The sequence below is a fragment of the Erpetoichthys calabaricus genome, chromosome 5 (genome assembly GCF_900747795.2).
Source record: "Erpetoichthys calabaricus chromosome 5, fErpCal1.3, whole genome shotgun sequence".
NCBI lineage: Eukaryota > Metazoa > Chordata > Cladistia > Polypteriformes > Polypteridae > Erpetoichthys > Erpetoichthys calabaricus.
In genome coordinates this window covers 85,476,071-85,537,018 of record NC_041398.2, presented here as the reverse complement: position 1 = coordinate 85,537,018, position 60,948 = coordinate 85,476,071, and the positions used below count along the sequence as shown (strand labels likewise).

Below are 60,948 nucleotides of genomic sequence, written 5' to 3'. Positions count from 1 at the left end.
TTTGAGGTTTTTAAAACTCGGCATAAGAACCACTTCTTCTCTTTTGCCTTTGACTGAGTTGTGGGGGATGGTTTTAAAATGGTTGTTTTTATTGATCTGCTTCTGTATGATTTTTTGTACTGCGTTTATTTTAACACTCCTTTTTACAGCACTTTGGCACAACATCTGATGTTTAAATGTGTTTTTATAAATAAATATGACTGACTAATAATTATACACTGTAGTTGAGGCACTGAATTGAAATCCTGTGGTACAGGGTATATGTATTGTTCAGTTTTTCTGTTAACTACTAACACATGGACCTCCGGTCCTCAAAGAAAGGTGATTAATATGCCTCTCATGAAACACAGCACCCCAGGTCACTCTGCCAAGACTGTTGCATTGTCCTTCACTGTCATCCATTGTTACCGCCACTCTTTGTGCATGTGAAGGAACTAAAGCTTAATCACATGGTGAATGAAGCCTGCACCTCCTATTCTTTGGTTGTGTATGACTTTCTCTTGCACTCAGAGTGTATGCGTGGCATTTGTGATGCAAACAATCAATCGATTTGTATAATGTGCTTCATTGGCACCAGAGCTTGCCACATTTCTTTTCCTGTTAGCCTTAGTGTGCAAACTGCGCTGCAGCTTGCCATGATGATGACCCAAAACCCAATTTCATGGCTGAGGTGACCAATTCGTATGCAACATTACACATATCACAACATAAACTCTCAGCTGAGACCAAGATCAAGGTTCAAGGCCCAATGGTTTGCAAATGTGTGCATGGCAGATAATTTACCTTTCATTTTATATATGTATATGGAACTATGATGCAAGGTAACTTGCAATGACACAAATGGCGTTGTTTCTCCATAAACTCCATTATGTTCACAGTTTCCTCAAGTTATAAACAGTATTTCAAACAAACAATTTCATTTAATAAAAATGCACCATTCCCATTGATATTTTCCCAAATGTGGCTGCACGCTTTTAAATAACGTGTACCAAAAATAACCTACACTGAACGAACCACTTAAGTGCCACTGTGATAGCCTATACATTCAGCTAATATGCAGCATCTTCAAGGTGCATGCTGTAAATTAAGATCAAATATCTGGTTTCTGAAATGCAGTTTGCAGCACTCAGTTTTTTGTTTGTTTTTTTTAAAAGTCGCTGAAGACGTCATCATGATGCGACCCGTGTTTGTGATGCGGCGTATGGAAGCATGGGAACAATTGAAGGAAATGGCTAAAGTTGCAGAAGAAACCTTTCGAGATCACAGTCACGTCTTACCTGATGGGTTTTGGTCCGCTGTGGATGTATGGATTAATAAACCTCACGTTATAAATAAGAGATTATGCGGCGTGCAAATAGAAGAGAGCGGAGAAGTTCCCGACTTCGAGCTCGAGGACAGACTGACCGATTTATGTTACGGTGAACCTCCAAATATTAATGAAGTGGTAAACTTTTTGAAATACAATGACGGAGAGAACATGTTGCATCGTCATGAAAACAAAATGGTTATCGTACGCTCTCTAATCCCCAAAGTAAACAACACAGAGGTTTTATGTAACAAGGAAATTATTGTAAAAGGTATGTCAGTATTTAGTACTATTGCATTTAATGAGGACTTTGATAAGTCGATCAAATAAAGCGCGACATAAACCCTGTTGGTGTTTTTGAGTAAATGTTGAATATTTTGGCATCCTCTTAATTTGAAAGTAATATTTTGCAAAACAAGTAAGCGCTATTCAAACACCAAAACGTCAATACAGTTTTTATGACGTAAACTGATTTAATAATACACGTTCCGTAGTAATGGCTTTACAGTAACATGAGTCTGCGTAGGTGAGTGTGCGCTGTGTTGTTCCATCAAGTTTGTACGCTCAGGCTTTCAACAGTATACACTCAGTACAGGTGCAGGTCATAAAATTAGAATATCATGACAAAGTTGATTTATTTCAGTAATTCTATTCAAAAAGTGAAACTTGTATATTAGATTCATTCATTACACACAGACTGATGTATTTCAAATGTTTATTTCTTTTAATGTTGATGATTATGACTGACAACTAATGAAAGTCCCTAATTCAGTATCTCGGAAAATTAGAATATCAATTAAGACCAATGCAAAAAAAAGGATTTTTAGTAATGTTGGCCAACTGAAAGGTATGAACATGAAAAGTATGAGCATGTACAGCACTCAATATTTAGTTGGGGCTCCTTTGGCCTGGATTACTACAGCAATGCGGCGTGGCATGGAATCGATCAGTCTGTGGCACTGCTCAGGTGTTATGAGAGCCCATGTTGCTCTGATAGTGGCCTTCAGCTCTTCTGAATTGTTGGGCCTGGCGTATTGCATCTTTCTCTTCACAATACCCCATAGATTTTCTATGGGGTTAAGGTCAGGCGAGTTTGCTGGCCAATCAAGAACAGGGATACCATGGTCCTTAAACCAGGTACTGGTAGCTTTGGCACTGTGTGCAGGTGCCAGGTCCTGTTGGAAAATGAAATCTGCATCTCCATAAAGTTCGTCAGCAGAAGGAAGCATGAAGTGCTCTAAAACTTCCTGGTAGACGGCTGCGTTGACCTTGGACCTCAGAAACACAATGGACCATCACCAGCAGATGACATGGCACCCCAAACCATCATTGACTGTGGAAACTTTACACTGGACCTCACGCAACGTTGATTCTGTGCCTCTCCTCTCTTCCTCCAGACTCTGGGACCTTGATTTCCAAAGGAAATGCAAAATTTACTTTCATCAGAGACCATTTAAAGGCTTTTGCAGGTGTTTTGAGTTAATTAGCTGATTAGAGTGTGGCACCAGGTGTCTTCAATAGTGAACCTTTTCACAATATTCTAATTTTCCGAGATACTGAATTTGGGACTTTCATTAGTTGTCAGTTATAATCATCGAAATTAAAAGAAATAAACATTTGAAATACATCAGTCTGTGTGTAATGAATGAATCTAATATACAAGTTTCACTTTTTGAATGGAATTACTGAAATAAATCAACTTTGTCATGATATTCTAATTTAAGACCAGCACCTGTATATGTGTTCCAGAAGACACAGGGTTGCCAGATTAGAAAATTAGAAATATGGGACACTCTTAAAATCTCTCTCTATATTGCTGTATACAGTATATAAATTTATACATGCCCCCTACACACCCAGACCAATATATTATATAAAAGTAGAGACATAAGTTAAAAACATAAAGCAAGGATTTTATTGGGTTATGAGAAAAACAAAAGTAAAATCATTTGAAAATTATTTAATACAAGCTAAAAAAAATTCTGTAATTAAAAGTGAAATCATTTGAAAATATTTATTTAATACAGACAACAGAGAAATATTTTTATAATTTAATACAGAAAAGTGGGCTGTGGTATGTAGTAACAACATTGTTGCAATGCTGATACAAAACTGCACAGCAGAGGTTGGAGAGCAAAATGGTAACAGTGTTGCTGTCCTCAGCCAACCATAGCAACAGAACAAGTTGTAAACAGGCAGCAAACATTAGTTTCCTCGTTACATTTGGATTATTTTCATCAAGAGAATCTGAGAAAAGAAAGTATAATTATTTATAAAGTTACAACTAAGTACCGTAAGAAGGTACTAAAAATATATTTTTATTACAAAATTTGAAAATGAACTAAATACAGGATATTTGGGTTTCCCTGAAAGGTCAGTACGGGACAGGGGACAAAATTATCAAATAATGGAACATGTCCCATATATAAGGGATGTCTGGCAACCCTAAGAAGACAGAATATATACAGTATTCCTTTACTGTTGCAAAAACAGTGAATCAAAAGTATCGAATTGTGTATTCCAGTGAAAATAGGAAAGACGAAATCTATTGTAAGCAACGTGCATAATTTTTCTGAACCCATTTTGTCTTTTTCATGGAGCCAGTAGTAATGCAGGCAGCATAAAATACAAGGTATGGACTGGTTTCAATATAGGGCCCAAGGAAACATATGCCACACACGCAAATTAGTTAATTGGCATCAAAATCTAATTTGCGTGTCTTTTAAAGGGGAGGGGTAGACTAGTGGGATCCTTATAGACATCAAATATACAGTGTGATACAGCAGTATAAATCACTATACTGCCTTTCTCCCTACAACATAAAAGTGAATGTAAAATGGTCAACGTGTGTTTCATTAGAGTGTCACAGAAACCTGCAGTCAATTGCAGGACCTGAGTAAAGCAGGAACTACATGCTAAGCTTCTAGAGACTGTACTCAAATAACATGCACTTTACCTATTGCCATTCATAATGAGACATTTTTTATTTTGCAAATTAACCTAAAATTCTCATCTTTGGGATGTTATAAAAGACTCTTGATACACGAAGAATATGCAGAATCCACACAGCTATGCCACTGAGCTGGGAGGTGCTTTTAATTTTGTTTGAATTACAACTTCCTTAAATGTTAGCCCATGTGGTAGGTGATATAGAATGCCATTTCTCTGTTTGAATGAGATGTATCAAGCAGGCACTGGTGCATAAAGGTGATCGTAATTTATTTTTGTTTTCTTATTTATTTATTTTTAAGAAGTCAATTTCTCATAAGATATACACAGAAATAGTGATTTAGGTCCTGTTTGGTAATTTATGAACAAGGTTGTTATTTTTTATTTCATTGAAATATTTCATGTATATATTTTCAGTTTAATATTTGTGCATAATGTAGTTTATTTCCATTTTTAATGGCAAACAAATACATAGTTTTTTTTTCCATAATGGGTGCATTTGTATTATTTGTTTTCGTTTGAAATCTCTAACGAGTTAGAATAGTACTCTTTCTCTTATGTGTATTGTTCTTATATGTATTAGCAGGTAAACAGTTGCTCCAATAGGAGTGAATGCTCATCTCCAAATTCTCTGAGTTTAAGTGCTCCATCAACCTATTGATGTGGTATACAGAGATAAATTTTGTATCCACTTAAAAGTGAAACTTTGGCAGTTTTTAACTGGATAAATGCCTAACCTTTGAAATAAAACTTATCTTGGGTACTGAGTGAAAACCTTGTGCACATTGAATACTGTGTTTTAGATGGAAAAATGTGAACTTCAAGTATAACAATAAGTAAACAAATGATAGATAGATACTTTATTAATCCCAAGGGGAAATTCATATACTACAGCAACAGCATACTGATAAGGAAACAATATTAAATTAAAGAGTGATAAAAAATACAGGTAAAACAGACAATAACTTTGTATAATGTTAACGTTTAACCCCGCCACTGAGGAACGATCTCCTCAGTCTGTCAGTGGAGCATGACATTGACAGCAGTCTGTCGCTGAAGCTGCTCCTCTGTCTGGAGATGACACTGTTTAGTGGATGCAGTGGATTCTCCATGATTGACAAGAGCCTGTTCAGTGCCCGTCACTCTGCCACAGATGTCAAACTGTCCAGCTCCATGCCTACAATAGAGCTTGCCTTCCTCACCAGTTTGTCCAGGCGTGAGGCGTCCTCCTTCTTTATGCTGCCTCCCCAGCACACCACTGCGTAGAATAGGGCAGGGGTAGGCAACGTCGGTCCTGGAGTGCCACAGTATGTGCAGGTTTTTGTTCCAACCCAGTTACTTAACGAGAACTCAATTATTGCTGATGAAGCACATATTGCTTAAGTGACATTTTAATGCTTCATTTTAGTGGTCTCGCTTGTTAAGGTTCTCCAACCTTAATTGCTTATTTCAATCTTAAACTGCTGCATTCAGTGTTTTAATTGCTCCTTATTAGCAATAAGATGTAAAACAGGAGTAGGCAATGTCGGTCCTGGTGAGCCGCAGTGGCTACAGGTTTTCATTCAACCCAATTGCTTAATTAGAAACCAATCATTGCCAATCTCAGACCTTATTTAATTTTATGGCTTGTTAGTCTGTGCAATGTAAGGCTTTTATATCGTAGATTTTTTTCCTTTCCAAGGATATCATCCAAATGATTTGAAGCCTAAAACAGATCATTTTCAGTCTGTCACATTTTTCTATTAAGTGTTTTATTAAATCAAACAGTGCATGATGAACACACACAGATGTAATTGGAAAAAAGCTAGCTGGAGAACTGCTGGCTGCTTTGTCTTTTACATCTTATTGCTAATAAGGAGCAATTAAAACACTGAATGCAGCAGTTTAAGATTGAAATAAGCAATTAAGGTTGGAGAACCTTAACAAGCGAGACCACTAAAATGAAGCATTAAAATGTCACTTAAGCAATATGTGCTTCATCAGCAATAATTGAGTTCTCGTTAAGGAACTGGGTTGGAACAAAAACCTGCACATACTGTGGCACTCCAGGACCGACGTTGCCTACCCCTGGAATAGGGCACTCGCCACAACCGTCTGATAGAACATCTGCAGAATCTTATTGCAGATGTTGAAGGACTCCAGCCTTCTAATGAAGTATAGTCGGCTCTGTCCTCTCTTGCACAGAGAATCAGTATTGGCAGTCCAGTCCAATTTATCATCCAGCTGCACTCCCACATACTTATAGGTCTGCACACAGTCACCTCTGATGATCACAGGGTCCATGAGGGGCCTGGGCCTCCTAAAATCCACCACCAGCTCCTTGGTTTTGCTGCTGTTCAGGTGTAGGTGGTTTGAGGCGCACCATTTAACAAAGTCCTTGATTAGGTCCCTATACTCCTCCTCCTGCCCACTTCTGATGCAGCCCACGATAGCAGTGTCGTCAGCGAAATTTTGCACATGGCAGGACTCCGAGTTATATTGGAAGTCCGATGTATATAGGCTGAACAGGACAGGAGAAAGTACAGTCCCCTGTGGCGCTCCTGTGTTGCTGACCTCAATGTCAGACCTGCAGTTCCTGAGACGTGTGCTGAGGTCTATCTGTAAGATAGTCCACGATCCATGCCGCAAGGTATGAATCTACTCCCATCTCTGTCAGCTTGTCCCTAAGGAGCAGAGGTTGGATGGTGTTGAAGGCGCTAGAGAAGTCCAGAAACATAATTCTTACTGCACCACTGCCTCTGTCCAAGTGGGAGAGGGATCGGTGTAGCATGTAGATGATGGCATCCTCCACTCCCACCTTCTCCTGGTATGCGAACTGCAGAGGGTCGAGGGCGTGGCGGACCTGTGGCCTCAGGTGGTGAAGCAGCAGCCACTCCATGACTTTGTAAAGATTTGCCTTTATTTGCCTGTAACTTTGTTCACCAAATATTTTCCTAAAAAGTCTTACAATATTGTTTTCCTCCACGCCCCATGATGCTTTGCAAAGTCAGCATAATATCACAGAGCTATATAGCAGCCATGCACCGAACTTTCATGCATGCATAGTGTAAGTTCATTGCCAAGCTAATATGTAACTGTGTGGCATCACCACCTGATCAGTACTCCAGCCTTCCATCCTGCAAGTGTTTATATAAAAAAAAAAAAAAAACTTGCACTGTTTTCATTTGCTCACCATAATGAGAATATTATGGGTACTGCCACCCAGTGCTGCATGGCTTATTTGCATGCATAATTAGCCATGTGCTTGGATCCAGCCTTAAAGGATCCCTCCCCAATCAAGAAAACACATGTGACTCTATGAAATAATAATAATGAAAGATTTTTTATTGTTTACAAGGCATTTCTATTTTCTTCCAAAGCATCTGCACAGAGATCGGAAACAAAAAAGACATGCAGCTGCACCCAGTGTCTTTACTTCAAACTATGGAACAAGCCAGTATAATGCCCATGCTTAGCATGGCTAATGTATGCCCTGAGACTGGACTTCTATGAGCGCAACCATATACATTATATATATATATATATATATATATATATATATATACAGGGTGATTTCAAAATTATTTATTTCACTTGTAAATCATTAAAGAACAATGCAGTAAATCTTAAATGGTTTAGGTGAGCATAAAGTTTATTATGTAATTTTACAAGTGCTCAATATGACGTCCTCCAGCAGTACGGACAACATCAACGAGATAGTCAAATTCATCCCATACTTAATTGAGCATGTCTTTTGGCGCAGAACGCTTTCTGCTCAAGGATCACCATCTCCTCACCGACTGAAGGGAGGCATCTTCCGGTGACAGTCAAAAACTCTATGACCCCCTCTTTCATTGGTATGTGATTGGTTCCTAGGCACCTCACTTTTTCCATATATATTTGTTCTGTTTTTGTCTTTTATTGTTTGAACACAGAGTCACACTTCGGGAGTTTGTTTCTCCTTCTATTCATTTCTAGATAAGTGCCTTTCTGTTTTTCTAGTTTGCATTTTTTACTGTTCTGGTTATGTACAGTAAATCTTTTTAATTACCTGGTATGTCAAGCAGCAGGAGAGTAGAGCTGGTGTTGCAGGGGTTTGTGTAAGCCACAAATGTAAAGGTAAGTTTACACCCAATATGTGTGACTCTTTGGAGCTATAATAATTAGTATTGAAAAATTTGTTTTGCCATCAAAAGTGGCTATCAGAGAATAAAAGGAGATATTTATACTAAATAATTAATGTGTAATAACTTTTTTGTTGGAAAATTTGAAACTTTATTTGAGGACACAAAATGTTTCATAATTTTTAAGATAGTTTCAAATGTGAATTTTTCAGATTTCAAAAATGCTTACACTGCGGTGTATTCAAGGTATCTCTAAGAAAATTGAACTTTCCCTCCAAACTGTCCCAGCATTGAAATGTAGTCAGATCAATTAGCCAAAAATCAATCAGTACCGAAAACTCAAACTTGTCTTTTGCCCTCACCATAATCAGAACTGTAGTCAAGAAATCATAGCCAAATGGTTCTGTAATGAAAAGATGAAAGTAAAAAGCACACGTTTGCAAAAGATTGTCTTTATATTTTCAAAACCTTGATAAGGAGAAGATATACCTGTAGAACAAGACCATTAGTTACTAAGGCTCATAACTTTTATCGTGTGTTATACATCCCTGGCTGTCCTTTAATAGCAACATTCTGAGAACTATAAATAAAAGGAGTCACCAAATAGCTATTTACTGTACTTAGATAAACAATAATGGCTAAACAAAAAGATGCAAATAATTTTTAACTTCATGAAAAACATTACTGGATGTACATAAAAACACAAGATTTTAGTTCTCAAATGTACAAAACCACAAGCAGAGCCACACATAAGATAGCAGGAATTGTCCAAAAAAAGTCAAAAATGAAACAGATTCTTAACAGGCAGGGCCAAGTAGTATTTCCTGATTTAAGAGTTAGATTCAGACAGGTGTTCTTCTTTAATTTCCAGTTTGTGTGTACAAATTAAATTGCCATCATATATTATGAATGATAATCATAATTACTAATTACTAATACACAAAGTTGTGAACTTTCTAAGTCTAACATAGCGGCATTAAATTCTTTCCCCCATGAATATTTGTTATCTGTTGTTTGTCAAGATTGCCTTAAGAAGGTAAACCATATGAAGTTGTGGTAATGGTTTGTGTTTGAGTTTTTATACAAAACTGAAAATATTTAAGGTGATGTACTGCTTTTGCACAAGTTCTTGTTTTCAATGCCATAATTAGAGCTGAAGCTTTGTCTTTGAATGTGTTAAATACGTAATTACATAGACCATCCTTTGTCAGAGCCACAACATAGTAACATTATACTTTAAGTATTATTAGGAATATCTCAGAAATAATTATGTGAATCCTACATTATCCTAAGTTATTGTATGCTTCAGTAATCACATTTTCAAAATGACTCATGTCCAGGATATGAAAACTGCTATCTTTCACAGAACAATATTCATAATATTTGTTTATAGGGACAAGCAAGGTTATGTGAGGTGATTTTGCCTGCATTGTCAACATTAATGTGTATGTTGCACATGCTGGGATACATATCTATGTTTTGTCACCTTGAACATAACCAAACATTTTTTTGTAATGACTAGATAAATAACATTAATTAATAATACAGCCTATCTTTTCAGATCCTGAAGGTCATTGTGTGACGTTTCTGCCTTTAGAGAGCAATGAAGGAGGCAGTTTTGCTCTCAAGAAAAGTAACATTTATCAAATTCAGCTTAAGCAAATTTCATCTGAAGAATGGTAAGCTTTTACTTGCATTTGATTCTATTTTTTTATACATTTTTATGCTTGAGGTGAACTTTGTTTTTCCTCAGATTGAATTTGAACTGTAACTTGAAATGTATTGCCAGTTAGCATAGTTACTAGAAATTTCTCTTGGAAGTTCATCCATACACTGTACATAACAATGCAAATACAAATAAACAGCACAATATACAATTTGTGACACTATCGCAACATTATACAGTATACAGTAGTAGTAGTAGTATAAAGTATATTGTACAATATAGTAGTGTAGAATTACATTCCTGCCCAATAATATATCAAGTAAGTATTTACAATATTAACACAAAATAAATATAACTTTTATTGGATAGAGAAGTTTAGAAATCAGAAAAAGACGGAGATGATTATGCTTGATTGTGGAATATAGAAAATACCCTATCTGTCTCCACTCTATATGGAATTGTTTTAAAAGTGAGTGGGTGAGACATCACAATCTGTTCCAGTCTGAACATTGCATGGTGGTAACTAGCAGAACCTACAATGCCTAGGTTACCATGATCTGGACTGGAACAGGTCTCTCCCTCTCTTTTTTATTTGGAGGTTTCCTTAATCTTTTCATTTAAATGAAGGCTGGAGATGTATCAGACATGGTAATTAGTAAATGGGCGTAACATATTTTTCCTTCGTTTCGATGCATGTGTGAATTATTGCTGTTCTTTCCACCTATTTTATTGTCTTTTCTGTGATGGTTACTTTTTAATTTCTGAAGTTTTTATTGGGTTTATTGGTTTGACACTTTGCAGTGCAATGAAAAATTCTTCAATATATAAATATAAAACCTCCATACTGTGTCTTTGCTGATAACACATGGATCACTTAGTTTTGTTTAGTGGGCATATGTGAATTCAAATATCATGAAGGCTGAAGGACTCGATTAATGATGTAGAACTGCCAGTAAATCTCAGTATGTAACGTTTTTGCAAAAAAGCTGCACCATGTGTAATTTGGACCTGCATCTCCTGTCAGAACAGTTTAAACATGGCATGTTTTCACCAGGTTAGTGTTAGATCAGGATGGGTGACTATCTTACTGGAGAAGAGTAAGCAGAGAACGTAAGGTCTGTGCTTCTCTTAACTTCAGTCACCTATATGTACAGGTGCAGGTCATAAAATTAGAATATCATGACAAAGTTGATTTATTTCAGTAATTCCATTCAAAAAGTGAAACTTGTATATTAGATTCATTCATTACACACAGACTGATGTATTTCAAATGTTTATTTCTTTTAATGTTGATGATTATAACTGACAACTAATTCAGTATCTCGGAAAATTAGAATATCAATTAAGACCAATGCAAAAAAAGGATTTTTAGAAATATTGGCCAACTGAAAGGTATGAACATGAAAAGTATGAACATGTACAGCACTCAATATTTAGTTGGGGCTCCTTTGGCCTGGATTACTGCAGCAATGCGGCGTGGCATGGAGTCGATCAGTCTGTGGCACTGCTTAGGTGTTATGAGAGCCCATGTTGCTCTGATAGTGGCCTTCAGCTCTTCTGAATTGTTGGGTCTGGCGTATTGCATCTTCCCCTTCACAATACCCCATAGATTTTCTATGGGGTTAAGGTCAGGCGAGTTTGCTGGCCAATCAAGAACACTGTGTGCAGGTGCCAGGTCCTGTTGGAAAATGAAATCTGCATCTCCGTAAAGTTCGTCAGCAGCAGGAAGCATGAAGTGCTCTAAAACTTCCTGGTAGATGGCTGAGTTGACCTTGGACCTCAGAAAACACAATGGACCAACACCAGCAGATGACATGGCACCCCAAACCATCACTGACTGTGGAAACTTTACACTGGACCTCACGCAACGTGGATTCTGTGCCTCTCCTCTCTTCCTCCTCCTCTCACTGGACTCTGGGACCTTGATTTGCAAAGGAAATGCAAAATTTACTTTCATCAGAGAACATAACTTTGGACCACTCAGCAGCAGTCCAGTCCTTTTTGTCTTTAGCCCAGGCGAGACGCTTCTGATGCTGTCTCTTGTTCAACAGTGGCTTGACACAAGGAATGCGACAGCTGAAACCCATGTCTTGCATACGTCTGTGCGTGGTGGTTCTTGAAGCACTGACTCCAGCTGCAGTCCACTCTTTGTGAATCTCCCCCACATTTTTGAATGGGTTTTGTTTCACAATCCTCTCCAGGGTGCGGTTATCCCTATTGCTTGTACACTTTTTTCTACCACATCTTGTCCTTCCCTTCGCCTCTCTATTAATGTGCTTGGACACAGAGCTCTGTGAACAGCCAGCCTCTTTAGCAATGACCTTTTGTGTCTTGCCCTCCTTGTGCAAGGTGTCAATGGTCGTCTTTTGAACAACTGTCAAGTCAGCAGTCTTCCCCATGATTGTGTAGCCTACAGAACAAGACTGAGAGACTATTTAAAGGCTTTTGCAGGTGTTTTGAGTTAATTAGCTGGTTAGAGTATGGCACCAGGTGTCTTCAATATTGAACCTTTTCACAATATTCTAATTTTCCGAGATACTGAATTTGGGACTTTCATTAGTTGTCAGTTATAATCATCAACATTAAAAGAAATAAACATTTGAAATACATCAGTCTGTGTGTAATGAATGAATCTAATATACAAGTTTCACTTTTTGAATGGAATTACTGAAATAAATCAACTTTGTCATGATATTCTAATTTTATGACCAGCACCTGTATGTATATACAGTTATAAACATAAGTGTGACAGTAAGGTAAACACATTTTATATATAAATCTGTTGTCATCATATTAGAATATGCTGCCACTGTATTTTTGTGCAAGTCTAGAAGTGTCTTGTCAGTAGGTTCCAGTAACTCTTTACTATAAAGTAAACCCCTAGTTGTGTTGGTTTCATGTTATTATTATTATTATTATTATGTTCCAGATTCACCATTAGTGAACAATCAGTATTGTGGTGGGAATATTCAGAGAGTAATGTTAACATAATCTGGAGAGATGTGTAACAGTTAAATCAGTATGTATTACGGTGTAAATATGGCTGTTAAATTAGCCAAAAAATAAGGCATGGATTTTTACATTAAAAAAGTAATTATTTGAATACAGGTTAATGATTTTGAGTATACAGTGCATTATTATTGGTAGCAGTGGCCACAACAAGGAAAATCCAGAAGGGAAGCACCTTACCAGGACTCGAGCAGTTATTATTTAAATAAAAGAGCCATCAAAATATCATGTAGGAGCACCTTTTAATATTCTTCTTGTGTATTGTTTAGAACCGATGGCTGAGAAAGAAGATACTTGTTACGACAAATAGCCATAAAATTAGCCACATTTATATATTTTTCATTTGACTTGTGGTGCATCTACCAAGCATAAAGCACTTATGACACTGTTGCAACCATGCTCCAATCTTCAACTGAAAGGATGTTTGAAAACACAGCCTTTTCCCATAATGGGATTCTTTGTGCATACAAAGTGATATGATCAAAAAAGGAAAGCAGAACTGGATACACTGAGCACTTAGACACTTTGACAAAATCACCCACAATTGCTTAAACACACTAAATACAGTAATTATTTTGTTTTTCCCCAGCTAAGCAGCTTTTAGGTCCTTGAGACCAGAAGAGGTGAAGTCACTGTCCTCTCTTTTGTTTAAACAGAAAGAACTGTGAGTCTATTTGTATCTCACATATTAAGAAATTGAATGTAGGGGTGTCAGAAGAACTGATATTTTGGTACTAAATCGATACAGAAGTTCAGAAAATGTAATTGTACCAGCAATTTTGCAGTATTCATAGTACCAAGAAAATTGGTACTGACTGTACACATGTGTGACTGCTGCAATTAGATGAAGTACTTTTGGAAGACACAATAATACATGAGAAAATCGTGAATAAAAATTATCATATGAAAATGACTCACAGTGGTGATGTAGAACCACATCAACATGTGTCAAAAAGAAAAGCAGCAGAGATTAAGGAAATGCTTTAAGTTTGAAGCAGGACAATTTCAGCACGTGATTGCAGGAATCGTACTTGTTAATTTAAAAAAAATGCAAAACACACACAGGCTGTCATTGTTGCCACTTTTATCCCATTATAGAATTAATTCAGAAACAGATTTGTATGAGCTTTAAGAGTGTAATTACCGATCAGATGAGGTGTAATCTTTTAACTTGTATTATAATGCATTTTTAATAGAAGATGACAATATAACGAGATTATTTGTTTTTTAATACAGCATCCTACACGGTCCTGATAAATGATCACAGGCTGTGCATTCATTCCCTGATTGTAATGAGCACATCCATTCATTTTCTGCCTTGCATATACATTAGTTTGGAAGGCAAACTAATGTTTATTAGCCTAACTCAGAAGTAGATGCACCCATGTCATATATAATATTTGAATGTTATGTTGAAAAATGTAATGCTGCCTCACAGTTATAGATTTACTTAGTACTGGTAATGACATTCCACTGAACTGTTTTTGCCTTCGTTTCAAAAGGTATTAGTAGGAATGTTCAATCAGATTTTTAGGGTATTTAAAAAACTTTTTACACTAAGCTCCTGCATAACCAGATGCATAGAAGCTTTATGTCCTATATTAAAGTTTTAACTTTCATATTTTTATAATTAAATTATAGACCACGGGTGTTAATTGTTCATTTTTTCTTAATAAAAATAACTTCTGTAGGCTTATTGTTCAGTTAGCATAAAAAAATAAAAAAACATTTTCCTTAAAATATGTACATTAATAATAGATGTTCAAAAATATCTATCCATAATACATATGGCATAAAAAAACTGCTTCTCATAATTGCAAGCTGTCATATTGATATTTTTTCTGTAATATACATATATGAAATGAAATTTAATTTAAAAAAGCAGTTTTCACCATTTAAATATATACATGCCTTTATAGGTTTTTAATTATTAATTGCACAACGGCTTTTTTGCTGTTAAAATATATGTTTACTATATTTATTCAGTTGTTTTTTTTTCTTCATTGTACCAGACAGATATTTGTAATTGTTAAAATGTAATTATAAATATAGTGTAACATTTTAATAATGCAATACTTGTTTCTTACCAAAACTTATATTGTATGACACGCACAAATAACAAACACAGTACAACTCCTAAAAAAAGCTGCAAATGTATCAAATGTTCATAAGATGTTTACGAAGAAGACATAAGGCTAAGAAGCTTTTCAAGTTTACAACAAAAAGACACATTTTGCTGTTAAGCTGACAAGCCTGTTGTTTACTAAGCAGCAGTTTGAAAATCTTCTTTATCTTTTCTTTTTCCAATTAAAAATGTAAACTAATTTACTTAACACAAGCTTGTGGTCCAAACTAAGACAGGGTCTTGTTTTAATTGAAAGACAAAATAAAAAGATCTGAATTCATTAATGTAGCTTTTCTTGCCATTTCTCTAATTGCTCAGGATGACTTCTCTGATTCCTTTTTCTCAGTTTATTTCAATTTCTTTAATGTAAATGCTAATATTCCATTTGTCTCTTTCTCGTTTTTTAAGATTTGTTCCCCTGAATTTCTTCATTGTTTCTCTGAATTGCTTCATTTCTTTCCTTAAATTTCACCCAAACAGAAGTGAAATATGAAATGTGAAGTGAGTGAGCCAAAAGAAGACTAACTAAGTTAAAGCCACAAACTCCAACTAGTTGCTTTAATTAGGCACCAGTTCTTGTTGTTGATTAAACAAGTTCTTCAATTCCATGGCTTGTTGCTACCTTCATATTTCATTTTTTTCAGATATTGTATGATGAACACAATTTGCTCATGTTTTGACTTATTTTGTATTTTATTATTGTTTGGCTGCTAATTAAGGAAAAAGAAGCAAGGGGTCTGAATCTTCAAGAGCAAGTCAATTAAAATTAATTCAAAAGGAGTTAATTAGCAGCAAAAACAGGTCACTAATTAAGAAAAGGTTTAGAATGAAAACCTGCAGCCATTGCCGCCCTCTAGGACTTGAGTTGGGGACCTCTGTTTTAAGGAGAGGTGACTCCAAACCCCTTTTCATGATAAAACACTTCCCTTTGAAATCAGAATATTCCAGCATCGTAAAATTTTATAATTGGCAGAAACCACTCGCACCGTGGTACACTCATCTGTAGTCCAGAGAAGTCTTATCAGAGGTGGCCTTCAAGGGTTGTCACCAAAAAGCCATTCATCCAAGATGAAAAGGAAACCAAATTTGCCTGAAGCATGATAATGACCTCAAAATCTTAACAAATTAACTGCCGTGAAAAGAGAAAAAGAAATCCTGCAACAGATGGCATAGCTACACAGAGCCCATATCTCAGTATCATTAAACCAGTCTGGGATTACTTGCAGACACAGAACAACCTAACTCGAGAAACAGGAAGCAAGTGTGCCTAAGAGAATTTGGTGCTGTGTCAAGTTATTCCTGTTTGTTGTTTTCAAGATAAAGGTTGGTCTCACCAAATAATAATTTCATTTATGTTTTTTCTGTTAACTGTACTTTTTAGGAACTTTATTGATTAGTAAAAGCGATTCACGGCATTATGTTTGAAAGTGTCTCTGCTTTGCAGCATTTTTTCCACAATTGCCAAAGACTTTTGCAAAATACTGTATGTTTACCAGCTTCTGTAGGTGTATAGTGGTGTCCATCTTCATTGGTTGCTGAGGATTCTGGTAGTGCTCCTCCTCAGTCCAGGATCACAAAAACTACAGCTGAGGATTTCACTGGCCCACAGCTCCATTTTGATCAAGACACATCTCAGGCTGCCTCAGAAGGATAAATAATATTATTAAATACATGAGCCATACTATATAGTCTGTTTTTTTTCTCCTTCCTGGCAAGTGGTGCATGACTATTGTTATTCACATCTCTAGATTCAGAGACAGTTTACTCTTGGGTAATAAGTCAGTATAGGAACCTAATCAAGGACACCTACACCTGAATACCAGCAAAACCAAGGAGCTGGTGGTGGATTTTAGGAGACCCAGGCCCCTCCTGGACCCCGTGATCATCAGAGGTGACTGGGTGCAGACCTATAAATACCTGGGAGTGCAGCTGGATGATAAATTGGACTGGACTGCCAATACTGATTCTCTGTGCAAGAGAGGACAGAGCCGACTATACTTCCTATACTGCTGTCAAGTCAGTCAAGAGTTGCTTATACTGACAGCTGTGTCAGCATAAAGGATGTGTGTTTCTTATATGCACTCTCTTTTTTTGATAACATACTATTGTCAGTAGTCTGTGGAGGATACTCAAGTAAGACTGTCATAGTACTGTATGCACAAGACAACAAGCATGAACTATATACACGTAGATGTTTGATTAAAAGCAGAAAAAGATTGACAAACTAGAACATGTCTTGCCAAGTCATAAATACCTACTGAATGGTATGTAAAGTGACCTGGCATGCTAAAGTTCCTATTTAAAACTTTCTGTAAAGAAAAAATGTACTTTCTTTTTGTTTCTTTTAGGTCAATATTAATTTTAGCAATGAACATTGAACAGTGGTATTCAGATGCCATTATTTACCCTAAATGTGAATGGCTGGGCAGTGAACTGTTACCGAAAATAATTAGATGGTCAAACGAAAACAAGAGGAGTGAATTTAAAAGTACATTATCACTTATTCCAGTGGCTAAATATGGGAATTTATATCAGCAGCTAAAGGAGAAATACAAAGAAATGGTTAAAGTAAGTAATTTAAATACTAAATTATTTTTAATGCAGTTGTTTTTACAATTTAATGGTTGCATGACTCATAACAAATATGAACATATTTTATGTTACATTAATCTAAAAAAAATTCTTAGTATTTTCTTTATGATTTGTGTTTAGTTAATTATCAGCCTTGAACTAAACCCATATGAGTGAGTGTGTGCATGGGTGTAGATTTGAATGTGCCTTGTGATTGTCTAGCACACTGTATTGGGATGGTTCTTGTCTTGTACGCAGTGATGATGTTACTGGCTAGAAATTTGTTGGATTGTTTTTGTTCTTTGTTTCGCCTTATACAATTTCTTGTATTAGGAATTTGGTAGTTTTCGCATACCCCTTGGGGTCAGAGCGCAGGGTCAGCCATTGTACAGCGCCCCTGGAGCAATTACAGGTTAAGGGCCTTGCTCAAGGGCCCAGCAGAGCAGGATCTCTTTTGGCAGTGACGGGGATTTGAACCGGCAACCTTCGGGATACCAGCGCAGATCCTTAGCCTCAGAGCCACCACTACTGTTAATTTTGTTTAATATATTTTTAACAACCATTAACCGATCTGTTTTACATGTGCAATTCTACTGTTACTAATGATTCTCGTAAATTATGATTCTAATTTGAACATCTTTCTAACCTTTCCTCTTTGTTTTTCATTTTGCTTTCATTTCTGTATTAGAAGAACAAAATGTTAATGTAATATTAGAGGTGAAAAATTGTAACAGAAATTTATATCTCTCTAGCTTAAAACTGTGTTTGAAATGTTAATTCAGAACGCAGTTTTATACTTTTTATGTAAACAAGCAGGTGGGGTATATTAAAATGGTGTTTAAAATTCTTTCACCCATGCTTGTCACTAATGTACATGGTAATTAAATGGTGAATTTACAGTAAACATGAGAAATGCATTGCACTTAGTCTGTATTCCAGAAAATTATTTTTATTCTGGTCTTAAAATATATCTTACTGAAAGCATTTTGAGCTGTAAGGATGAGGCACAATTGTATGTTGAAACTGACTTTTTAGGATAAGCTGAAGAAATACATAGAAGTGGTTTTAACTGGATTTGAAAACTATATTAAATCCATCCATCCATCCATTATCCAACCCGCCGAATCCAAACACAGGGTCACAGGGGTCTGCTGGAGCCAATCCCAGCCAACACAGGGCACAAGGCAAGAACCAATCCCGGGCAGGGTGCCAACCCACCGCAGGACACACACCCACACACCAAGCACACACTAGGGCCAATTTAGAATCACCAATCCACCTGTTTTGTCTGACAAGGTGCAAAACAATGGTTACCGCAAAATCCTGCCGGACTACGCCAATTGTTTTGTCTTGGTAGAGTAATATATATTACTTTACTTTCCCCTATTGTATTATTAATATGTAGCCTTAGAATGCCTAATCTCACAGACTTACCACTGTTTATAAGGTATTATTGTATATAACTTATCCCCACCTTCCCTTCTATATATATATAACCTTAGGCAATTAGAAATAGTAAAAGACAAGCAGAAGTTAAGTTACAGTTTAAACAATGTATTAGTATTATTGATATATTCATAAATAATAACAAAATGCAAAGTACATTTGAATATTGGCAACCATACAACCTGATTAAATGATGATATGTAGTTCAGGTGGCACACAGACTTCTGGTTACTTAAATGTCTCTAGTTAAGGCATCATTGATGCTCAGCTTTCAGCCACATGTCTGTTCAAAATGGCTGCTGAGCTGTGCTGTTCATTGTGTTCTCTTCAGGTTAGCAAGAGAGATGCTTCTTCATCATATGTTGGTTGGTAAGAGAGAGATACTGAGGTTAAACACATACATTTATAGATGTTCTGTCCAACCTCGAGAGCCAATAGCACATCATGGTACTTAAAGGCTTCTGAACCAAGCCAATTCCAAACAGCCATACTTCAGACCAATGGTCGAAATAGAACATCTTAACACCTGCCCCCAAACCATATGTTAAAGTACACCTTAGCCCATTTGCGGGGGTAGAAATGACTTTAGCAAGGAAACACTTGCCAAACTAGTTTAAAACACACATCCCCCAAATCCTGTCGTAAAATTCAAACCGACCCATTCCTAAGGGGGGGGGGGGGTTAAACACTAAATTACATTGCTTTGTCTAAATTACAAATAAAGATATACAGTACAAAATATTCATCAAGTTATATGTAAATTCTCACATCACAACACCACCTAACCTGCATATCTTTGGACTGTGGGAGGAAACCGGAGCGCCCGGAGGAAACCCACGCAAACACGGGGAGAACATGCAAACTCCACGCAGGGAGGACCCGGGAAGTGAACCCAGGTCTCCCAACTGCGAGGCAGCAGCGCTACCCACTGCGCCACCGTGCCGCCCTATATTAAATCATTCAATAAAAAATACTGTGTTGATATACAGGCCCATAGGAAAGCTTATTTGTTGAAAGGTACAATATTTTTTTTTTTGATCATATCAACTGAAACATTCATTAAGATAAGCCAAAAAACTACTACAGGGCACCTATTGCCCTGATCTGGGTTGCTTGCGGCATTGGCAAAGCACCAACTAAAACAAACAAACATTGTAAGACGGTTTCAGTCCACCTGCAGAGGGTGCATTGACAGTTCCGTCTCTTCCAGACTGAAAGGTATTTTGTTTCATGTTCTGACTGACTTTCTTTAGAATAGATTTCGAAATATATTTATTTTTTCCCCTCTAGCATGCTTTCAGTTACCTTCATTGTGTGCTATAAAATTGTAAATATTATTTTAGTTCATCACCCCTTTCTTTTTATGCTAGAGTGAGCACAGCTTTTTTCAATCTGCTGGAGTTCCCATTCACCTTCACAATTTTATATTACTTCATTATTTAAAGTCCAAGATCTCCTGTTGCCTTTAACAATTCTGACATCACTCCTACCTGAACTTTCATCATGTTTTTCAACATTTTTTCACACCTGTTTTTAGCCAGGTCAGTTTTGCTCACAATAATATCAGTATTTCATGTTGTGACAGTTTTAAGGTCCTCTCGTCCCGTTGCACCCTCTGACCACTCTTCAGACACCAGGTAAAAGTCCAATAATTATTTATTCGGACAATATTAAAGTGCACAAAGCACCTACACTCCACAATACTCATAAACAATAACTATAAACAATAACTATAATCAATAAACAATCAATACAATCCTCCACTCCCAGATGCGTTGCCACCCTTCCACCCAGCTCAGCTCAACGCTCTGGTCTTTCACAGTCCTTTTTATAGTCCTTGACCCGGAAGTGTTTCACCCTCTCTGTCCATGTGACCTGGAACACTTCCGGGTCAGATAAAAATCCTTCTTTCTTCACCCCGGAAGCACGTCATTCCTCCTGTCCATGTGACTTGAATGTACTTCCGGGGCGTAGGGCAAATAATCCTTGTTCCTCCCTGCAGTGTCCCCTAGCGACCCCCACTGCATCCAGCAGGGTTGGGGATAAAAACTGCATTGTCCAGAATTCCCTGCTGGCATTCGGGGCACCTCCATGCTGCAGGGAGGGCTCCACCTGGTCGCCTGGCGTAATTGGCCAGGATGAACGGCCGGCCACATATCACAGTACCCTTCTCCCAGCGAAAAACCATGGTTTGGAGCATCCAGCCCCACGAAGGACATCTTCCTCCAAGGTGATCCAAAAGGCGGACCTCGGTGATCTCGTTGACACTCCCGTGCAAACCTAGGAGGAACAGTATAAGAGTAAATGTTTTGGTCCCCTGTCCTCCTAGGACAACTTCTCCATTCATAGCACAGCCGTGGTCCCCTTGGTAGTCTCTCTCTGTTAGACTGGAAGCCCCTTGGAACATCTGGCTCCACCTTTTTCTCCGCTGAGGAGGATTTTCCGGCCGCCCTTGAGCTTTCCAACTTGTCAGGAGACCCCTTTTTTATTTTAGTCATCTCCTGTTTAATCTGGGGCTTGTTCACAGTTTGGGTCTCCCTATGAGTAAAAGAGAGCCCCTTTCCTGTCTGCACCCCTTTAGATTTAACAACGACCGGTGGCGGTGTCTTTAGATCCGCCTCGCTCCGTAAGACAGCACTGTTCAGCTGCTCTTGTACGATCGGATCTTCCCCTGCCCACTCGGTCATCGTTTCAGACTCTTTTGTAGGGTTCATGGAGGATTGGCACACGCTACTGAACAATCACGGGCCCGGTTCACTCTGTGTCCCTCTATTATGTATGGTACGGGTCTCGCTTACCTTCACTGTCGCATTCTTTAATACGGGAGGCTCCCAACCAAACCGCCGCAGGTATTCTTTCACCTTCCTCAACGACGCTTTGGCCACTGCTCCCAATTCTCCGATGATCCTCTCAATGTTTGTCAGGATCTGCAAGAAACTACTTACGGGCTCGATTAACTTCTCGAGTTCCTGCAAGTCCAAAATGTTATTTATTTCAACCGGAGGCAAGCTTACTTCCTTGTTCACCTCACCTACTGGCCGGATGCCAATGAGCACGCCCGCTTCTGGCACGTGGTCTGACGAGTCTCGCAGAGGCTTCTGGGATTTGGAGTTTTTATTGTCCGAGGGCTGGGTTGCCTTCTTCGGCGAACTGCGGTCTGTCTTTATTAATTTGTTGACAGACCGATCAGCCACTTCCCAGCCCTCCTTACCTTCTTGCGGGGTGAGCAGTGCTTCACTCGCCTCCCCATTCCCCTTTAGAAAGTTCAAGTCCGTTTTTTCGCAGACAAAGGCGTAAACAGCGGGACTTGGACCTCCTCCTTCCCAGAATTCTTCGGGTTGGGTCACATGTCCCTCACCGGCAGCCGACATGCGGAAGTCTGTAGTCCCTCTCACAGGCTCAGGCGAGAGTGTACTACCTTCTGTAGGAACTTTGTCTGCATTCCGCAGAGCCTCCGGATGATGATTTCTGAGGTATGTGCAAGGTACAAAGTGTGTTATTTTAAAAATATTCTCCACTATATCGCCGGCACATACCTCGATGCATTCTTCCTCCGTAGGCTTCTCCCGATCCGTGTGGTTGCTCCTAAGCTCATCCCGAGCGTCGGCCATAACGAGTAGAGCTTCTCCGCTCGTGCTGCCGCTCTTCTTTCCCATGATGGACTCAGTGAAGGTAGGTTCTGGCGATGTTACTGCGTGTCCTGACGCTGCCGTCTTTGGGTTCTCTGTCAACAGAAATTTTTTAAACAGGTCCTCTGCCAAACCGACGGCCAGAAAATCCTGCCCGACTACGCCACTGTGACAGTTTGTGGTCCTCTCGTCCCCTTGAACCCTCTGACCACTCTTCAGACACCAGATAAAAGTCCAATAATTATTTATTCGGACAATATTAAAGTGCACAAAGCAGCTACACTCCACAATGCTCATAAACAATAACTATAATCAATAAACAGTCAATACAATCCTCCACTCCCAGACGCGTTGCCACCCTTCCACCCAGCTCAGCTCAACGCGCTGGTCTTTCACAGTCCTTTTTATAGTCCTTGACCCGGAAGTGTTTCCCCCTTTCTGTCCATGTGGGTCAGATAAAAATCCTTCTTTCTTCACCCCGGAAGCACCGTCATTCCTCCTGTCCATGTGACTCGAATGTACTTCCGGGGCCTAGGGCAAATAATCCTTGTTCCTCCCTGCAGCGGCCCCCACTGCATCCAGCAGGGTTGGGAATAAAAACTGCATTGTCCAGAATTCCCTGCTGGCATTCGGGGCACCTCCATGCTGCAGGGAGGGCTCCACCTGGCAGCCTGGGGGGTATTGGCCGGGATGAACGGCCGGCTACATGTCACAATGTTTATTCCTAATTTGTCAACTTTTCCATGTACTAGTTGAGACCCCATGACTTGCAGGTGGAGATCTGGTTTGGTAACTCGGTGTTGTCTGCTTCCCAACCCTATTTTCTGCCAGAACCCTTTATACTGTACTATTTCTATCACAAAATGACTCACTAGGCCTACATTGTGGGTATGTCAACTGGATCCCACAAATTGCTTCTTGAACTGATCCCTTGTGTTCCCTTTATTTTAGTAAGTGCCTAGGTACCTTCCTACATGTGTTTTGGAAATGCCCAATGTTTACAGTTTTCTGTTTCTCAATGTTTGTCTCATCTCTTCTTCCCTCAAATTTTCCTTCTCTTGGACTTTTTTAAATTCTGTCTTCCTCCTTTCCTGCAGAGTCTATTCTCTCTAGACACATCTGCTGCTAAATTGGTCTTAACATTTTACTGGAAATCTCCTAGTTTAGTATTCTATAATTTATGGCAAGCCTCCTTTTTTAATTTTTAAATTATCTTGAGTTATAATGAGCTTTGATTAATAGTGTATCCTGCTCTTTTATTTTAAATTGGCAGTCTTCTAGGCAAGTGCTCTGTACCCATATAGACAGGAGCTGTGATCCAGCATCCAAATGGGATTTTGTTTCTTCTCTGTCTCTGTTTTACTTCCCTTTGATATCATTGTGTCTTCTACAAGGCTATATCTGTTCATACAAGGCTAGATGTATTTGGGAACTTGGGAGGGAATTTGGGCATTGTGGGGTGGTGATTTATTGTCCTGTGCACTTCATTTTGGTTTGTTGTGATTGTTTATTAATTAACAACTAGATCACAAAAAGAAAAAGGTTTTCATGTACTGATTTCCAGTTGTTCTTTCTGTTGTGATCAAATTTGATGTTACCTTCATTTTCAAGTACCTACTAATAATTACATGCATTTTTTCTTGTGACACATCCTTAAACATATCTCATTTACTGGTTTCCATGTAACTCCTGCCTCTTGCTTTTTTGTCTTTGGATGCTCTTTGTTGTGTTTTTTTTTCTAGGTCAACTTCTTCCTTTGTGTCTGACATTCCAGCTATCCCCAATTAACATATTTTTCACCATGCCACCACTGCCTCTCATAAGTAACAAATGGTGTTTCATTATTCTTATGCCACCTAATTAAAATGCTATTTACTCCTTCCTAACTATTATGTTTTACGAATGTATATATACTGCATAATCTAACTTCAGAATCCTTTAACACCCACGATTTATTAGAAGCAGTGGCATGAGTCACTTTGTGTGTATGTGTATCACCTCAACGTTTTGATTCCACTTAGTGTATTTTGTAGCTATCAGTTTTGTTTGTTCAGTCATCTGTTCCTGAATTTGTAATAGCACAATAAATATTTCTATAAGACCTTGTTGTTTTACATGTGTAGTAATAAACTAATTTAATTAAATTACCTGCATATTGTATTATCACTACTTGCATATGCAGTTACAGCTGACATAATGCCTTAAAACATAAACGTTGATCTATCTTTGATGTAAACAATATGTTTTTAATAATAGGTATGGCCTGAAGTCACTGATCCAGAAAAATTTGTTTATGAAGATGTTGCCATTGCAACATATTTACTGGTATGTTTCAATTCAGTCCATATCAAATTTACATGGGTTGTTTTCAGTCATTATTCTGAAATTGGATACTTCATAAAGCAGGAAAGTATTTTGTAAAAACACTATGGATAAATTGTTTCCTTTCAGAAGCAAGATTTTAATTCAGTGGATAAAAATGAGCTTTTTTGTAAAGATATAAGTTTGGTTTATTATTATTTTCAAGTTATTCTCATTAACTTTGTACATGATCTACCATTTTTCAGTTTTTATCAATGTTTACTTAAAAAATTTGTGAAGCACAGTAGTACTCTTACTCTATAAAAGGTGTCCTGAAGCACAGTGGTAAGCTGTTTACATATTTATAGAACTGGATCTAAGGCGGGATTTATAACTTGACTACTGTCAGTTGGGGATTTTATTTGAAAATATTTAACGTTTAACCTTGAACTTTGCAATGCAACGGCATCGCCACTTGACCTTACTGTCTGCTAAATACTATAGCCATAACAATTATACAAAAACTGTTAGTTTTATTTGAAAATATTTAACGTTTAACCTTGAACTTTGCAATGCAACGGCATCGCCACTTGACCTTACTGTCTGCTAAATACTATAGCCATAACAGTTATACAAAAACTGTTAGTTTTTCCTACAGTGATGCAAATAAATAAATAATATTGCTCATACATGTGTTCTGTTATACATTGATATATTCTTTTTTGTTTTTGAGGCAACATAATATCGTTTCTTCTAAAGCGCCTTGAGCATCAGAAAGGCACTGTATAAATACATTTATTGTTGTTATTATTATTACCTTAAATTCTGTATTTTTGTTATTTTTATAGGTAATGTGGGAGGAAGAAAGGAAGGAAAAGGGTTTAATAGAGAAGCAGTCTTTTGTAGACCTGGGATGTGGAAATGGCCTGCTTGTTCATATTTTAAGTAATGAAGGGGTAGGTCCACAAGACCTCATCATCTAATTCTTCCACGTGAAGCTTAAAAACCATGAGGACTGATTTAGATAATTTATGTTAGGTAGAATGCCCAGTGGAGGCTAGGCGGTCACATGGCCTCGGAACCACTGCAGATTTTGTTGTTTTTTTTCACCAGTGCTCTGGAGTTTTTTTTTTGTTTGTTTTTTCTGTCCTCCCTGGCCATCAGACCTTACTTTATTCTTTGGTACTTAATATTGCCTAATCTTATTTTTATATTTTCTTTCTTCATCTTGTAAAGCACTTTGATTTACATCATTTATATGAAAATGTGCTATATAAATAAATGTTGTTGTATGATGTTTATTTTGAAACATTTTATGTTTTCTATATGAAGGAGTTCTTTTTTGTTTTATACTACATGTATTTTTTGGCTGTTAAAAGTAAAGATGTATGAAGTAACATTTTTTTGAGTATGATTTAGGTTCAGTTCTTTATTTGCCAAGTAGGACAGAAGGTGAACAGATTAGAAGGATTTTATAAAATGCAGTTTTTACATTACTTCTTATAATCACTGTTTTTAAATTCACATTTTGAAATGTATACAGTGGAACCTCGGTTTGCGAGTAACTTGGTTTACGAGTGTTTTGCAAGACGAGCAAAAATTTGTAATAAATTTTGACTTGATAAACGAGCGAGGTCTTGTAGTACGAGTAGTATGTATACACTTTGTCTGCTGAGCGTCATGTGATCACAACTGAGCTGATGGTTCTTCTCTCTCTCTCGCTGCGGGATTGTGGGCAATCGTCTCCTATTCTCCGTCTGAGTCGGCGTGCCTCACTCATATAGTCAACATCCGTACGAGCGTATACTGTTTACTGCAGCATTAGCATTGTGACTGTGTTTGCACGCGCGCGCGTGTGTGTGTGTGCTCGCGTATGTGTGTGTGTATGCTCGCTTGCTTGCGTATGTGTGTGTGTGTGCTCGCTCACTCGTGCAGCAACAGCGCACAGACACAGCAGTCAGGCAGGGCCCTGCGCATTTATAATGTTCCTTGTATCACCCATCGACGGCAGGCGCTTATAGCATGTCCGTGATCTTTTCGGATTCACTTTTACAGCGAACTGCTATAGCGCTGGAAGATTGCTTTGGGATGCTCTTCCGCGTGTCGTCCTATTGGGTGCAATCCCACAAGAGTTTAGAAACTCACTCACACCAGCCATGATTCTTTTCAAAGGTAAAGTGCAGGTTAATTTGTTTTATGTATTTTTACTTAATATTTTGTATTAATCATTTTTATATGAATAGTTTTGGGTTGTGGAACAAATCATCTGAGTTTCCATTATTTCTTATGGGGAAATTCACTTTGATATACGAGTGCTTTGGGCTACGAGCATGTTTCCGGAACGAATTATGCTCGCAAACCGAGGTTCTACTGTATTTCTTTTTTCCATTAATTTCTGAAATGATGATAAAAGTACATTTTTTCATTTAAGCATTCTGGTAAAGGAATTGATGTCAGAAAACGAAAGATCTGGGACCTTTATGGAAAACAAACTTGTTTAGAGGTATTGCATTTATTTTCAACAAATACATATTAATATATGCTTGAGTATAAGCCTAATGTTACAGTAGTTTACATATGAATGTATTAAAATGTGTCATATAACGATAAATGAAATGACAACATTCTTAATTTTTCATTGTGTTTAAGATTCCATATGTTTTGATAATCTTTGACTTTGGTTTCTTGTCTCATTGCTTGCTTAATGATTTGGAATTTCATTAATACTCACATAACATTACTGTATTCAGGTCCCATCTTTTTGCATATATGTTAGTTTGGTAATATAGACAGATTTATGAATTTTTTTGTTTCACCCTGAATTTCATAATTAGCTGCAAATCAAAGATACCTGTCATTACTATTTACATATTTATTTTATATTTTTTTGAGACATTTAGTGGAAACATTCTGAATTTGAAATTCATTGTGGATCTTACAGGTTTCTGAGTAACTGATAAAAATATTTCTTTTTCTCCAAAACATTTTACATCATATTGATATATTGATTTTATATATATATATATATATATATATATATATATATATAGTACTTGCACAATGATATTATCTGTCATTGCCATGAAAATGTTTTGTTTGACCTGAAATTGAAATTGCCCTGATCTAATGTGGAGGATTTCAGAATATTTATTTAGTGATATAAAACTTCAATTGGCTGTTCTTTCTAGTGTACTTTTGTAGTTAGGGGACTTGCATTTTAGTGTGATTGTTTTTATGTGCTCTGAACAGGCAGACCATTTGTCCAGACCTGGTGCCTGCTGTTTGGTTTTTGTTTTGTCTTTGGTATTTTTGACAGACTAAGGCTTCATACTATCTTTATTCATTTAGAAATCAGAAATGGATGATTAGGTGGAGAGAAAATATTTACTAAGAATGTTAAGCTGTGTTCCATGTATATGTATGTTTGTTGTTAAAATGTTCCAAATTCTTAATCTTTTCTTTAAAGGAATGTGCAATAATTCCAAGTGATAGCTTTTTATTTCCAAATATCGACTGGCTGATTGGCAACCATTCTGATGAACTCACTCCATGGATACCTGTAATTGCATCAAGGTATGTGGGCAGAAGCATTATAATAATCTTTAAGCTTGTAAATGCATACATAAGAATTTGTAAACAAGGACATTACATATAATTATCATTGGGGACTGATAAATTCAGAAATTGTAAATCTAGCTGTAGACTGTCTGGTTGCAAGGTATGAGAGTGAGGAGCTTTAAATTATTATTTTTATTATTTTTTTTTTGATATACTTTATTAATCCCTGAGGGTTTAATTGTCTTTTTGCATGACCTTTTAGAGGTCAGAGCACATTGTACCATTGTACAGCACCCCTGGAGCAATTTTCAACTTAAGGGTCTTGCTCAAGGGCCCAACAGAGTAGGAATGCTTCTGGCAGTAATGGGATTTAAACCACCAACAATTCAGACAGCAGCACAGATCCTTAGCCTCGGAGTCACTACTCCACCATAGCTCATTGTAACGTGTTACACCTGAATTAATCGTTAAATTCACATTAGTCATTTTTTCCAAATTTAAGTAGTAATGTATTAATTTGTGTCAAATTTAAATGTTTATTTTTTTGGAAAGTGAAAATGTATAGTTCAACATTGCCTGCTTCCCAAGGCAGTAATGATGGTTTCCAAAGGTGCTTGATCTCCTTATCTTGCATCCTCCTTTGCAACTGCCATCTTTTTCAGTGTCTCATTGCACTTCTACACACAACCCCTAAAGAAAGGCACTTGATGAGACCTAAGTATTTTTTCTAAAATCTCACTTTTCTATTTTTTTAATTTTTAAGTGTATTTATCTTACTACTTTTTTTTAACTTATTTTTATTTGAGAATTACAAAAATGAAAAAGATCTCCTGTAGTAAAAATAAAATAATAAGGCTTAATTAATACTACCCTAAGTTCTTGTCTATAAGCCGCGGCTTGTCTAGGGAAAAAAGTTGTGAAAATGAAAAAATAGAATATCGGCTTATACAGTAATCCCTCCTCCATCGCGGGGGTTGCGTTCCAGAGCCACCTGCGAAATAAGAAAATCCGCGAAGTAGAAACCATATGTTTATATGGTTATTTTTATATTGTCATGCTTGGGTCACAGATTTGCGCAGAAACACAGGAGGTTGTAGAGAGACAGGAACGTTATTCAAACACTGCAAACAAACATTTGTCTCTTTTTCAAAAGTTTAAACTGTGCTCCATGACAAGACAGAGATGACAGTTCTGTCTCACAATTAAAAGAATGCAAACATATCTTCCTCTTCAAAGGAGTGCGTGTCAGGAGCACAGAATGTCACATAGATAGAGAAAACAATCTCTAGCAAACAAATCAATGGTGCTGTTTGGCTTTTAAGTATGTGAAGCACCGCGGCACAAAGCTGTTGAAGGCGGCAGCTCACACCCCCTCCGTCAGGAGCAGGGAGAGAGAGAGAGAGAGAGAGAAAAGTAAGCAATCTAGCTTCTCAGCCATCTGCCAATAGCGTCCCTTGTATGAAATCAACTGGGCAAACCAACTGAGGAAGCATGTACCAGAAATTAAAAGACCCATTGTCCGCAGAAATCCACGAACCAGCAAAAAATCCGCGATATATATTTAAATATGCTTACATATAAAATCACAATTTAAATGACCGCTACGCGCGCGTGTTGACTCGCCGACACCCAGAGCAGAAAGAACGCACTCCGGCCGCTCCAACCGCGCCATGCGGGGAGTGAGAGAGACGCCAATATCTCACACTCTCTCCCCCCTTAATGAAATTAAATGGGTGCGAGTGAGACCACTGACCTCCCTCCCTTCTATTAGTTATAGGTTATAGTACGTTCGGCTTATCCATGAGTCCGGCTTATCTATGATAAGATTTTATTTTAAAAATTCGTATGATTTTTGGTCTCCGGCTTATACACGAGACCGGCTTATAGACAAGAACCTAGGGTAATAAGTTATTAGACTTTGTCAGTTGCTTTGCTGTAAATTTTCTGTTGTCTAGCATTGTAGTTTCGTATTGTAAGCTGTTGTCCTTTTTAGATTGAAGTGGCTTCCATAACTCAAGCAGAAAATTGTACTATATTCCACTTTATATGCATAGTGCATAATTGTGCATCTAATTACTTATTATTTTCACATATTACTTATACATTATTTTCTGTAATACTATTGAACTTAAGACCAGCTTTTATTTTGGTTAATAATGTGCTTTAACTAATTTTGTTTTTTTTTTTTTTGGTTTTTTTTAAGATCTTCTTATTCTTGTCGGTATTTTGTGCTACCATGTTGTTTTTTTGATTTCCATGGGAAGTACTGTCGCAGACAGTGCAAGAAGACTCAATATAGAGAATACATAGATTTCATTACAGAAGTTGGATCTGTTTGTGGATTTCATGTTGAAGAAGATTGTCTGAGAATTCCATCAACAAAGCGGGTATAATTTTTAAAAATAAATTGATAATATTAAATAATAATAATGTATTATAATTAATACATTAATTGAAAACACTTTTTAGCAAGGTTATGAAGTTATAGAAAAAAGCCTTAAAGAGCAGAAATTTAAAAAAATCTTGACTTATTTGCAAATTGAGCATATGCTAAATTTCTAAATATATAGTACATGTTTTAGAAGATTTTAGTATTTAGTAATGTTTACTTTGTAATTATTCATGTATAGTTTTGTAAATTATAGCACACACCTTCATTTTATGAAGTGTACAGCAAATGAGGGTGCAAGCTCATGAAAACGTCAATAAAGTTGTGAATTGAGACTGGGATCACATGACACTAAACAAAAAAGTTGTGTGTTTGGGACCTTTTCACTCTGTCAAGAACTAGTGGTCAGTGTTAAGAGATGTGGAATAGTATGTTGGCTTTATTGTGCAATAAAACAGACTTAAAAGTGTTATTGATTTGAGTATAAACCATTGTATTTAAAAGATTATGTCCTGTTTACTCATTAAAATATAGTCATAATGCTTTTATTTTTATTATATCATTTCAAAGCCACAGATATTAAATGGATATTGCAGATATTTAGTAGGCTGATGTGCAAAGAACAATTAAAACAGTCTGGAATATCATAATAAAATAATCAGATATTTGGACTAGGTTTTCAATGGTTTTAGATTCAGATAGAATAGCTGAATTATCCGAGCTGCATACTCCCAGGAGAAATCAAATTGTGTTTCAAAGAGAAGCAAGAAGTACTTTCAGATTGCCTTAACAACAAAAGAATAGTGAATTGTGTTGAACTTATGTGAAGACATTCATTCCTGTGATTTTGTAGCTGGAGAATACTTAGTGCAACTTCCACAATACTTTGTTGACACTGCTGCAAAATACCACAGATTTGTTTCCATTAAATTAAAAATCTTCTGTTAGCAGATTTTAAGTTACTTTTATTTCCCTATTTAAAGGGAATGAATCAAGCTTATTAGAAAGCTGATTAGTGTTGCAGATGGCAGTGGTCAGAGTACCAGTGAAAATGGTATTAAAAAATATAGCTGTAATGGTTGTATAATATATGTACATCCTGTAGCTGCACGGGCAGTCAGTGTTGCTCCATAACTTTATTTGCATTTCTTGCTTGTGCTACACTGCTCAAATCTTCTGTTACTAGGGGGCTCCGCCCCCTGCTCGCTTCGCTCGCCAACCCCTGGTGTTGGGAATGACAAAGAGCGTGATGTATGAATGAGATATAGAATAGTGTGAAGGTGTAGATGATGCAAATAGAAAGCAAACAATAAAGTGTGTGGCACAGTGTAAAGGTTTATTGGAAAATTTATTTGTACACGCCGTTTAAGTGTAAAAGGTAAATCCAGCTCAGAACTTGTAAGGTCAATGAAGATGGTTATTGTTGTGATCAGAGTCAAGTTTGTCAGAGCTTAGAAAGAGTTGTGTCTCTCCAGGAAGTAATGGAATGACTTGGGTATTTATGTTTTCCACATTAATATTTTTTGGACATAATATAGTGCGTTGTGTTAAAAGGGGCATTTGGTCTAATGAGATTGCTGTTCCAAATCTGTCTGTAACTAAGTCGTCGCAGATAAAGGCTTGAGGAATTGTAATAATATGTGGGTGAAGTCCATCTGTATTGGTGAGTGTACCATCTCTCAGTTGTAATAAGCAATTGTTATGATCTGGTTCTGGACATCGTATCTTTTTTACTAACTATATCTTTTGAAAGCAATGCCAATTGTCTGCGTATTTTAAGGTGCACTGAACAATAGCTGAGTGCATGGCATCTGGAAGAATAGCTAATCACTGTCTAAAATCTCCTCCTCATAAAAGTACCTTTCCTCCAAATCGAATATTATTATTCATAAACGTTTGTAGAAGTTTATGAACGATGTTGAGTAAGTGACTTCATGCCATTGTACATTCATCAATAAACAACATTTTTTCAAGACGGATGTCACGTGCAGTGCCACTGTTATTGTTCATAGTGGATACCGATTTGTAGGATCTAATGCAGTTGATAAAGATTTCACTTTCAGGTACATCGCTAGTTAGAAGGTTCTGTAGATATTCAGTATATGAATGTAAAGGAGGCAGTCTAATTTAGGGAAGTGAACTGAATGACAATGATTGCAAATGACATTCATTAATCCGAATGAATTTTCCTGGTGTATGTTTTGCTTGTGCCGTTTGAGAGGCGCGTTGTTGCATGTGTAGTATTTGGGACGTGCTGTTTTGGAGCTGTAATCGATTTGCCTGTGCTGTGTGAGAAGCCCGTTGTAGCCTTCGCTGCCGTTAACATGTTTTGCTTGTGGTGTTTGAGTGCCGCGTTGTTGCATGTCCATTATTTGTGACGCGCTATTTTTGATTTTTAATTGATTCGCCTCCGCTTTGCGCAAAGTCCGTTTCACTCTATGTCGTGCATTGTTTGTATCGTGCCTTGTCCGTTTTTGTATGTCGGTCAGTTGAGCTTTCTGCTTTTGGAGTCTTGCTTGCTTGTTTTCTGGCCGGTCATATGCGCGTTGCTTTGCTCCCTTTTTTGTATGTCTGAGACGCGAGCTCTTTCTTTTGAAATCGTGCTTGTTTCGATGCAGCACTTTGAGACGCGCGCTGTATGCGTCTACGTTCAATGTGTCTGTTCATTTGGGCACGTCTCTGTAACGGGGTTACTTGAGCTTTGCGTTTTTTGATCCGAGACATTTTTTCTCACGTATTTTCTGAAGCGCATTGTATGCGCCGCCGTGTATTGTTTTTGTTTCATTCGTGTTCGTGTGTTATTGGTCCCATTATTCGATCCGAATCGTCTTGTACCCATGACCGTGTATGCATGACTTGTTTGTTCCTCAGCGTGCGAAATATGTATAAGTATTAAGGAAGATCGCACTCACTGTTAATATGGAGCCTTTTCTCCAGTTGAACGGTTAATAGTGCTTTATTTTAATGAGATCCACCTATGCTGCCTAGTGTGAAGGTTTTGAGATGACGTATGTTTAATATGGACGTTTCCTTTAAATATGTGGCTTTGGGTGTCACTTCTTATTGATTTGGGTTGGGGGGGGGGGGGGGATTGTTGTTGCGCGAGCGTCTTCTTTCTTTTTGTGTTCCTGTGTCTTGTTTGAATCCCCCTCTTTGTGTGTGTCCCGTCCCTTGCTTGTAGGGTCTGTGGGGCGCTTTTGTGTTGTTCTTTTTGTCTTCCATGGGCTTGTTGAATCCCCCTCTTGGTGTGTGTCCCGTCCCGTCCCGTGCCTGTAGGGTGTGGGGGGGTGTGGTCGTGCCTTGCTGTTGTGCGCTCGTCTGTTCTTTTTTTTTGGTGTGTTTAGTTTCGTGTGCAATGTGTTTCGTGCTTTGCCCGTGTTTGACCACGTTTTTATGTGCCTTTTCCTTTTTTCGGTGCTTGTTGCGACTCATTTCTGTGACTCCTTTTTGTATGTGCTCACTCCTTTTTTCTGTGGTCTTGTCCGCCTCTCGCGGCCCCGCATCTGCCTTTGTCGCCCTCTTTTGTCCGCCTTTCTCCGACTCTCGCGGACTGTTTTTGCGCCTGCGCCTCTCGCGGACCCTCATCCGCCTGTCTCGCCCTCTTTTGTCCGCCTTTCTCCTCATCCGCCTCTCTCGCCCTCTTTTGTCCGCCTTTCTCGGCTCCTCAGCCGACTCTCGCGGACTCTTTTTGCGCCTGCGCAGTACGTCTTTTTGCAGCTACGGCCCATTGCCGGATGTGCCTGCGTCCATCATCCGGTTTAGCATTCTCGGTTAGTAATATAGATTGCACACACAACCATAGCAGCCAGGTTTCAACATTTTTGTAAATATTTTTTTTAACCAAATTACATTTGAAGTTGGTGCATCAATGCATTGCTTTTTAGTATGTTAAATTTGATACAATTTATAAACTTTATTGAAAAAAAATAATTGTAGCCAATTACATGAAGGCTCAGTGCTACAGTACCTCCTCAAAGATCCAGCACTCTGAGTTTTAATCTTTTGCAAAGTGGCAGTTAGTATGGAATCTGCTAATTCCTCCCTGTGTTTCAGTGGGGTTTTCTGTCATATCCCAAAGACATGCATGTTAATTAGTTCTTGCCTCGAGTGCAGTGGCCCCCTGCCACCCTAAATTCTAGCAGCTTTTAGATAGGTCACCCTGACCCCATTTTATTTATTTATTTATTATATTATATGTGATAAATGTTTTTAAACAAATACAACAAATATATATTTAAAACTCATTCTGAAACTAGTATGTAAAAGAAAACCACTCCAATGGTGCCCTCATCAAACCCTGGTGACACAGATTAAAAAAAACAAAAAGAAAGATGGCAGGACAACCACCCAACCATGAGACCAAAAATCTAAAGGTTAAGTGGGCGGGTGGTCAGAGGAATTAAAAGAACCCCTTGTCATTGAACACAAGTCAACCAGCCTCTAAACAGCCTTGCATCAGATGCTCACTTCTTGCTATCAGAACAGGATGATACATTAGTGAGTCGGGATTTCCAGCAAGAGGCCTGTGCCAAATTAACTGAACACCTTTTGGTGTATAGACATGAGAGGAGGTGTCTAGGATGACAGTCCTATGGGATCAAAGAAAAAGCAGGGGTAAAGGGCCAAAACGTGTGGAAAAAAAATACCAGACATTTTAAGAACATAAGCCAGTCCCACAGCTAACGGGGTTGTAATATATAATCAAAACATGTTAAATTGAATAAATTGTTTTTTCTGATTTTGATTCTCAAGGTCATGTGGTAAAGCCCTGTGTGTTTCTTTACACAAAGCAGCATATAGATCATTTACTAGTTTCATATGAGGAGACATGGAACAAGTAAATGTCATAAAAGGATAAGAGGGAAGGAGGAAATGATAGGAGAACACCATATATAAGAACTGATGTCACCTGGAGGTAAACAAAAAAAAAAGAGAGACGTCGATACAGTGAACCTGCCCAAGTGACTAATACATTCCAATCCCAAGGTGTCAAAAAGTATCTCCAGTTGTGCTGTTGCCGTGATAATGGAAAAGAGAGAGAGAACATCCACCTTAGGATACGAATTTTTTGGAAAAGTATGAATATTCAGTTTCCTTACTTTGAAAATGCCAAAAAATAGGAAATAATCTTACAAATTTACAACTATCCAGAACCTAAGAATTTAATGAGGATGTGTATTGAACAAATTAATATTCTGTTACTATTCTTGTATTAAAATTATTATAAAATATCACTGTACTACTTTTAAAAGTTTATTTCTGTAATGTCTTCTTGCCCTAAATTGCCCATGTATTTTTAAAGGCTAATTTTAATCTAAAAAAGAATCACACCTAGCATAAAACATGTGGGATGGCGCAATTTCCAAACCTGTGTGCCTAACATGTAAAAATGCTGTCCATTAACTATTTTCTCTGCTATGTGCTTTGGACTCGATCTCCGCTTGGTGTACTGTACTTTGGACAGAGATGCAAATACCTGCGGGAAGCGGAAAGGAGGAGGACTCGCTTTCTATGTGAATACAAGGTGGTACAACCCTGGACATGTAAAAGTCTTAATCTCCACTTGTTGCAGGAACATCGAACTGTTGACTGTAAGTCTGCGTCCCTATTACTTGCCCGGATAGTTTGGACACGTCATTGTTGTTATTGTTTACATCCCATCATCATCCACACCGCTGTTGCTAAACTATAAACACAGCACCCTGAGGAGACTTTAACCATGTCACGCTGGACAAAACATTACCTGCCTTCTCCCAGTATGTGGATTGTAACACCCGGGGAAATAGGACTATTGACCTACTGTATGCAAACGTTAAAGACACATACAGCGCCACCCCGCTGCCTGCGCTTGGGAAAGCAGATCATAACCCTGTTCTGCTTCAGCCTCACTACAAACCAAGAGTGAGGGAGCTACCAACAACCACACGCTCATTCAGGAAGTGGTCCCCTGAGGCAGAGCAGGCACTGAGAGACTGCTTTGGAACTACGGACTGGGATATCCTGCAGGGATCATATAGTGAGAACATTGAGGAGGTTGTTGACTGCAATACTGACTACATCAACTTCTGTATGGACATTGTAGTTCCAATAAGAACAGTACGCTGCTATGCTAACAACAAGCCATGGATTACAAGTGACATCAAGGGCCTTTTGAACCAGAAGAAAAGGGCTTTTAAAGGTGGTGATCAGCATGAGCTCAAACGCGTGCAGAAGGAACTCCGAGTCCAACTCAGGGAGGCGAAGGAGCAGTACAGGAGAAAGCTGGAGCAGAAGTTGCAGAATAACAGCATGAGGGAAGTGTGGGATGGGATGAAGATCATCACTGGCTGCATCTCGAAGCGGGGTGCCACCATCGAGAGAGATGTGGAGAGAGCGAACCTGATGAACAACTTCTTTAACAGGTTTGACCACCCTAACCCACTCTCACCTCAGTGTACTGCATCCTCCACCCATCCTTCTGCTGATACCAGCATAGGAGGGAGTTTCCCCCCACCCACAATTACAGCAGCCCAGGTAAGCAGAGAGCTGAAGAGACTTCGGGCCAGCAAAGCAGTGGGTCTAGATGGAGTATCGCCACGACTGCTGAAGGCCTGTGCATTGCAGCTGGGGAGTCCTCTACAGCGCATCTTCAACCTGAGAGTCCCAAAGCTTTGGAAAACATCTTGCATCACCCCAGTCCCAAAGGTATCATGTTCTGGTGAGCTGAATGACTTCTGACCTGTCGCTCTGACGTCACATGTGATGAAGACCATGGAGTGGCTGCTGCTTCACCACCTGAGGCCACAGGTCCGCCACGCCCTCGACCCTCTGCAGTTTGCATACCAGGAGAAGGTGGGAGCGGAGGATGCCATCATCTATATGCTACACCGATCCCTCTCCCACTTGGACAGAGTCAGTGGTGCTGTAAGAATTATGTTTCTGGATTTCTCTAGCGCCTTCAACACCATCCAACCTCAGCTCCTTAGTGACAAGCTGACAGAGATGGGAGTAGATTCATACCTGGTGGCATGGATCGTGGACTATCTTACAGACAGACCTCAGTATGTGCGTCTCGGAAACTGTAGGTCTGACATTGTGGTCAGCAGCACAGGAGCGCTGCAGGGGACTGTGCTTTCTCCGGTTCTGTTCAGCCTAGACTTCCAATACAACTCGGAGTCCTGCTACGTGCAAAAGTTCGCTGACGACACTGCTATCGTGGGCTGCATCAGGAGTGGGCAGGAGGAGAAGTATATGAACCAAATCAAGGACTTTGTTAAATGGTGCGACTCAAACCACCTACACCTGAACACCAGTAAAACCAAGGAGCTGGTGGTGAATTTTAGGAGGCCCAGGCCCCTCCTGGACCCTGTGATTATCAGAGGTGACTGTGTGCTGAGGGTGCAGACCTATAAATACCTGGGAGTGCAGCTGGATAATAAATTGGACTGGACTTTCAATACTGATGCTCTGTGCAAGAGAGGACAGAGCCGACTATACTTCCATAGAATGTTGACGTCCTTCAACATTTGCAATAAGATTCTGCAGATGTTCTATCAGACGGTTGTGGTGAGCGCCTTCTTCTACGCGGTGGTGTGCTGGGGAGGCAGCATAAAGAAGAGGGATGCCTCACACCTGGACAAACTGGTGAGGAAGGCAGGCTCTATTGTAGGCACGGAGCTGGACAGTTTGACATCTGTGGCAGAGCGACAGGCGCTCAGTAGGCTCCTGTCAATCATGGAGAATCCACTGCATCCACTGAACAGTATCATCTCAAGACAGAGGAGCAGCTTCAGCGACAGACTGCTGTCACTGTCCTGCTTCATTGACAGACTGAGGAGATCGTACCTCCCCCACATTATGCAACTCTTCAGTTCCACCCGGGGGGTAAACATTAACACTATACAAGATTATTGTCTACTAGTCGATGCCCGCCGTAGCATACGGCGGTGTAAGAATAGGAACAGAAAACGGTGAGAAAAGAATTCAGAAATCAAGAAGAAATAAATACTTCTTGAAAGACGCAGTGTGCATGTAGAATTTCCGGCCAAGCAGGATTACATGTGAAAGTGATAAATAAATCAGGCTTTCCGAATTTACGTACTATGGCCATGGCATCCTGATAGTTTTGTTCCGTGTATCTTGGACTTCCTAGAAATGTGGATGGTAATATGATCATTTTGCCTACACATGCGTTATTTTCAGCATTTGCTTGCAGTGCGTCTGAAAGTCCTTTGTATTGTTCCACGCACAGATCTTGTTGATGTAATCTGAGATAGTTGAGATGCGCGCCCTCTGTTTTAACATACGCATCTACGACATACTATTGGAATAGTTTGCCGCTGGAGTGCAAAATACTAAATGTATTCCTCATTGCTAATCTGTACGCTTAAAATTGGCATTGAGTAAGCCTTATTTGCTTGGTGGTTCTTTTATCGGGAACATGTAAATCTTTGTGCCAGCCAATGTCTTCGTAAGGGAATAAAAGTGAGTAAACCATAGGATCGCAATTCATATTGAGCGTGGAAATCTGTTTACAGGAGTTATCTGTGCACCCATGGAAGCAGACGCTAGAGAAGAGTTGTATTCTCGAATGTGTTCACGCTAATTTTTAGCTTCTGATGTGTGCTGTGTAAGAAGCTGTTGTAAAGACACAGGTGGCTCCCGCAAAGGTGGTAAAGCTACTTTACTGTTGTGGCAGCACCTCGAGTACTTGTTGGATGTATTACGCTCAGCAGGCCAGTATAGTGCATGACATGGAAGAGGATGAATAGGAATCGAGAAATGCCGTGTTGGCTGCGTGTGGGCGGGACCGGTTTTGAAGTGGAAGCAGGACGAACCAGAAGAGAAATATATATAAGATATTATACCTGCCTTGCACTCTCCACCTTGCTTTTTTTTTTTTTTTTAAACTTGCACTGCATTTTTATTGCTCTTTAATACTGTTTTTATCAGTATGCTGCTGTAGGAGTATGTGAATTTCCCCTTGGGATTAATAAAGTATCTATCTATCTATTTATCTAAATTCTGCTCAGATGTGTTTTTTCATTGCATAGCTCCATTTTTAACAACTAAGTCAATTTTATGCTCTATTTGAATTTTATAAATGACATTGTTTACCAGCATCTCAATTCACGCAGGATTGCTTATCTTTACATAGTAGAAGGTAAAAGGCACCTTTATCTTTATAAACTCAGGTAAAGTGTATTAATAAAAATTAGGGTTAGTGATATTAACTAATATCACAGACATGTTCTGACATTATGCTACTACACCATAAAAAATTAGTTTTGCCTGAAGATGAAATATAAAGACAAATTGGGAATAATAATGCACAGTGTTTTTCATAACTATCCATTGTACTACAACACTCTCTCCCATGTTTAATTATTGGTAAAATACCTGTACTTTAGCTTTCCTTTTGCTTATAGCTAGCAGCATTAGATGCTTCTGCTTCTTTCTGCTTTATTTGTCTAAGGACATTAAAGGTAGTTTACCATCATAAAATAACACCATTGTGTCAGGTGGTTTTTAATCATTTTAGACATACTAACACCTTTGCAAATTTTTATGCTTAATGTATTATTCTGATCATTTTTATTAAAATACAGCCAAACTTTTATTTTACTTCAGGACTGAAGTGAATAAGAAAACAAGTTTAGTCAAGCCAGAGAGAGAGCATTAAATCATTTACCATTTATTACAGGACCCCAAAGATTCCTGGAGGCATCTCTTAAGTTAGTCATTGGTGTGATAAGATTAAAAATGTGTGAAGCAAGAAAATGAAAGAAGGAAACAATTAAGTAAACCTTGGCTCCAGCAGAAGTATGATGAAAAAAGAGCTGGAGGAAAAAGTCTCAGGGGGCCTTGATCACCCCTCGAGGAATAATGCTTTTCTTTAATGTGTCTTGCAGCAGAAGGTTAAGATAAAAGTCTGTAATGGCAAATATGACTACAGGGTGTTAAGTAAACACATGAAAGAAAGGTGCAAATGGGGTTTATAAAGAAGAATATTAGGTATGTTTGTTTTCAGCAACGTCTATGTGGGCTTTTTTGCTCACACATAGAAACCAGAGATGTGGGAGAATATAAATATTATGAAATGTGCAGTTGCAGAGCTTCATATTTTGAGGGATGCTTTCCCTGCATGAAATGACTTTTTGTTTCAGGTATGAGCTGTCACATCTGTTTTTTTTTTGTTTTTTTTTTACTTCGGTTATCGGAAAATTAATTACTTAAACAGTTTGAACTAGGAATGGAACTTAACTGTTTGTCCTTGGTTTCTGATTAGGCAGTGTTCATTTCTCTTGTGGTTACTACATTATTGACACATTTCCTTTTATAACCAGGTGCTGTTGTTGTGTATTCATCTGTGGCAGTTTACTACTTTTTAGGAATCAAATATCATATTGTGCAATGTAATCTCTTTCAACTAGGTAAGAAAATTAGAGTCCCTTAAAAAATTGAAAAACTAGAAAATGAATAAGAGCTTACATGTCTAAAAAAACTATATATTCACATTAGCACATTCAGAATATATTGCTTTAACATTACCTGTAATTAGAGCTGTAATTATGAACAGTTTGTTAATCAGAAAAAAATTCAGTTGGTATACCATGATGGCGATCAAAATGAAATTAAAGTAATGCACTGGAAACACAAGAACCAATATATGCTTATGTTTGAATCTGTTTTGTTAGGATTTTCTGGATACAGTGTATAATTCTCCGTTTTCCCTAAGCAAGCCTCATGGCTGTCTTTGTGACTATCAGTTATAACCTCGGGAAAGTGCAGGATACAAAAATATTAAGAATAGATTTATGGTCTGATTAGATAAGTGCAAATAATATGTCATTACACTTTTTCCTTTTTTACCCGTTTTTATTTATCATAATGTCCTCCATTGCATCACTCTTGTTCATTGTCTTTGACAGCCAGAAAACCAATCTGGGGTGAATGATTTTGTTGAGTTTACCTTATTTTCAATAATTGCTGTGTTAATCTCAGGTGGAGTGGTTAGTAGGTTACTTCCACTAATGAACATTAGAATGTTTTCTGTTCGGATCAGTATAAAAAATAATTACATTAGATATCTTTTCCAAACTATTTACCATTTTTTAACTGTAGCATCATCACAGCTGAAAGAAAGAGTCTAAATTTTGAAAGAATCATAATCTAAAACGGGTACTTACTTTTCTTAATCGAGAAAGTGTTACTTATTTGATTTACAGAATTCAGTTTAAAAGGTTACCTTTAATTAATTATATTATTATGAAATGCTGTTCACGAGTAAGTTTGAATAGACAGATGGAAGAAAGGGTAGATAGATAATAAATCTGTCCCCTAGGGGAAATTAAGATTTTACAGAAGCTCAAGAAAATATAAATATAATAATAAACAACAGCCCCAACTTGTGACTACTTTCCATGATAACATAATAATGCTGTTCAAAGAAAAGATTTGATTAATAAAGTACAATCTTTTTATTATAATTTCAGGTATGCTTGATTGGGAAATCTAGAACATACGAAATGACACGAGAGGAGCATGTGGAAGAAGACAGAAAAGAATACATAAACAGTAGATGGCGCAGTTCATCAAACAATATTACTGCAAAAAATGAACCAGATAACAAGGCACAACTTGGTTGCAAAGTACCCAACAGCTGCATTCATAATGTTCCTATGAATGAAAGTAGCCCAAGTTGTGTCACCCAGGATTGGGTAACAGGATTTCAAGCTAGAGAAAAAGTTGAACAAACCCGAAACTGTGCCAGTCTTCCACGTGCATTCATCGATGAAGTAGTCTTAAAAGTGGCAAAAAGATTACTTGACTTAAATAAGGAGCAAACAAATGAGGAAGGTAAAACATCATGGAATAGAGGAGGTAATACATATTTTATGTTTTATGGGAAATTTTTAAGAGAAATAATATTTTTCTAATTGTCATTTTAGTCATATCCAAATAATTGACAGAAGCTGAAGTTAGTTGATTGCTATTGAAAACTATATTTGTTTTCCTGTATCCTTCAGGGATAGTTGTATATCGTTAAAATAGCCTTTGTCTGGAAATTACACATTTCATGGTTTGTGGATGCTTAAATAATAATATTCACAACACTAAAGTTTGACTTTCTTGTCTTAAAGGTGCTATTTTTATTTGATAGAATTAGTTAACTTGTTATCAAAAGTAATGTGCTAGTTTTCATTTAGCAATTTGTTAAACAATGATGTACTACAGTAATATGTATAAAATATAAAGTTTTGGTGATTAAAAAAATCCTCTGTAATTGCCTTTACTTTAATTCACAATTCTAACTTAGAGGATATGTTCAAAACTTTATTTAAAACCTGGCAAGTTCTAATCAATAACATTTTCAAATAAGCATTTATACTGGGGAGAAAGACTCCTTTCCCTGTTTACTACTCTCAAAGTATTACTCTGGCTGTTGGTCTTCCTCTATTTCTCATGGGTTGGGATTGAATTGAATTTAGTTTTGTCAAGTTTGACTTGATTGTAAGGAACATTACATGCTTTTAATAAATTCATTAAAAGATAAAAAAGAAAAATCCTCTTAGAAATCAATTGATGGAATCTACTAGTTATTCTGTCTCTCCTAACTTTGTGACCAGTTTATCCTACATTATTCGAAGTATGCCTTTACATCTTCCTGTTTGTTCCTAAATCAAGTCTACATATTTAATTATGCATTTTTTGAATTTGCTTTTTTGAATGAAATGTAAGTTTTAGTTCTGTTATTCACGATGGAGCATGGGAAACTGATACGTTTTAAACTGTTAAATCTTTATTATAACTCTTACAGTGAGTGCACAGCATTTTTACTATCTTTGTGGGTCTTGTAGGTTGAACTGGATAAGCAAAACCAGTTTCTCAATTTTGTTTTACCCAAGCAATGAGCTTGTTAAAAAAATTCAAGGAGCAACACCATTATAATTTGTGCTGAACTTGTTTTGAAAACTTTGTAGTATATGTGTAACAGATTCAGATTTAGCACAACATTTAACCATAAAAACACACTGTCCAAAAGTACTCTTCTTTGTGATTATACTTAACCTGTAATGACAGTAAATGCTTTTGATGTAGTTTTGTTTTTGCTTCCAGTGCTGTCTACACTCAGAACAAATTGTTATAACGTATATGATTTTCTTCATTATGTCTGTCCATAAATGTTAATGTATTTTTGTTAGTTTCCCTTCCTTATTGGCATTTATTATTTGAAATGGAATATGTTATTGAATGCAAAAATCGTAAATTTACATAAAACGTATAACAGAAAAGCACTTAGTACAGACATCATAGGAATAACTTAATGTACCCGAGGATTATTCAAGGCAGAAATTTCAAGATGTTGCTCCTTCTCTCAGTTTCATTGAAGAATCATGTGAAACTGGCTAACTCTTTCTGGGCTAATTATTTTTTTACTGTTTTGTCCCAAGATTGAATATTTTTTTCCAAAAAAACAGTTTTCTGAAAAGTACACAAAGCAATGTTGTTTTCACACATAACTCAACATAAAATATTTATTTACAACAAATGTCCCTGTGTTTTATGTTCCATGAGCCTCTACACTATGTGAATTCACATACCTATTATATAGCCTAGTCCTGCAAGGTATGGTGTTAGAAGCAGTCAATGGCGTGCATTGCCACAAAACACTGCTTGCAGTATGCATTATACTTTCTATGCTGTTTCAGGCATCTGTTGCCTGTGACCGCTGTGGCAGCTGGGTGAAGGTAGCTGGCAGTAACCGGTAGTGACAGCGGTCACAGTATGTAGCAACAGATGACTGAAACAGCAGCACAAGTGTAACACATAATGCAAGCAGCATACAGCTAGCAAATAGTGCTGAACTGTAACTTAACAGGGGGTTTTGTCAACATTTACAGCTGATTATGGCCCTCTACCCCGGATGTCGATTAATGTAGACAACCGCCTCAACCCTGTGTGTCAGTGTAAGTCGGTACCTGACCTGAAAGAGTTAATGGGAAGTAAGGGTTAGATATTACCTGATAAGGTCTGAAATGCTAACTATTAAAGGTTCAAAAAGAGAACATAACAGGTCGTTCTTTGTATTGCCTTCCCTCCCGCCCTCTTTTTGTATATACTGATGTAGGGTCATTGAAAATGAGTGCAGTCAGGGGTCTTAGCTCACTATCATGGTAGTCTAAATCTCAAATATAAAAACAAATAAAAGTGTGTGAGCTTCAGCAGTGAGTGTATTATATTCAGGTTTATTTCACTTATGTGTTCCACCAAAATACTTTGTTATGGTACCTGTTTTCTTTGTTTTTTTCTTTTCAGGAAGTCTTACTATTAGAGAAATAGCTGAACTTCTAGATCAACACACACTGCAAACTTTAAAAAATGAGTGTGGAGGCTTACAAACACTGCTTAAAAATAATCATCAGGTTTTTCAAGGTATTTAATCATTAATATCACTTTTTGGAGAAAGAATTGCTGTGTTAAAGGCCATTACAGTCAGTTCCAAATTGAAGTGTTTTGCTTCAGTAACAGAATGCTAATTAAAATGACTGTGACATAGGCTACATGTACTTTTTCCCATGAGGAAGATGCTTTCCAATGAAAATCTATGACCGTTGCACTCAATCCTCAGTGCTACATTCAAACAGATTATACTTTGCATATAAAAAGCTTAATTGGCTTGCTTTTATTATAAATGTCATAATACGCTAGCAGTCTGCTTTAGAGTAGTGGCTATATAGTAGGTATACTAACTCTGCAGGTAGTTCATTATTTGTTTTAATAAGATGTCATAGTAATAATTATTTTTGTGTCATTATTTGAAGAGTTTTGCATATATACAGTATTTTACATTTTGGAAAATTAGAATTCTTGTTACCAAGTAATTTTTTGTTAAAACTCCATTCTGTTTTTCCATGTCCATAAACAGAAAATTACATATTACAGCATGTTCTATATATAATTTTGAATGTAAAAGAAAATCTCTGTTCATGCATTCCTTAATAGTGTATAACCAACAGTTTCCAAGCTGTTATGCAATACAAAAAATATATATTTGAATAAGGCACTGGCCGTTATATGGACATGTTTTATAATTGAAATAAATGTTGCTGTCTATGCTATACTAGATATAAGTGCTATTGTTCTAGTTTTACATTAAAAAAAAAGAAAAGCCTTAGAGCAGTCTTTACTACCTGTGAAATTTAGGTAGCTTTTTAATGACTCATGGTCTGTCTTTTTTATGCTGGTTAGTTCTCAAGGGGAGAGTTCAACTTCGTGATTGGAGAGAAGCAGCAGGAATGAACTGGATTAAACCAGATGCAAAAAGAAAGCTGCCTTCTGAGGTTTTCAAAACAAGATTATGCTGGTTTTTCATTAATCATCCTGATGGCTGTCCGATTCTTGCAGAGACTTGTCAGTTTGCACATGGGTCAGAAGAACTTCGTCCTTCACTGTTTAGGAATAAAAAGATAAAATAACATTAAATTCTGTATTGTACCTACTGAGAACTGAATCTGTTCATTTATGAAATATTTAATTTCTAATAATGAAGTCTGCAATTTCAGGTTGCAGACATGGACTTTTGTTAGATTTTCAGGTTGACTTTTGTAAGATTTTCAGGTTAGCCTGTAATTTTTGTAAACTAGTGGAAAAAAAAATTATTAAATGTATATTTTATTCAATATCCTATTTTGATCAGCATGGATCATGACGAAGTGGGTCATTGTTATTATTTTTTATCATGTTACTATACTTGGGTAAAGTTTATTTATTATTTTAAAATACATCTTAACATTGTCATGTATTTAAAGTTTGTGGACAAAAATGTATTTTAAACTATTGCATGACATGCTGCATTGCAAAGTACGCAGACACAACACATCACAGCAAACTGGTTACGTTAGTAATTTATCATGGGATTTAATATATCCTCATCACATAAAATAAAATTTATTCATCTAATGCTACAGGTGCTTGTTTGGATTGTAATCTTTGGACCAGGTTAGGCCCCTGTGCTAAATTGGATTAATTTAATTGTCAAGTTCTTAGAGCCACTTGTGAACATTAATTGTCCTGTGATATGGATCGTTGTACTTTGGGAAATGCTTTTTCACAGATGAGTACAATGCTAAAAGGATACACCTAATGAGAAATAATCTGTCATTCAAAGTTTACCTCCATCAGTGTATCCAGAATATGCTATAGTAAACACCTCATGCCATTAAAGCATCACCTTTACCACTAACAACAGACAGGAAAGATCTATGAAGCTATAAACTGTTTCACCATATATTGTTCTTCACTTCAGTGTGAATTAGCATTAAGTACCAAAGCAGGTGATCTTTTTCCTTATGTGTTTGTGTGTATTTGTGAGAGTCTGCTCAATAATAAACAGGCACCTCATCTGGGGTTGTCTCCAGAACTTGCTGTGGTTCCCAAAACCCTGAAGTGTGTTACATGGTTTGGAAATGGATGAATAAATATGTTTTACATATAAAATATATATAGATAGTTGTCGACTTACAACCACATTCAGTTCTGACAGACCGGCTGTAAGTTGATCCAGTAAGACAGACTGATATATGTATTCAGATATCACCATATGTATAGTACTGTACTGTATAATAAGTCCATTAAGTCATATTGTTTGTTTTATATCATTTTTTATCATAATTATTAGTACATTGTGTAGATTTTCTATCCTTTTTTTGTAAATATTTATTTTATTATTTTGTTTCATTATTACTGTTGCTTGCATTTGTGCTGAACCTTTAAAGCTTCATGTATGCTTTCTTTGTCTGTGTTGTATTTCATCATCAGTGTGAGCCTTTCCCAGTGTTCATTGTGTTAACTCCTAGAGGAGGTATTGTATGGGCAGTCTTTGAGCACTCGTGTGTTTTCTGTTTTAACATTTTATCCTATTAATAATAATTTTATTTATATAGCGCCTTTACCCACGTTCAAGGTGCTTCTCAGAGTCTCATAAAGAAACAGCAGGCATATGTAACATTGATAGATACTTTATTAATCCCAAGGGGACATTCACATACTCCAGCAGCAGCATACTGATACAAAAAACAATATTAAATTAAAGAGTAATAAAAATGCAGGTAAAAACAGACAATAAATTTGAATAATGTTAACGTTTACCCCCCTGGATGGAATTGAAGAGTCTCATAGTTTGGGGGAGGAACGATCTCCTCAGTCTGTCAGTGGAGCAGGACAGTGACAGCAGTCTGTCGCTGAAGCTGCTCCTCTGTCTGGAGATGACACTGTTTAGTGGATGTAGTGGATTCTCCATAATTGATAGGAGCCTGCTGAGTGCCTGTCGCTCTGCCATGGATATTAAACTGTCCAGCTCCATGCCTACAATAGAGCCTGCTTTCCTCACCAGTTTGTCCAGGCGTGAGGCGTCCTTCTTCTTAATGCTGCCTCTCCAGCATACCACTGCGTAGAAGAGGGTGCACGCCACAACCGTCTGGTAGAACATCTGCAGCATCGTATTGCAGATGTTGAAGGACACCAGTCTTCTAAGGAAGTATAGCCAGCTCTGTCCTCTCTTGCACAGAGCATCAGTATTGGCAGTCCAGTCCAATTTATCATCCAGCTGCACTCCCAGGTATTTATAGGTCTGTACCCTTTGCACACAGTCACCTCTGATAATCACATGGTCCAGGCCTGGGCCTCCTAAAATCCACCAACAGCTCCTTGGTTTTACTGGTGTTCAGGTGTAGGTGGTTTGAGTCGCACCATTTAACAAAGTCCTTGATGAGGTTCCTATACTCCTCCTCCTGCCCACTCCTGATGCAGCCCACGATAGCAGTGTTGTCAGTGAACTTTTGCACGTGGCAGGACTCTGAGTTGTATTGGAAGTCCGATGTATATAGGCTGAACAGGACCGGAGAAAGTACAGTCCCCTGCGGCGCTCCTGTGTTGCTGACCACAATGTCAGACCTGCAGTTCCCGAGATGCACATACTGAGGTCTGTTTGTAAGATAGTCCACGATCCATGCCACTAGGTATGAATCTACTCCCATCTCTGTCAGCTTGTCCCTAAGGAGCAGAGGTTGGATGGTGTTGAAGGCGCTAGAGAAGTCCAGAAATATAATTCTTACAGCACCACTGCCTCTGTCCAAGTGGGAGAGGGATTGGTGTAGCATATAGATGATGGCATCCTCCGCTCCCACCTTCTCCTGGTATGCAAACTGGTTGAGGGCGTGGCATACCTGTGGCCTCAGGTGGTGAAGCAGCAGCCGCTCCATTGTCTTCATCACATGTGACGTCAGAGCGACAGGCCGGAAGTCGTTCAGCTCACTAGAACGTGATACCTTTGGGACTGGGGTGATACAAGATGTTTTCCAAAGCCTCAGGACTCTCCCATGTTCCAGGCTCAGGTTGAAGATGCGCTGTAGAGGACCCCCCTTCTGCACGCGCTGGAGCTCATGCTGATCACCACCTTTAAAAGCCCTTCTGGTTCAAAAGGCCCTTGATGTCACTTGTAATCCATGGCTTGTTGTTAGCATAACAGCGTACTGTTCTTACTGGAACTACAATGTCCATGCAGAAGTTGATGTAGTCAGTAGTGCAGTCAACAACCTCCTCAATGTTCTCACTATGTGATCTCTGCAGGATATCCCAGTCCGTAGTTCCAAAGCAGTCCCTCAGAGCCTGTTCTGCCTCAGGGGACCACTTCCTGAATGAGCGTGTGGTTGTAGGTAGGACCCTCACTCTTGGTTTGTAGTGAGGCTGAAGCAGAACCAGGTTATGATCTGCTTTCCCAAGCGCAGGCAGCGGGGTGACGCTGTATGCGTCTTTAACGTTTGCATACAGTAAGTCAATAGTCTTATTTCCCCGGGTGTTACAGTCCACATACTGGGAGAAGGCAGGTAATGTTTTGTCCAGCGTCACATGGTTAAAATCTCCAGCGATTAGCACAAGCGCCTCAGGATGCTGCGTTTGTAACCTAGCAACAGCAGAATGGATGATGTCACTCGCTATCGCCACATCCGCCCAAGGAGGATACAGATTGGATACAGATGTTTCCTGAATAGAACATTAAAACAGATGCAGAATATACAAAGGCATTAAATAGAATAAAATACCTTAAACCACAATAAAATATTAGATTCAATACTAAAAGAAAGCCTAGCAAATAACAATTTGTGATAACACACACACAAATTATCGTGAGCATCTGGACAGAGAGGAAGACTGAAAGAGAAGGCAGAATGTCAGGTTAATTTAAATGCCTTTCTGAACAGATGAGTTCTCAGTTGTTTTTTTAAATAAATGAATGGAGTCAACTGATCTCATTAATTTCTGGAGGTCATCCAAAAGTCTGGGCACTATACATCTGAAGGCCCTGGCACACATAGAGTGCAGGTTAGTGTGGGACACAACAAGATTGCCAGAATCAGAGGACCTTAGTGGGCAAACAGGAGTATAGTGATGGAGAAAGTCACTGATGTAGTCCAGGGCAATGCCATTTAAAGCTTTGTAGGTTAATAATAGAAGTTTATATTAAATTCTGTAAGACACAGGGAGCCAGTGAAGGTGAAGCAGGATGGGTGTTATGTGCTCATCGTTGCTGGTTTGTGTTAGGACTCTTAAGAAGCAGCAGAGTTTTGAATCAGCTGGAGCTGTGATATAAGATTAGTAGCAGCACCTGCCATTAGAGAGTTACAGTGCGGGATGTGATAAAAAGTGACTGAAGAGTTTTCTTTAACTTCAATTGTTCACAGTTCTTGGTTAAAAAATGCATCTATCTTCTTGTTGTTTTGCAAGAGACTTTTTTTGTGATGAGATTGCCAGTAAGGGTTCCTTCTTCCATGAAACTCGTGTCCTTGTAAGTAATGCTGCACAGGAGAGCAGTTTGCCACCCCTTCTTTTTAAGCTAATGCCTGCAGGTCCTTTGCAGTCATAAGAAGGTTTGATTTGCCTTCCTGCATAGTATAAAAACTGCTCTATCAGTTTCTTACTCATTCACATTTTGTCTACTCCATGGTTAACATTAACTGCCATTTCAGATAGTGGAGAGAGAGTGAGAGAGAGAGATACTTTATTAATCCCCAAGGGGAAATTCACAATACCCTTTTATAGCCTTTTATTTAAGCTTAAATTAGTTTTGATTTTCAGATCCTCAGAGGAGACCATGGTTGTTGAATATTGCACAATGTTTGGAGAGTACAAAGAATTTATTTGGCCCTGGAATTGCCATCACCTGACAATTCTTAACCAGACTAGCGTGTAACAAGCTAGGCGAGACCAGACTAACAACAGACCAGTCTGGATACCCTAACATTTACAAATGTATTTACTTATTTATTTTTACATTTTTTCTGTTTATCAGATTATCACATTTTTATAAAAATGCCATTGATTTAGTTTGTTGTCAAAGTTAAATTTACACTTTTTTACTTCAATGTTAACAAAACGTAATTGTGGCCTGCGGTGTCCAAACTTTTGCATGGAACTGCATTCATAGTAAGCTTGGAATAATTAGAAAAAATACTTAACCAATTAATAGCAATACATGTTTTTATTACTTTTGATTTTTTTTGGTTGTCATTTTTGTATAGCATTGTTGAAAGCAACCTTTATTAAACTCCTTGACTTGCAGTGATGTGTAATGATTCACTTTACACTGTTAAGTCCAAACATTTCCTGGTGACAGTATTCTGCTACCATCAAATGGATGAAATTACATCATACTACAAAAAATTATGAACATTTCTATGCATTTTATGTGTCCACTTTATGGTAGCTGTATGGTGAATCATCAGTATTCATGAGGGGAGGCAGAGCCTTCAACTAAAAACACAATTGTAAAGGAAAAGTCGTAAAGCAAGTTTTAGAACAAACTGAAACTAAACCATTGCTAGACTTGCACAATACTGATGACAATGTGAATTGGTCATGAAATGCTGGCACAGAGAAATGATACTGATGCATATGGCACTCTATGACTGAACCGTCATGATATACTTGCTGACTGGTTGCATGAAGCTTCACTGTGCTGTGACAGTAGCTATGTGGCAGAAAGGAAAAATGATTGCTATCAAGTGCAGTACAAGAAAGATGTTAGACCTCTAAGAACTATTCGCAGGACAGCAACTGTCAATGTTCTTGTCAGGGGAATTGTGGAATTTACCAAGCCTTGCACTGTGGTCACCTACAATAACACGATGGGTTGGTCAAATTGTGCGGATCAGGCACTGACATTCAACCCTCTCATGCACAATCAACAGAAAAAATATTATAAGGAAAGTGCACAAGGAAACACACTTCTACTGTCCCAATTGTAACATCAGGCTGTGCATTGGTGATTGTTTCAAAATATATCACACCAAGGACATGTATTAAATCTGCATCAGTGCAGCAGTGGACACTACTTATACTTTATCTACTGTACTTACACTCACCGGCCACTTTATTGGTATACCTGTTCAACTGCTTGTTAAAGCAAAAATCCAATCAACCAATCACATGGCAGCAACTCAGTGCATTTAGGCATGTAGACATGGTTGAGACAAACTGCTGAAGTTCAAACTGAGCATCAGAATGGAGAAGAAAGGTGATTTAAGTGACTTTGAATGTGGCAAGGTTGTTGGTGCCAGGTGGGTTGGTCTGAGTATTTCAGAAACTGATAATCTACTGAGATTTTCATGCATAACCATCTCTAGGGTTTATAGAGAATGGTCCAAAAAAGGGAAAATATCTAGTGAGTGGCAGTTCCCTTGGCTAAAATGCCTTGTTGATGCAAGAAGTCAGAAGAAAATGGTCAGACTGGTTTGAGCTGATAGAAAGTTAACACTAACTCAAAAACTTGTTACAACGGAGTTATGCAGAAGAACATCTCTGAACTCACAACACATCAAACCTTGAAATAGATGGGCTATAGCAGCAGGAGACCACACCATGATCCATCCTGCCTTGTATCAGTGGTGGTGCTGGTAGTGTTATGGTGTGAGGGATATTTTCTTGGCACACTTTGGGCCCATTGGTACCAACTGAGCATTGTTTAAATGCCACAGCCTAACTGTTGATGTTTTCATATTTACGTGTTTCTGTTACACATATTAACATTTTTTGTGGTTGAAAAAAAAAATTCAACATGTTTGGGATACACATAATGCTACTAAAGAGGTTAATCTTTTTACAAGCATATTAATGGGGTGATGTGGGTGTGAGCATAAATTTACTGTGCTGTAGATTGCCATCATATCCAAAGTTGGTTTCTATCCTGCGTCTAAAGTCTAGTGTATTAGTAAGTGTGAATAAGGCATTCAAGGTTACCTCTGTATGTGATCATAGTGGCAAGATTGAAATTTCATGTAGAAGGAACAAATATTTTCAAATTACAGTAATCCCTCCTCCATCGCGGGGGTTGCGTTCCAGAACCACCCGCGAAATAAGAAAATCTGCGAAGTAGAAACCATATGTTTATATGGTTATTTTTATATTGTCATATTGTCACAGAAGGTAGCAACGCGAAGATAATCTGTCAGCATTTTTAGACAAGCGTCCGTATCGTCTAGGTGTGCGAACAGCCCCCCTGCTCAATCCCCCTATGTCAGGATCAGAGAAAGTCAGCGCAAGAGAGAGAGAGAGAAAAGTACGTTGGGTAGCTTCTCAGCCATCTGCCAATAGCGTCCCTTGTATGAAATCAACTGGGCAAACCAACTGAGGAAGCATGTACCAGAAATTAAAAGACCCATTGTCCGCAGAAATCCGCGAACCAGCAAAAAATCCGCGATATATATTTAAATATGCTTACATATAAAATCCGCGATAGAGTGAAGCCGCGAAAGGCGAAGCGCGATATAGCGAGGGATTACTGTATACTGTAGAACACAATAAAAGCAAATCTGTAGGATTTATTTATAAAAGTCTTGCAGACATTTATGTAATTGCACTATTCATTTGGCTGGTGTACTGAAAAGTGATCTTTATATCTTAGCATCATGCATATACACATTGGTACAGACGGACAGGCATTCCCTATGTAGCAAGTTTTTACCTGCCTGTGGCTGAACTGTAAAAAAAAAAAAAGCAAAATATTAATTCATTTAAATAATGATTTGTGTAAATTTCTGTAATTGTAAAGTTGCAAGAGATGGTGTTTACTAAATAGGCAGTTACCTAGGTAGTATGTAGCCAGAAACATGTCTGGTATAGTGGAGATTTTTTTAGGGGTTTGATGGGGACGTTGTGGGTAGTAGTATTAAAACATAGACAATAGTTGAGTGTGAGCCTTAGTGCGGAAGTCCTAAGTGTTCATTTGAGAAGTATCCAGCTGCAGTCAGGACATTTTTAGGCCTCAGACAGATCCGAGCACTTCAGACACTATGAGGCCTGAAATCTCTTTGTATTCATGTGAGAAACACGACAATGTTTATTTTTACCTCTTGTATAACTTCTTCTTCTTCTTCTTCTTACGGCTGTTCCCGTTAGGGGTTGCCACAGCAGATCATCTTCTTCCATGTCTTTCTGTCTTCTGCATCTTGTTCTGTTACACCATCACCTGCATGTCCTCCATAAACCTTCTCTTAGGCCTTCCTCTTTTCCTCTTCCCTGGCAGCTCTATTCTTAGCATCCTTCTCTCAGTATACTCAGCATCTCTCCTCTACACATGTCCAAACCAACGCAATCTAGCCTCTCTGACTTTGTCTCCCAACCATCCAACCTGAGCTGACCCTCTAATGTATTAATTTCTAATCCTATCCATCCTCGTCACACCCAGTGCAAATCTTAGCATCTTTAACTCTGCTACTTCCAGCTCTGTCTCCTGCTTTCTTGTCAGTGCCACCGTCTCCAACGCATATAACGTAGCTGGTCTCACTACCGTCCTGTAGACCTTCCCTTTCACTCTTGCTGATATCCGTCTGTCACAAATCACTCCTGACACTCTTCTCCACCCATTCTACCCTGCCTGCACTCTCTTTTTCATCTCTCTTCCACAATCCCCATTACTCTGTACTATTGATCCCAAGTATATCTCCCACTCTGTTTATACCTTTTGCATAACTGCACAATTAAATTATTTACTAACTGGATTCAGTAGAACTTTTTAATGCAATGTGTTGCTTTACCTAGAAAATTGATTCATTTCATTTTTATAATATATATATATAGAAAATCAATCAGAAAAGACATCTATTCTGTGGTTCGGCCTCTAAACTTTCAATTCCACAGGTTTGAGAGCAGGAACTAAAAGGAATTGAAATCTACTGTATATGAGGGGCATGCAATATAGGAGAAACATGGAGAGTGGCTCCTGGAAAGTGGGTGGAGTCAAAGAGATGGTGCTGACAGCGTCATCTTACAGGCCTCAGCATGTCTTAGGTCGCTGAATCAGTGTGAGGCTTCAGACTGTCTCACCTGCAGCTGGACTCTCTTGGTTAATTCAGTGCTTTATTGGGTTTGGAGTTCAGACAGAATTTTATTCTGATTCCTACTTTGTCCAGCTGTTGTAGGTTATTATGTGCTGGTTGAAATGAGGCAGTTACTTAACATGTATTTGCAAACTGGGGCCTCACCCTTAGGGGGCTTTCATAGAATGCAAAGTTCCAGCTCAGACAAACATGTATAGACCACAGCTGTTTCACTGCCCACTTTTGTTAGGAGGTATTGTGCATAATACGCCCAAAATGCAAGAGTGGCAATACCGAGGACCTTACTCCTCTTTCTGCAACATTAAAGTTTGGTTCTGAAATTCCCATCCTTAGCTTTATACCAAGGGATCCAATATACATTTTTCCTCCGCCAACCTTAAGTAAAAGAGAATTTCAAAGCGTCTATCAGCAGCACTTCATCAGGTACGTTTCCTTGACAGTGGGGCCTCAGACTGAATCCGTTTAAAGCAGACATGTCCTCCTTGTGTCTCATGCTGCCAGCAAAGGCACTGTGTGGTCATTAAAAACATGGATGAAGTGCTCTCAGTTTCCTTGACATCCAGATAATGTCCTTTACTGTGCCCTCCTTTATTGTTAACCAGCTTTGTTAGTCTAATTTCTGATGGGTCTGAATTTAGCAACTTATTCACAGCTGTTTGTTTATACAGATAGCATGAAGAGCCAAAAATGTTAAAGGTATACACTAATATGTGTAATTAAACCTAATTAACAATTTTAAAAATAAAATTCCATATTTTTATTTTTATTCTGCCTTGCCTGTTGGGCCACTTTATTTTTATGAGTCTTTGAGGCATAATGTGTTTACATTTTCTTTAGAGCGACTATACTGTATATCAAGAGAGATGAGATTGACTATGATCACCATTGAAAAAGAACTACCAGAAAGTTGGGATTATGAAGATTTAATAGAAAAGTTCTTTGCAGTGAAGATAAGCTTTTGTGATTCTTACAGACAAGCCTTATATTTTACATCAATTATATATACTTGTATATATTAAAACTCATAAGCATTTCTTCCTTTAATGTATTTTATGGCCAAAAAATGATTATTATACATAAATTGACAATTTTCTTTTTTTTCTGTGTAATAAGTAAGTCTATTTGCAAATAGAATTGACATCTTTAAGCACTTACTGTATGTTTCTATGACTTTCATATCAGTTAGCCGCCATCACTTTAGCACAGTCTCATCGAGTGTTTCTTATATCACATACCAATCAAATGCCAGTGGCGATTTTAAAAAACCTTTTGGAAAAAGATTGAATATTAAACAGCAGCTAGCCTGACTGTTTATGCTAGTCAGAATGTGGCCATAGGCAGCAATGAATTTTAATCAATATTCAATATGTCACTGTGGTCCGTGTATTCAGTAAGCTTTGCACTCTTATATGTAACCTGATTGTAGAATATACTGGATATTTTTTTTTTAAACTTACTTCATTACCTTCTTATTTTAATTCATTTTTGCTTTTTGTTTTTACTATTATGCTGTATCAGTCTGTGACAAATGTATTTCTTTGCCAGGATAAACACTGAAAAAGTTGTTTCCAGAGATTTCCAGTTAAAGGGGTCAAGCTCCTAGTTAAACATTGATTGTTTTTTCTTTCCTTCTCTATGTTTCTGACGTCTCAGCAAACCAAAACAATATTATATTAAAGTTTTTAAAAACTGTTACCACACCATGGCTCTTAATAACTGCACTGTGACCGGGGCCGGATTAAGACCTCTAGAGGCCCTAAGCGCTTGAAAGATTTTGGCGCCCCCATAAATATCTAATTTAAAATATACACAATAATAAACCGTTGTCACTTATGTGAGCATGGGTGGCAGCTAAAGGGTTCGAATGACTGCTGGCAGAAGTCACAGAATGATCTCTGAATTGTCCAGGGCTCTACTGTCTGCTGAGATTCAGCCAAATGCTGCACAACTGATAGGATGACACTTCAAAGTACAGATGGACAATGAGCCAAAACACACTGGGACAGCAAACCAAGTACAGTGGAATATTCTTCAATGGCCAAGTCCATCAACTGACCTCAACTCAACTGGCCATGCATTTATTTCACTTACTGAAGACAAAACTGAAGGCAGAAAGTCCAATGAACAAGCAGCACCTGAAGACCACTGCAGTAAAGGCCTGGCAAAGCATCACTGGAGTGGAAAGCCATCACTTGGAGAGGGCCAGGGGTTCAGACTTCAGGCAATCATTGACTGTGAAGGATTTTCAACTAAGTATTAAAAATGATTGTTATTATTACTATATGTTAGTTTGCCCCAAATGTGTCCCCCTGAAAACGATGGACCATGTATGAAAATGTCTGTCTTTTCTGAACTGCTCATATATTTTTGTTAATCCCCTTAATTTAAAGCTGCAAGTCTACACTTCAATCACCTCTCAATTGCTTTTCTTCAAATCCACTGTGGTGGCACACAGAAGCAAAGTTCTGAAAATTGTGCCACTGTCCAAATACTTACGGACCTGACTGGATTTGTATGTAATGTTTTTCATTTAATGTGGGAGCCCCTTTTGGTGAAACCTGCACCATTTGCAGTTTTGCACCATATGGTCCATGATAAACATCTGTGGTGCCCCCCCTCCCCTTCATGCCCTAAGCACGTGCTTAGTTTGCTTAATGCTTAATCCAGCCCTGACTGTGATTGACCTGCTCCAGCCTGGGACTCATAAGTTGCAGCCTTCCATCATCTTCCACTTTCCAAATGTATGGAGCATCTGAAGAAGATAAAGGCCAGAGCACTGAGAGTGCCTCAGCTATCACGGTGAGAGAAAGAGACAGAGCACCCTAACTGCTCGGGCAGCATTCATCCTGTTTAGTTTAGCTTGAACTTGACATGGATCATACACTGAATGACAATTTAATGCAAGCTAAGTATGCAATTGTTATTTGTGTCATGATTGTTTGTTATTGATATTGTGGTTATTTTGTGATTGTGGCTTTGTGTTAGTCCATTCATGAGGTGGCTGGACACTGTCTGTTTATTGTATATCTAAAATGACTTCCTTACCACACAAATCAAATATAATAAAAATTAGTTAAGTTTATTTTTGTATCTTATTTAGGTTACTGGCAATGAAGATTTGAAACATTTTGATGCGTTTGTGCTAGTAAATGAAGGCTTATATCACAAGATATCCCAGTGTTCCAAGTGCATCCACGCCTCAGGCATTAAAGACAAAAATAAAATGGCATTTGGACCAGACTTTGTACCTGCTTTCTTTCATACAGCATTTTCACAACTTCACAAAGTTCAAGAAACATCTTTAAAGTGGTTAAAATTATTTAACAAAGTATTATATTACTCTTCTTTTCTTTCCTCACTCGACTCAATTTGTCAAAGTACTGCTTTACTGTCTCCAGTGCTCGAAATGAAGACCCCCTGCCTCGTCTCACTGTGTGGGCTAAAGCGCTAGCAGATTTTTGCCAATTAAAAAAGTCCCTCCTCCTGTCGACTTGAAAAGGGTTAAGAGAGAATGAAAACTAGGACATTCTCTTTTATCAAATGTTAACATCATAAATAATTCCACCAAGGAAAAAAGGAACTGTGGGGGAGTTATGTGAGAAAAGCTCTATGCTTTCCTGCCACTGCCTCCACAATCCATCGTCTGAAAAGGTCACTTGGAAAAAGTGAATACAAATACAAATAATAATATTTCTCCCAATCCCAAGGATGCGTATGGTAACTTGTATGAGTTAAATGCACAGTGGGTGTGTGTGAGTGTGCCCTGCACTGGGCTAGCATGCTGTCCAGGGTTTGTTTCGGCCTTGCACAGTGTGCTGTCTCAATGGGTTCCGACACTGAGCAGCACATGAATGGAGTAACTTGCTCAGCAATGAGAAGGACGGATGTAAAATATTAGTAATAATGATTAGTTAATAGTGCCAGTATAGGAATTTTGGTCTTTTAGTAGCAAATTGTGCTCAGCTTCTGGACTGCCTGCTGTCCACGTGAGGATTTCATGTTGTACTCATGTCAGTGAGGTTTTTCATCTTGTAGTCTGACGTAGCCCCACATCCCATTCTCATGTCTGTTAAGTTAACTGCTCACTCTCTGTTGACTCAATTTTTATAAGTGTGTACATGAGCGCCCTTTTCAGGGTTGTACCCAGTGTAGCCTGGATAGAATTCAATGCCCTTGAAACCGGTGACAGAAGAAGCTGGTATACAAGGAAAAGATTATTATTATTATTGATAGCAAAAATAATAATTGGAATGGTGGTGGCACAAAAGTTAATGTTGAAGCCTCACAATTCTAAAGACTTGGGTTCAGCTCATGGCCATGAAAGTTTCTGTGAAGAGAATGTACTCTGCTTTCATCCCTCATCCCTGAGATCTTTGTTAGATTAGCTGGTGACTCCCCATATTAGATAGATAGATAGATAGATAGATAGATAGATAGATAGATAGATAGATAGATAGATAGATAGATAGATAGATAGATAGATAGATAGATAGATAGATACTTTATTAATCCCAAGGGGAAATTCACATACTCCAGCAGCACCTTACTGATACAAAAAAACAATATTAAATTAAAGATTGATAATAATGCAGGTAAAAACAGACAATAACTTTGTATAATGTTAATGTTTACCCCCCCCCTCCCCCCTCCCCCCTCCCAGGTGGAATTGATGAGTCGCATAGTTTGGGGGAGGAACGATCTTCTCAGTCTATCAGTGGAGCAAAACAGTGACAGCAGTCTGTCGCTGAAGCTGCTCCTCTGTCTGGAGATGATACCGTTTAGTGGATGCAGTGGATTTTCCATAATTGATAGGAGCCTGCTGAGCTCCCGTCGCTCTGCCACAGATGTTAAACTGTCCAGCTCCATGCCAGCAATAGAGCTTGCCTTCCTCACCAGTTTGTCCAGGCGTGAGGCGTCTTTCTTCTTAATGCTGCCTCCCCAGCACACCACCGCGTAGAAGAGGGTGCTCGCCACAACCGTCTGATAGAACATCTGCAGCATCTTATTGCAGATGTTGAAGGACGCCAGCCTTCTAAGGAAGTATAACCGGCTCTGTCCTTTCTTACACAGAGCATCAGTATTGGCAGTCCTATTTAATTTATCATCCAGCTGCACTCCCAGGTATTTATAGGTCTGCACCATCTGCACACAGTCACCTCTGATGATCACGGGGTCCATAAGGGGTCTGGGCCTCCTAAAATCCACCACCAGCTCCTTGGTTTTGCTGGTGTTCAGGTGTAGGTGGTTTGAGTCGCACCATTTAACAAAGTCATTGATTAGGTCCCTATACTCCTCCTCCTGCCCACTCCTGATGCAGCCCACGATAGCAGTGTCTTCAGCGAACTTTTGCACGTGGCAGGACTCCGAGTTGTGTTGGAAGTCCGATGTATATAGGCTGAACAGGATCGGAGAAAGTACAGTCCCTTGTGGCGCTCCTGTGTTGCTGACCACAATGTCAGACGTGCAGTTCCCAAGACGCACATACTGAGGTCTGTCTTTAAGATAGTCCACGATCCATGCCA

General features: G+C 38.2%; 1 protein-coding gene across 2 annotated transcripts; it reads left to right on the top strand.

Annotated features, from left to right (window-relative positions):
* The first annotated feature begins 1,155 nt into the window (after positions 1-1,155).
* trmt44 (tRNA methyltransferase 44 homolog) lies at positions 1,156-47,825 on the top strand. Of its 2 annotated transcripts, XM_028792560.2 has the most exons (11): positions 1,156-1,577; positions 9,920-10,037; positions 17,507-17,726; positions 25,061-25,129; positions 25,954-26,061; positions 27,537-27,608; positions 28,572-28,678; positions 30,867-31,050; positions 42,527-42,914; positions 45,351-45,467; positions 46,284-47,825. In XM_028792560.2, the coding sequence occupies exons 1-11, from the start codon at positions 1,172-1,174 to the stop codon at positions 46,508-46,510; spliced, it is 2,016 nt and encodes a 671-aa protein (XP_028648393.2). In that variant the 5' UTR covers positions 1,156-1,171; the 3' UTR covers positions 46,511-47,825. The 2 variants fall into 2 exon arrangements, with proteins under 2 accessions (XP_028648393.2, XP_028648394.2); XM_028792561.2 differs by lacking the exon at positions 25,061-25,129.
* Positions 47,826-60,948: the final 13,123 nt, after the last annotated feature.

Coding starts and splice junctions, on each gene's coding strand:
- trmt44 (XM_028792560.2), top strand. CDS start 1,172: ATGATGCGACCCGTGTTTGTGATGCGGCGTATGGAAGCATGGGAACAA. Junction 1,578..9,919: donor CAAGGAAATTATTGTAAAAG/GTATGTCAGTAT, acceptor CTATCTTTTCAG/ATCCTGAAGGTCATTGTGTG. Junction 25,130..25,953: donor CCATTGCAACATATTTACTG/GTATGTTTCAAT, acceptor TTATTTTTATAG/GTAATGTGGGAGGAAGAAAG.